The sequence below is a fragment of the Podarcis gaigeae genome (genome assembly GCF_964106915.1).
Source record: "Podarcis gaigeae genome assembly, chromosome: 6".
NCBI lineage: Eukaryota > Metazoa > Chordata > Lepidosauria > Squamata > Lacertidae > Podarcis > Podarcis gaigeae.
The window spans coordinates 32,242,724-32,303,671 of record NC_139682.1 but is presented as its reverse complement, the minus strand read 5'-3'; the positions used below and the strand labels follow the sequence as shown (position 1 = coordinate 32,303,671).

Genomic DNA, 60,948 nt, shown 5'->3' with positions numbered 1-60,948 from the left:
TCCTTAAATGTAGAGGAGGAATCCAGCACACTAGAGATACTTCTCTAATTAAACAGTGAGGGATTGAAACCTGGGCATGCAAACCATGAGTTCGTCCTTGGAACTGTGCATCCTTCAGACCAATGCTCAACTTGCTGAAGGTGTCTTCAAACTTACAAAGCTGCCAAGAAAGGAGCAGATACATAAAATATTATTTGCACTCATCTGTAGTCCAGCAAATGAGGCCAAAGGTACACAACTTTAGCTTCCAGAAATAGTTTAAACACCATTCATGACCATTAGTCATAGCAGGACTAAATATGTTATTTATTACTCTCTCATTGGTGCCTTCATTCAAAACATGCACAAAATACAGCAAAATACACAAATTAGACAGTGAAAGACAAAATTGCTGTAAAGAACTTAAGAAATCTGCAGAAGTAAAATAAGATGTTTTTAAAAACAGACAAGTGCTTCACTGACACAGCCTTAGAGGCATTGCATACAATGAGTAAACAGTACATTAATTGCAACAAGTCTACTTAAGAGATGGAAAGGAACACTGAAACAGACACAGAGCTAGAGACCGGGATATTGCACGACAGCAAAGCTTCTATGTTTCTGAGCAAGGTCTTTTGGACAATCCACTGATACTGCTTCCTTTCCTTTTCTGGGAAATGTGAGAATCTTTGGGTGGGTTGGCTGCACCTTGGTGGTTCTCTTCATCGGTGGTTTCCAAAGTCTGGAATAACATCAGAGAAAACCAACTGAGAGAAAAATATTGGTTTCTGTGTTCACACTTTGCTCAAAGGACCAATGCTTTCATTCACATCTTGCAAGTATGCAGACTCCCTAAGTTAAGACTTCAAAAGTCATGGGACACATTTTGTTCTTTAAAGACACAAATCAGCTAATTCCTCACCTCCTTACCACCCCACCCAGAATTCCCATAGATCCTCATTATACAGCTCACCACATTTAGTGGCCTGACAGCCAACTTGAGGTGCTACAGAAGAGAAAATGTGCCTTTTCCTCCATCACTGGACTGTTCTTATGTGTTCTGGGAACTAGAAAAACTTTTTCAGAAATTTGTGCAATACAATATTGTCAGGGGTTCAGGAGCAGAGGCACAGGGAAGAGAGGAGATGGAGAGCGAGGGGGAGGAATCCGAGGGGAACGCAGGAGATGAAAGTGGTCCAAGGGATTCCATGAGCCTCTCCAGCGAATCGGAAGATTCACAGAAGGGGGCGCCAGCGGCCAATGGCAGGGGGTTCCCAAGGGGAACGCTCCAGGAGCAAGGGGGCAGCAGGGACTCCCAGAGCAGTAGTTGGAAATCAGGACCAGCTTCCCCACCAGAGCGGAGTGGGGGGGAAGAGACCCAAGCATCGGGGCCAGTGCATTCCCCACCAGGGAGAGAAGACGAGACAGGGCTGACCACGCCTCCATCGGAGAGTCTGACAATGGGGGGAAGGTCAGATCCGGCCAGTGTCCCGGAAGGGGGAAGCAGTGACACAAGCAGTGTGACGGTTAGGAGAAAGGTCACTGGGTTGGCGCGAGAGGCAAGTTCAAATGTACAGAAGCACGGGACAGCAGAGAATGAGGATTGGGAACCTGGTCCTAAAGCCTGCCGAAGGGAGGGGGAGGAGCTGAGCGACTCAGCGTCGGAAGAGTCCAGAAAGGGCAATGCCCCAGCGGGCAGGAGGACCCAGAGGAGGAGAGAACAGCGCAGAAGGTGGAGCAGGGCTAGGATCTTAAACTGGTGCGGAAGGGGAAGTGATTCAGACGGGACTTCGCCGATCTAAGGTCTAAGACGTAGGGCTGCACGGTCTGGCGTTGAAATGGAAACTAAACTTCAATAAAGACTTTTGTACATTACATCAACCTGGCGTTGGTCCTCTGTGAGCTGGGATCTAGAGGCAGCTCTGACAAATATGTATGGCTCTGCAAGATTTGTATAGGCTGTTTTATAGATCACTTCCATAGCACAGATATACCCAGTCCTTTTTTTCTGGGGGCACTCAAGGGTATGCAGTACCGGCATATTTTTGCCTAGAAGAAAAGCACTGAATATACCAGTTTTTACAAGCAAATTCTGGGCAACATGGAGATGCTACCTCCGAACAGAAATCAGTTCTTTCTACAAGCAGGCCAAATTTATCCAAAGCTGAAATTCTGCTGACAGCCTAAGAAGAATCAGCTTCTTCACATTAGTTTAGAAACAAGAAAGTGCAACTATGAAAGAAGCTGTATTATTTAAGGTTCAGATGCCCCCAAGTGTTTCAGCTGTGTAATTTCATTCCAATTTACCTGGAAATTTCAATAAAAGTAGAAGACATAGTTGTGAATTACTGAAGACCACTCTGTGCTTTATTGGGGCACACAAAACTGTTGAAGATGACACAGGATAATTTATACAGAGCTGATTGCTACATCTACTTTCTGCTTGAACTCATTGCTGGTGCTGGGCTGGGTGCTCTAGCATGGATGACTCCAGTAGTAAGTGCTCCTCAAAGTATATTTCCTGTTTTCTATTCACTTCCCAGCTTTCAGTGACTGTAGAATACAGCCCTTTATAGTATGCATTAAATCCTTGCTCCCCTGAATAGTGGCATTTGCACTCCCAAACATGTTTTGCTTGGGAGTTGCCCTGACTCCTTAGCTCCTAAATATAACTAAGACCCAAGTCTCATGTGCCCACAAATCTTTTGATTTGTCCATTCTATGCTAATAATGAGCAACTACAACGAACAGAAAGTTAGGGATCCATTTTTTGAACAGACAAGTGAAAGGTTACAGAAGAAAGGCAAGGAAATCAGGATTCTAAACCAGATTGAATAGGGAGCCAGCCAAATGCTTGAACAATTAAGAGTTCTAAAAAGTGCAGGAAGCCTACAAGAGAACAGCTGTCTCCCACTACAGATGTTTGCCCTGAACACTTGGAATACAGAAACATCCATTCAACAATGGGGGAAGTCTAAAGGCACAGCCCCTTTTGTAATGGCAGTGCCCCTACATGCAAGTAAAGACTGAATAGGGTCAAAGTGATGGAGGTAGCAGAATGGACTGTACCACTTCAGACTGCAAGTGGAGGAAATTATTATTACTTATTAAATTTCGATTCCGCCCTTCATCCAAGGATAACAGGGCAGTTTACAACATAAAAACACAAAAATATATACCATGATAACAAACAAAAACAGTAACACCTGCAGCCTAGGGCTTTTGGAATGGTATTCCATGCTCACTGAAGAAATGGAAGAGCAATGCTTTCAGACAGAAGTTACAGTAGGAGGTGAAAGACTGCATCCCCATCATTTTGAAGTTATCAGGTTCTATATGGAAAAACTTCAGAAATGCACTGTGAGAGGAATCAGGCATATATGCAGAATGTCAAAAGACGATCTCTCAGCCTGCCCTTAACCATGCTTTGCCATCTCCTCTCCAGTCCTCAAATCACCCAGTTTGCTTGTCTGGAATGCTATAACCAATTCTGTGACTGGGAAGAGGCCAGAATAACCACAGTTGTACCTTGGTTTTCGAACAGCTTAGTTCTCGAACATTTTGGCTCCTAAACACTGCAAACATGGAAGTGACTGTTCCGGTTTGCGAACTATTTTGGGAATGTCCGATGGAGCTTCCTGCAGCCAATCAGAAGCTGCTCTTTGGCTTTCCAAATGTTCCAAGGTACACTGGTAGACTTGTTTGATGAGGATAGACCTTCATCTCATGACAAGCTTATCTCCTTCTAACCTGACTCTGGAGCACAATGGTTTAAAGCCCTACAGGTGAGCAGCTTGAAATTCAGGTTAAAAGCACTTATCTTTGAAAGTGTTTACAGTGGTTAGTTCACAGGAAGGGTATTAACTACCCTCTATGGAATCCTAACTGATTCTTTTTGCAGGGACCCTAATGGTTCTTGCATGGTGTAGGAGAATGATATTGGCAGACCAATCTCTGAAGCTTCCTGGTGTGCTCTGTGGTCTCATGCACCCTTTAAAACTATATCAGCAGCCGTCAAACTAGCTTCTCAAGTTAGTTTAAGCAATATAAGGTTCAGCGGTGAACTAAGTTATATGAATCCCCCTCTACAGTAAGCCTGCAACTTACACGGGAGGTGTGTTCCAGGGATCACACCTAAAGCCAAAATCACATGAAGTCAAAACACAGGTAGAACTGCCAAAGTCGGACACCTGCCCTTTATTTATTTATTTATTGCCAAGCGCGTAAAGCTGAATGCGCACAAGTTAAATGTGCCTAAGTTGTGGGCTTCCTGTATTAAAAAAAGAAACTCGTTTCGCTGCATATGTAGACCAGATGTAACTGGGAGAATTTCTATAAATTATTTCCCGTATCAGTGAACAAGGCTGATCCCACATCCTAAATTTCCCTGGAATCAATGCGTGTTTGGCCTGGGGTACTGGAATGATTTTACCAAAAGATCTGCGTCTCTGCTGATGAATTCTTCCCCTCATACAAATACATGGAGGATGTATGCCGTCTGCAGATTTAGAACCGTACTGCAAGCCAAATAAAATTCCATATAAAATGTTTGCAATAGGGTAACTTCCAAATATTCTTACCCAAGGCAAATTCTACAAGATCAGACACAAATAAAATACAATAAACTATGAACAATCCCTGCATTTTTCTATGACATTTTAGAGTTATGACGTGGCCAAGAAAGCAAAACAAAAACTCCCATTGCCAGAAAAGGTAGTCTACAAGGGAGACGTTAATCCAGACACTTGTGTTTCATGGCACATTCATAGTATTTCCATCCCACAAACTCAATTATAGGAAGAGGGGCAATTATAGGTGACGCAGATTTGAAGTATTCCGTTGCGCACAGCAAGACTACACATGTGAAGATTAACCTACACCCCATTCCTCTCCTAACAAAAGTGATATACTTTCCTTACCATTGTTGTCTGGCTTGCATACTTCTCTGTCCATTGTCTGGCATTTTTGAGGAATGTTTGCTTGTTGTATTTATACTCAGAGGACTAGACATAATTAAAAAAAAGAAAAAGGAAAAAGTAAGAGACAAGGATAATTATGGCCTCTCAACCATAAGACCATAGTTACATTTGATGACAGATTTACTAGACCGCATGGAAGACTACTTAACCACACTAGGTATTTAGGAAGACTGCAATCGCCATATTTTGTATCCTGTATGCAACACATATATACCCATCCATCCATTTTTAAGCATGATGTTTCAAGGTAGAAAGCGTTGACCTCACTGTCAACAAAACAAATTCTATTTGAGCATCTCCCACCTCTCCCCACTCCCACTTCTAGGTCAACATGGCCTTTTCTCAGTTGTATTACTGGAAAATTTGTACCCCCAAAAAATGAACTGCAAGAGGTACATCTATTGCACTCTGTGGTTTCTTCACATCCCTTCACGGACAGAGTTATAGCATAGTTATAGCTTCCAAAAATACAACACACATTCCACCAAAATAAAGGAGGAAACTTACTATGTCAGCCATGAGGGGGTCATCAGGGTTGGGTTCATTCATAAGTATCTGTATTGAAGTCAGCAAAGTAGCAATATTCAAAGACGGTCTCCATGCACCCTGCACAGAACGAAAAATTACTTGAGTGAGTGGGGGTATTATGATACAAAGAGAAGTGTGTCTTGTTGGGAGTTACTTTGCAGGTCCAAGGTATAATTCCCCCCAAGATTTTCTGGGCAACATTGCAGAAATTTAGAAGCAACCTGTATATCAATTAGGTAATACATACAAGTGTGACATGCAACAAAATGTTGCCATGTATTCTCTTCCAATAACAGGGGTGCTTCTGTTTCCTCCAGATAGTGGTGAGGGGCTTAAGTAGTCCAAGTCACATTCCTTCCCTAAATTCTCTTTTCTAAATCTCACTCTACATTCCGTGGCTTGAGGAGACCACCCTTCATCCTCTATATTTATTGAGTTGATTTTGGAAGGGTGTGCTGCCCTCTTTTGTTTAACTCTTTATGTACTTCTGAAAAATCTTAGAATAAGCCCCAGCAAACTATTCCCCCCCCCTCCAAACCCTGTTTGGCAACAATCACAGTGACACTCACAAACTTCAGTATTATCAATATGCATAGCCAGATCAACATGCTGCAAAAATATGTGGTACTCAAAACCCCAAAAGCATCAATGCCACCTGTGCCACACACAACCAAAGGCAATTAAGAAAAGATGAGATTTACAAGGAGCTTAGACCAGTTGACTGTAACTGTTTCTGTCCAGGTCTCCTCAGTAGGGAAATACAAGCAAGTGGCCTCTTTCAACCAATACACATAGCAGGATCTGCACTTGCAGATAGGAACAGCTGTGCCAGGAGGCCTACTGCTGCTCTCATCAATCCCTGTAAGAGAGGCAACTGTAACCTTACCTTAGGTGGCAATCTGAGAACATCAAGGCAAATTCTTCCAGCTGAGTCAATGTTGGGATGGTAGATGGGAGTCAGAAAGCGTATCTTTGGGGGTTCAAATGGATACCTAATTAAAAAACAGTTGGTTCTCTTATTTTGAAAGAGAATTTTCACAAGTTAACCCCCACAAATCCCTCGTTCTTATCCATTTCTGAACATGCATGAGCATAATCATCATCATCATCATTTATTATTTATACCCTGCCAATCTGGCTGGGTTTCCCCAGCCACTCTGGGCGGCTTCCAACAAAATATTAAAATACAATAGTCTATTAAACATTAAAAGCTTCTCTAAACAGGGCTGCCTTCAGGTGTCTTCTTAAAGTCTGGTAGTTCTTTTTCTCTTTGACATCTGGTGGGAGGGCGTTCCACAGGGTGGGTGCCACTACCAAGAAGGCTCTCTGCCTGGTTCCCTGTAACTTGGCTTCTCGCAGTGAGGGAACCACCAGAAGGCCCTCGGCACTGGACCTCAGTGTCCGGCCAGAACGATGAGAGTAATATCCAATTGTGGTATCCTATATAAGCAAACAGGGTTTACACTTCCTTACCTCTGCAGTCCCCTACATGCCACCAAAAGCTATTGTTTGGAGGCTTAGGAGAACTCCTGTTGCACCCATTGGCATAACATTGATCTCACTCACTAGCAGGCACATCCAACTTCCAAGTGCCTGCGATTTACTCCCTCTTGGACATGCCTGATCTAGAGGAATCAGCTTGATCTTAAAGCAGTTTAACAGCTCTCTAGTTCCTAATCTTGTAAAAGGAACTGCAGTCTCATGAGCTGTATTTAACAAATCTACCATTCCATATCTGCTTAATACATTGAAGCACAAAAGATTTTCAAAAATCCACTTAACTTTCAGGCACAACTACTTCCAAGTTAAAAATTCCTTTCTCGTATGGTGTATCTGCAGAACCCAACATTTCTAAAGAGGAAAAGACATATTAAGATACATCAATACTGCCCTCTTTAGGTAACTGCTTCAGTCACTGCAAAAACAAAGTTTGATCACATAAGCCACAATATATTCATAATATCTTCAAAATACATCCATCCAAGGAACTAGGCAGGAAAAGAACAAAAGTTACAAGGAATGTAATAATTATTTATTTTCAGACTTATTGCTCAGTGCCAGAATTCTAAAAAGACTTGGATGAGGATATATTTTTATCTTCCAGGAAAGGATCTTTATACTGGCTAACAAAATAAATTTCTGTCCAAAAAGAATTAGAAAATTATGAGCATCTTCTAATCTTTGCTACACCAAACATTTGTTGTAGAAAAAGGAGCTACTTCTCTATTTCCTGCTATGCAGATGACCTAGTATCTTTACCTTTTATGGCTTATACAGTGGACGCTCGGGTTGCGAACATGATCCATGTGGGATGCATGTTCGCAACCTGCGTCTGCGCATGCGCAAAGCGCGATTTAGTGCTTCTGCGCATGCATGACCGCCGAACCCCGGAAGTAACCTGTTCTGGTACTTCCGGGTTTCGGCAGTCCGCAACCCGAAAAGACACAACCTGAAGCGACTGTAACCTGAGGTATGACAACACCTTCCATTTCATTATTAATCACAACTAAGGTCAGCTTCTTAAGCAACATTTCCTCAAATTCCAGTGAATCATTGACAAAAAACTAAATGAAATAATTGCATTAAAACAATCTAGAAAAGGGCTGGGGAATCCATAGCTCTCCAGAAGTTGTTGGACTGCAGCTCCCCAGCATCCTTCACTGCATGCTTTTTGGCACCACGCAAGTTTACTCTGAAACAAATCCAATTTTTTTTATGGAACTTGCTTCTAAATACAGTGTACAGTATATTTGCATGTATACAGAAAAAGCAAAACAAATTCTCTGGAACTTTTAATTAATGCTTATGTATATGTTATAGATTCTAACCTCTAACTATTTGTATATTGTTTTGTTTATTGTTGCTGGGCTACTGAGGTATGGAGGGCAGAAAAGATCGAATCCAGACAGATACATACGGGCTTGAAGATCATCTATACGGCTTCCATTCTGCCAGCAAGTAATTCCTGGTGGCGGCTGTGTAGTCAGCAAATGCAGCTCCCTCTTAAGTCGTGAAGCCCTTTGCATTGTTCTGCAATAGTGTAGGGGAAATTTGCTTCATTTAACTTTTCTAATTTCAGCAACTATAAATCCTTTCTGATAATGAATTACATGCCAGTGCAGTAGTAGCAGAATTTTCAGGTAGCTGTGTAAGTTTTTTTAAAAAGATTGTAGCCTGTTTAGACAACTTAGCTCGGAAATGCTGATCCAGACCCAGTCTCACTCTTGGAGATCACTATCAAAACAATTTCTCCATGTCAGAAGCACTCATGTTTTACATCAATCGATATTAAATAGAACTGAGATACTAGGTAACGTTTTTGCAACTTGTATATGATCTTGTAGAGATCATTAAACACTAGGCTGAGATCCATTTTTAAACACATCACAATTACTAAAATTATATGCCTGGGTATGCTTGCATGAACAAAAAAGGTTTTAGTGAGCACTGGGGGGAGAAAAATACAGCGAAGGAACCTGCCTAATATTAATGTGCAGGGAGTTCTGAAGCAAGGGTGCTGTTGGCTTCTAAATGTGGGGCAAACGTGATACAGCACTTTTACGAGTTCTGCAGATCTAAGCAGTGAAGGGCATACATATTGGGGGCGAGGCAATCCTTCAAGTAGGTGGAAGTAGACCTTCAGCTCCAGGAGGCAGCCAGGCCCCTTCCTACTGTTTCTAAGGAAGGCTAGAGAGGGGCGTTAGGTTAAAAATGGGAGCCAGTTGGAGAGCTGCAGTTTTGATTTCATTGCCTCTTCTCCCTGGCTTTTGACACTATATATAGAGAGAGAGAGAGACTGTGTACAGTGTGTGTGTGTGTGTGTGTGTGTGTGTATACACACTATATATATATATATAGTATATTTGCTTTCGTAGATTTTCACGGGTACAGGAATGCAGGTTTTGGTGTCCTCGGGTGTCTTCCCGTGTAAAAGTTGGGGTGTCTAGGCGACGTTTCGACGAGGTCTCACTCGTCATCTTCAGGCTGGTGCTTTCGGCTTCTTGTTACTGGAACAGAGCGGGATCTCAATGTTTGAGTTCCTATAAATACTGTAGAGGGGGTGTGGTGTCTAGCCTCCAATGTTCTGGGCAGAGAGGAAGTTCCCAGGCTAGTGTGCCTTTTCTTCTTTTGTTCCTTAATTACTTGAGAGATACCTTGAGTGATTTCTTGAGTGATATCCTGAGTACCACTTAGGTGGGTCATTAGGTGTGGATTAGTTGCTAAAGTCTTTGTGTCTTGACCTCTTGAACTTTGTGAAGAGTTTTCCTGAGAAGATGGCTGTATTGCACTTAGTTGTGCTTTGGCTTGGCTTCGTGTATAGGGGCGAGCTGTGGTTTTGTGGCTTGTGTCAGCCAGATCTGTGTAGGGATTGCAGGGGAATCTTTGCTCTTTAACACGGAACATCACCACAATTGCTCTTTAACACGGAACATCACCACAAGAGAATAATCATGGAAGCCATCGAGATAGAGAAACACCCTCACAACATGAACAAGCGTGACGACACATCCCGCTTGCCAGACATCTGGAAATTAGCCCTCTCCACAAAAACTGACACCAGATCCAGAGGCACACAGAACGCCAACACCAATCAACCACACCAGACCCAAACCCAGACCCTCTCCACAGATGAATTACTGACACCATCCAGTAGCCAATCCATGGTGGCACCTCCGGATGCTGCACCCCCCTGCAATCCCTACACAGATCTGGCTGACACAAGCCACAAAACCACAGCTCGCCCCTATACACGAAGCCAAGCCAAAGCACAACTAAGTGCAATACAGCCATCTTCTCAGGAAAACTCTTCACAAAGTTCAAGAGGTCAAGACACAAAGACTTTAGCAACTAATCCACACCTAATGACCCACCTAAGTGGTACTCAGGATATCACTCAAGAAATCACTCAAGGTATCTCTCAAGTAATTAAGGAACAAAAGAAGAAAAGGCACACTAGCCTGGGAACTTCCTCTCTGCCCAGAACATTGGAGGCTAGACACCACACCCCCTCTACAGTATTTATAGGAACTCAAACATTGAGATCCCGCTCTGTTCCAGTAACAAGAAGCCGAAAGCACCAGCCTGAAGATGACGAGTGAGACCTCGTCGAAACGTCGCCTAGACACCCCAACTTTTACACGGGAAGACACCCGAGGACACCAAAACCATATATAGTATATATATATATACACACACACATATAGTGTGTGTGTGTATATATACACACACACACACACAAACATGCAAAGTCTCCCTAGCTTTGACACTATATGTAGATATAGTGTATGTGTGTATATATATAGTGTATAGTGTCTGAGTATGTGTGTGTGTGTGTGTATATATATATATATATATATATACACACACACAGACACAGACAGAAACACACACACACACACACATATATATATATATATATATATGCAGGTTTTGGTGTCCTCGGGTGTCTTCCCGTGTAAAAGTTGGGGTGTCTAGGCGACGTTTCGACGAGGTCTCACTCGTCATCTTCAGGCTGGTGCTTTCGGCTTCTTGTTACTGGAACAGAGCACCAGCCTGAAGATGACGAGTGAGACCTCGTCGAAACGTCGCCTAGACACCCCAACTTTTACACGGGAAGACACCCGAGGACACCAAAACCTGCATTCCTGTACCCGTGAAAATCTACGAAAGCAAATATATATATATATATATATATATGCTTTAGCAACTAATCCACACCTAATGACCCACCTAAGTGGTACTCAGGATATCACTCAATAAATCACTCAAGGTATCTCTCAAGTAATTAAGGAACAAAAGAAGAAAAGGCACACTAGCCTGGGAACTTCCTCTCTGCCCAGAACATTGGAGGCTAGACACCACACCCCCTCTACAGTATTTATAGGAACTCAAACATTGAGATCCCGCTCTGTTCCAGTAACAAGAAGCCGAAAGCACCAGCCTGAAGATGACGAGTGAGACCTCGTCGAAACGTCGCCTAGACACCCCAACTTTTACACGGGAAGACACCCGAGGACACCAAAACCTGCATATATATATATATATATATATATATATATATATACACATACACACTTTTAATTGTTGTAACCCGCCCTGGGGACCTGAAGGTGCCAGTTAGGATAGCAAAATAAAGGTAACAGCAATTATAACACCCATAATTCGAGCCTCAGTACATGCAGAGGGAGGGCTATTCCTCCTCCCCTCTCCCCGTGCGAAACTGAAGGGGCGCCCAGTGTGAACCGGCTCGCCCCGCCCCGGCTCGGCGGGCTTCCTTCGCCAAGGCGGCCTGCGAGACCCCCGCACGAAACCCACCCGGTGCTTACGAACCCCTCTCGGTTTCTGAGGAAGCGGGACCTTCCGCTGCCTTTCCCGCCCTTTCAGAATGGATCGGCAGCTGCAGCAAAGCTGGAAGCAAGGCGAGGTTCGGGAGGGCTTTAGAAAAACCCGCTGCCGCAGGTTAGAAGCACGAAGGCCCGACATGCTTTGCACGGGCCGCGGCGTGAATGGGCGTTCGAGGTGTCCGTCAAAATGCGACCTACTACGGATTGGCCAGCGAGGGCGGAGGGCAGAGCGGCTCCAAGCGGGGAAACGGCACAATCAGGTTTTCCCGACACTTCGGGCACGAAGTCGAACTGCTCTCTCCGTTCCAGGCTGCTGAGGTTTCGTTAGCAGCAATCACAGCTGCTTTGAGCGCCTGCGGAAGATATTCTTATTTTTGTTAGGGAGGGGCAGCCAACGTTGTTCAGCTTTTTTTTTAAAGGAAATCAGGTGTAAAAATACCCCGTAAATAGGACATTGCGGGGGGCAAGCTTCTGCTGCCGTGGGGGGGGACAGAACCTTAGATAACTGAGTACTTTCAATGCTTGTCAATCATTTTTGTGGACCTGGGGGGGGCTGCCCCCCCAGGCTACACCCATGAAGCCTACCCAGATGTTTTGCAAGTTTGTACTGGTTTTAATTTGTTTCTAGTATATTCTATTGTGGTTTTAACTTGATGTATGTTTTCAATTATGGTTGCTAAAAAAATAATAGTGATAATTCTGATTGCTTTATTTTTTTATTTGTAAACTGCCTTGGGTTTTTCCTACAGTCAAGTGGTATATAAATTTTATGGAACAAAAATAAAATAGATATATTATGAATACTCTGTGCTGATTTTGCAGATATTTAAGATTTAATTGTCACAGATTCTCACTTACCCCGTTGCAGAACAACTCATCTATAACCACATATATGTACATCTTGCAGCGCGCGTGCACACACAGAGAGAGTTTTTAATGTTTTTAAATAAAATCAAATATTGAGAAACACTTGCCAACTTGTTTCAGAACTTCGTTACACTCAATGCAGTAGACTACTGTACAGTCCATAAAAGCTTATACTGTGTTACATCCGTATGGTGCCACCAGACAATGCAAAACAGGACTGCCATGGTTTCGCTGGGTTTATTACAATCCTTTGACTGTAACATGCATTGCTTCATTGACTTCAAAATGTGATAAGCAAGCCCTCCTCATTTTGATTAGTGGACCTCTATCACAAAATCCTGCCCTTACCACACCACTGCACCCAACCCACTACGTGTTGCTGGCTAATAAACCATTTCCTGAGAGCTGGACCATAAAGAAGGCTGATCGCCAAAGAATTGATGCTTTTGAATTATGGTGTTGGAAGAGACTCTTGAGAGTCCCATGGACTGCAAGAAGATCAAACCTCTTCATTCTTAAGGAAATCAGCCCTGAGTGCTCACTGGAAGGACAGATCGTGAAGCTGAGGCTCCAATACTTTGGCCACCTCATGAGAAGAGAAGACTCCCTGGATGTTGGGAAAGATGGAGGGCACAAGGAGAAGGGGACGACAGGGGAAGAGATGGTTGGATAGTGTTCTCGAAGCTACCAGCATGAGTTTGACCAAACTGCGGGAGGCAGTAGAAGACAGAAGTGCCTGGCATGCTCTAGTCCATGGGGTCATGAAGAATTGGCAACGACTAAACGACTAAACAACAACAACAAAATGTCTTTTATATATATAGTGGTGGTGTTGTAAGCCCATTTTTGTTCATGTACTCCGGGCAGCATCTTTAGCTGACCTGCACACCACAAGAAAAGCATAAGCACATTGGTGTATCTCCATCTGTGTGAGGAGTGCAATGAGGCATTAAATTCACCCCTTTTGCAAGAAAACTATTTCTCATGTACTTTAGAGGACTGAGATTTAAAACATATGTATACGGTGTTATGTGCCCAGGACAGACTGAAAAAGAAATCTTCATAAAGTATGCCCCACCCCCTACAAATTACAATTACAGTTTTGCACCCCACACTATCCTTTAATCATTACATAATCAAGCCTTGTTCAATAGCAGAGATCATGCCCTTAAACTCTTTATGGCAGATTAAAAAATGCCAGTAACTTGGATGTGTAAGAGGTCAACGTGTTTTAAAGGAGAATTTCATTATTGGGCAATTTATATTACAACATGTTTCTATGTAATTTGATAATATTCAATGGCACTAAGATAAGTAAGTATACACTGATTGTAATCTAATGGCATAATCCTACACATGTTTATTCAGAAGGAACTCCGATTGAGTTCAGTGAGTTTCAGGTAAGGAGCTATATGATGTCAGTCTTGGTTATGCAAGTTAAAACTCTACTTAAGAACATTATAAAGCAGCCTTCAATTGTATGCTGCACGTATTTATTTCATGAAATATTATATATCACTTGGTTGTGAAAACCTCAGAAAGAATAAAACAATAAAATTATCAGTAAAAAGAGTTACATTCAAAAATAATTAAAAACAATGACTTCACTGCCTCTGCTGCAAAACCTAATGCACCACTGGCCTGAACCCTTTTCACTTTGAATAATTTTAACCAAGTATTTATCAAAACTTTAATAAAATATTAACCACCACCCCCCAAAAAAACCCAGGTATTTAGCATGTAATTAAGGGTTGTATCCAACTGTGTTATACTCAGTGGGCCTACTTTGAGTAGGAATAGCAATGGCTACAATGCTAGGTTTCATTTTATTTTGCCTATAGAATCTGCATAGCACCTTAAACCAGATGCCTATCACATGCCTGTACTCTTTTAAGTGGGCATTAGTCAGCTGCAGCTTTTGCCAGGAGGAAGGAGAAGGGATTTAGAGTGACCTACATTCTGCCCATAGTGACCTAGTTATTGTATTGTGTGTGAGGCAAGCACATAGAGAAGCTTCCAGGTGTCACATAAATGCCAGTCAAATTCCTGTGAACAGCTTTGAACTGTGTGACAGGATATGATCCTGGGATTCCCAGCAGGAGTCAAAAGACCTCAACAGAAAAAAGGTAAACACTACAAGGTGCATTTGGGGTTCAGTTCTTAAGCCAATTAACCAGTCCAGTTTTTTTGCAGTGGAATTGCTTCAGAGTTTGTTGTTTGAAGATTGTGCCTGTGAAGATGATTCCAAGTGAACTGGGAGAACAGGCCTAAGACATTTGCAACATTTTGGGAGGATTTAGTCCTGATCCTCCTGATTTCACTTACAGTGTGTCAGAAGAGACAGAGGCACAGTGTCATCGCCTTCCCTTCCAGGGCACTTCTTTGATTTGGATCACAAAAAAATATGAGTTCTGAATCTTGAGAGAGGTTTGGGAAGCATTATAATTCAGCATGTTAATGATTACCATGTACATAAAAGATATACAGATGTGATTTTTAAATATGAAATGGTACTAGCGGGCTATAAGAAATATGCATATTTCCACATTAATATTGTGAAATTTATTTCCTCCCCACACACAACTCCATACTTTGTTACCAAGGTATTTGCTTACTTAGCATGGGTAGTATTTAAAGTACAGTGGTACCTCGGGTTACATACGCTTCAGGTTACATACGCTTCAGGTTATAGACTCCACTAACCCAGAAATATTACCTCATGTTAAGAACTTTGCTTCAGGATGAGAACAGAAATCGGGCTCCAGCGGCGCGGCGGCAGCAGGAGGCCCCATTAGCTAAAGTGGTGCTTCAGGTTAAGAACAGTTTCAGGTTAAGTATGGACCTCCAGAACGAATTAAGTACTTAACCAGAGGTACCTCTGTATATTCTCCGGTATATAAGATTTGACATTTTATAGCCCTCTACATTCACTTATCTTGGTCCAATAAAAAGTAATCCTGTTCACCTAGGGCAGGGCTAGGGAACCAGATGTTCTTGCACTCCCAACATCAGCCCCAGCCAGTGTGGCCAATAGGAATTGTAATCCAATAGCATCTAGAGACTAAAAGATCACAGTTCCCCCAGCCCTGGCATATGGATGTTGGATAGACAGTTTTGACTATCAGGAGTATGAAGCCACCTGTTTTCTGTAAAGGACCTTGGTTTTAACGGTGGCATTCGACCTGATCATTTTCCTGTTGTGATATCTGACAGCATGGCAAGCTAGAAATGTATGACGTAAATAGATGTGTATGGGATGCCTCCACCTTTGCGTTCTGATAGGTCTCAAGTGCCTACACAAAGCTGTATAAAAGTGCAGAAAGTAATGCAACCTCGCTGCCTCTCCACATTGCCCCTGTTAGCAGCAGAGGAGACAAAAAGGTGTCAGCAGCACTTCCCAGACTGGTCTACACCCGGTCACACAACCAACCCAAGTCTGGACACGCTTCCTCAGAAGAAGCAAGGTCTGACTGAGAGCAGTGTGACTGACACCAGGCTCGGGGATTTATTACCCCGACAGTCGGTTTCCCGTTTTGCAGCGGGGTTTCCTTCCCACATCACTGCTGCTGCTGCTGCCTGCTTAGGGCTGCAGCATTATTATTATTATTATTATTATTATTATTATTATTATTATTATTATTATTATTATTATTATTATTATTTAATTAATTAATAATTAATTAATACCCCGCCCATCTGGCTGGGCTTCCCCAGCCACTCTGGGCGGCTTCCAACCAAATATTAAAATGCAGCAATACATCAAACATTAAAAGCTTTCCTAAACAGACCCAGACCAGACCCGAGTCGGCTCCCGGTCTTCTTGCAAAGACAACCCCGTGCATCTCAAGGCAAAAGCGACTCCCGAAACACCGCCACGCCCTCCCTGAGCTCCTCCGCCACCGCTTTGGAGGAGCCGCTACCGGAAAGAGGAAGGTCTGGTGCCGAGGCTGCCCGGAAGGCCCCTTGCGCCGCTACAGAGAGAGAGACAGGTAACCCCGCGTCCCCAGCAGCCCCTTGCCCGCCTCTCGAGAGTGGGGTGGGAACGGGACGCCCCTTTCCTCCATCTTGCTACCGAGCCTCTCCTTCCCCCTGGAGCTCCTGGCAAGGCCTGGGAGGGTTCCCCCTCTCCCCGTCGCGGTGGGGGTTCTCTCCTCTGCCCCCGAAGCCCAAACTCCGCGTCTGGACGCCGAATGTGTCTCTGCATGCAACGTGCAGGGTTGATTCCCGTCCCTCTTCCTGCATAGACAAAAAGCAAACTGCATCGACGGCGGATTTGATAATCTCCGAGGTCAGTCAGGGAGAGTGAACGCAACCCCTTTTTCCTCCCCCGAGGTCGCCCTGAAGAAACTCCATCCTCTGAAGCGAGAATTTGCAAGAGGATGAAAGTCGCCACTAGTTAGGGAGACAGGCGATAAAAAGGAATGGGCATCTGCACCTTGGACAGGTGTGTAGAAGATGCAAGCTGCATCAGCACCATAGTCAGTATACCTGCTGAAATTCCCTCTTCTAACTATTGGAGGTGCAAGAGCTCTGGTCTCTTTTTTTGCACTTGGTCTCTCTAATCTGAGGACAGAAATTTATCCTGCTGGATAAATGTTGCTAATCCCGATTACAGCTTGTTATTTTAACGTATAATGCATGCCAATGCATGTGTTCGTTGAGCTATGGCCAAGGATAGAATAATGACCAGGAACAACTAGATTTTGGATTCTGTGCTGGAAAGCTGCATTCTGAATTCACCATAAATTTATGCCAGTGCAAACTTCAAAACCAATATATCTGCAGTCACATTGATTTCTAACCACCTACATGCTTGAGATGGGACTGAGCCTGGAGAGTCTAAAAGTATGGTACAGCAAGCAACAAATAGAGTGTTGTGAATGTTTTCTGTCAGGGTGCAGTCAGTCCATCAAATACCATCTTTTTGAAAATTATTTTTGAAAGCTGCTTTTCCAAATTTCCAGCTGCACCTAAGTAGGTATTCTTTCCATTCTGAGGAGTCTACTTGGCTTCCTGCGACCTAGATGCCATTGTGCTAATAACCCCAATCTGTCTTCCTGTTCTTTACCTCCTCTGCTGTTTACTGCAATATGCAGATATTGATAAAGTGAATAGAAGATTTAATCCCTCATAACACTAGGACATGGGACATCCAAGTTAGTTACCTGAACTGGGGTGAGGGAACCTGATCTTCCTTCTGTTGGTTCCTTCTTTCATAACTATTTGCTGGCATGTAGATCACTTCCTTTTAGGCTTTACTACTTTTCTCCTCCTTCAGCCAGGCTTTCTTTCTTTTTAAAAAATTAAAAAAATATATATTAATCAGTACAAACACCAAGCTAGAAAGACACATACAACAAAAACCATAATAACAATAATAACACAAATTTAGATTGCCTACTCCTTGTTTATCACCACTCTCTCCCCCCTCTATTTCCCATTGTTATCCGCCTTGTCACTTAGATATTTGTTCCAAATTTCTTTGTATTTATCCATTCTTATTTGGCGTCGACAAGCAGTTCTTTCATATGCATCTAATCTGTAGTTCTTTCGTATGTAGCTAATCTGTCCATATTATAAATCCATATGCTCAGTGGAATCTTTTTGCGACTCTTCCAATTCATCAAAACAAGCTTTTTTTGCTTCTAATATAGCGTGTGATGTAACCACTTTTTTTGGCCCCTTGAGCTCTTCCAAATTTCCAGAATATACTTTAGAATTAAATTCAGTTCCCCTAAATAACAATTTCAGGCTTTCTTTCTATTTTGACACAGTGTTGGGGCCTGTTTTGTTTAACATCGTGTCTCCATAGTGGACACATGTGAGCTTGTGCTTAGGATGGATTTGTTTTCCAAGAGTTAATAATAAAACTTAATTTTTATATTCTTTAAACTAGCAGCCTTACCAGACTATTTCTGTATACCACTGCAATATATACCAAACCCTGACTTCTTTTCTTTCCCCATTATTGTAGATCTGAATTCTCCCCACATTTCTTCCTTCACGTGTGAAATAAATATCCAACATGCCTCATCGGACTATTCATCTTTTTCGGAAGGGTCTCCGGCTACATGACAACCCCACTTTGCTAGCTGCACTGAAGTCTTCTGAAATCGTATATCCAGTTTACCTACTGGATAGAAATTTTTTGACATCTGCAACTAGGATGGGAACTAAACGTTGGCATTTTCTCCTGCAGACTCTGGAAGATCTCCAGACAAACTTAAAGAAATTGAACTCTTGCTTATGGATTATTCAAGGGGAGTATGAGGCTGTATTGCGGGAACATGTTCAAAAGTGGAATATTACCCAAGTGACTTTCGATGACGAGATTGAACCATATTACAAGGAAATGGAGAAGACTATCCAAGTTATGGGGAAAGAAATGGGATTTGAAGTATTTTCTTTGGTGGGGCACACTTTGTATGACATCAGACGGTACGGAGCTGGCCAAGGGGAAGAAAGCTTATCTCCTGGGGGGCCATTAGTGGTTTTACAGCATAACAAACATGCAAACCTAGCTTGCATTCTGCAAGCATAGATATTTTTCTGTTGCTGATGCAGATCTTCACTCCTTTCTCCTGCAGAACTGGCCACTATTATGAGCACAGACATTAAAATGAAGAGTTTAGGCTGCAGCGCTAAAAACATTAGGGGATAAACATCACTGAACAAAGTTTTACAGAAAATTTAGTTACTCTACTGTGACCCAAGTTCCATCCTTTTGCAGGCGGTTTCTGTTCATAGTGTAATCATCTTGTGTTATACAGGATTGTGGAACTAAATGGAGGGACACCACCATTGACGTACAAAAGGTTTCTTCAAATACTAACAGTGCTTGGAGATCCCAAGATGCCTGTGCAAGACATTACAGCTGAGAATTCACAGTAAGGAATAATTGTACCACCAGAACATAGAAATTTTACTCTAGGAATAGCTGGCTCACTGTAAAATGATTTTATTTATTTAAGACCATTTATATTCAAGCTAAAGTGGTTTACAAAAGACAATCTAAAATAATTTTGCAATAAGTATTTTTTGCCAAGCAAAAAAGTTTGATCCATGTGACTTATGAAAAGATTAATGTATCCTTGTTTTCATAATGTCCAAATTGAGAGTCAAATTACTTTTGGTTTTGTTACATAATTATCTTCTGGGATATTGTGGTAGTGCTTTAGTAAACTGTCCACTTGTGATGATCACATTTGAAAACCAGTGTTGGGGCTCTGAACAGGTTCGATGAACGTATCAGAATTTGAAAAATCTGCCTTGCTGTGAAATACCGGTACTTGAATTTGAAATCTAGCCATACAATGGATTTGATTATGACTGATATATTGGGATCTCAAATGGCCAGACAGTCTCAGTATACTGGCATGTTTTGAAATATTTTTTTTTTTTTTTTTTTGGTAAGCATTACTTAGCACAATACCAGCTGTCGATCTCATGAATACAGAGATGTACAAAAAGTATGAACTGAGGCTATGAATTGATGATCATTTTACAACTTATTTTAATTACCAAGGCTTTCCACATGGACCCATGGGAAATGTACTTTAATTATTTACAGCACAATAATAATTTTTAAAAATCCTTCTCTCATCCCCACTAGGGTTGTGGGTGTGGAAATCCTGTTAGCCCATCTCAGGACACTAATTTGCATGACCACTGCAGTGTTTCCTAGAAACATAGCGTGATATGTTGGGCCTGATTGTGGAAAGATAGGAAGGCAAGGGAGGCAGCTATTCCAGTCTATTATGTTTCTTCCTTTTCTGTTGGCTTTAGGACATGGGTGGTTTCCAGTGGTGGTAACAAGCAACACTTTCTGCTGCATTCACTTGTTCTGTGATAAAACAAGCTGATTGTGTTTGTTTGCCTCATTATGGTATAACATTTGGTTTTCAAAATAAGTCTCTTTATTTCCTTCTTAGAAAACTCAGTCCTCTCCCTGAAGTGGGTCTGGCCGAGTGTTACAGGGTGCCTCTCCCTGAGGATCTTGGGTTTTCCAAAGAGTACAAGTCATCATGGAGAGGAGGGGAAACTAATGGACTCCAACGACTTGAAGAGCACCTGAAAAACCAGGTCAGTCTTAATTCAAGGTGTATCTGTCCTTTCTCATGTTGTTTGTGAGAGGATAGTCAACAGTCTTTCTGATCACCATTGCAAGAACAATCTAAATGCAAGCCACTTACCATCTCCTAAAGAATTCATATCTGAAGTCATCTAGAAAGTCCCACAGCTTTTTGTTTCCTTTTAAAAAATTGCCTTCCAATATTTACCTTTATTCTGCATATCATGAGTCACCAGTGCGGCACCCATGGGTGCAACAGTGCTCTTGGGGTCTCTAACGACTACCACTCTGACCACTATATTATGCTGGCTCAGGTTTGTCACAGTACACAAAGCGCAACAGATTGAATGATAATAACTCTGAAAATTTTACTGGTTATTTCCTATAATAAAGGTCTAGCCCAGTATGTGCAACATATTTGGTTCATATGTAAGGTGTATTACCTATGAGGCTAATTCCAATATTAATACATTTCTTCTTTTCTAGTATACATGCTGCCGAAGCGAGCACAACATTTCTTCTTTTCTTATCTTTTCTTGCTGCTGCTTCTTGTAAGTTCCTGTATAACACAATCCTTAGGTGAAAATAGAAAGGTATCGAGAACAACACAGCTGATGTAGACTGCTGGCACAAGTACTGAGAATCATTCATGTACAATTACTTATGTACCTGTTATACACATTGACAGTCTAATATCAGCTGAGGAAGCCCTTTGTGTAGCAAGGTATTGAACTTGTTTTGGCTCAGGTTTGTCAGCACATAACTATAGTGTGGAGCAAGGATAGCCAACCAAGTGCCTTCCAGGTGTTGCGGACAACAAATCCCATCAGCTCCACCTAGTATGATCATTGGTCAAGGATGATGGGAGTTGTAGTTCACAGCATGTGGATGGCACCACTTTCACTACTACTAGTGTGGAGGCTGTGTTCTTAGCATGGAGCATAGGCGTGCTATAGATTTACTTGTTTTTGAAGTATTTCTAGCCCTTTCCATTGAATTTTATCAAAGGTGGCTTACATAAAGGGTTTCATACAAAGGTAAACTAAAGAGGAATAAAGTTTGCTTATAGAACCCACTGCCTCATTGTAGCACAGCTGTCATTCCAGTTATAGCACCTGTGCTTCTTCTGCTTTGTGTTTCTCTTTTTAGGGTTGGGTAGCAAAGTTTGCTAAGCCAAGAACAATCCCAAATTCTCTGCTTCCAAGTACTACAGGCTTGAGTCCCTATTTCAGCTTGGGCTGTTTATCAGTTCGAATGTTTTTTCACAGGCTGTCAAAAATTTATGCTCAGGTAAGTTTGCAGTATGCAGCTTAGCTACATGTTAAGCAAGGAAATGTGACAAATTTCCATTCCCAGAAAAAGCATGTTATTTTTCCTACAGCAGCTAGGCATGATTTATTTCTTTAACATATTGGATGGATTTTCCCCTAAATTGATTTTTGAATTTATTGTTATTCATGCTTTTATACTGTATTTTATGCTGGTTTTTGTTGTATCACAATTGAGGGTTTTAAATTTGTTGTTAGCCACCCTGAGCCCGGTTTTCTGAACAGGGAAGGGCAGGGTATAAATAAAAAAATATTATTATTTCTACCCCATCTTTTAGTGCAGGCCCACATGTTAAATGTTAAAACCAAAACATTTGCACAAACATGATAAAATCACCAGCAAAGTAAAAAAAAAAAAAAAAAAAAAAGGTATATAGGGGCCAGGCTATCAATAATATCAAGAAAAGTCTTTAAGGATTGCTTAATGACTGTCTACAAGAGACGGGGCCAAGTGGAGTTTTCAGGGGAGGGAATTCCACGGATGTGGGGCCACCACTGAAAAGGTCCATGACCCTATTACCCGGCAACCTATTCAACTTTAGTGACAGGTCTGAGAGGAGGCCAATCTTAGGACCTGAACAGTTTCGTATAGACATAGTAGGAGTTCTTCAGATAACCTGGTCGCAAACTGTTCAGAGCTTTAATGCTCAGTCCTAGCACTTCAAATTAAGCCGAGAAAGAAATGGTTCACCAGTGCAACTGATGCAAAACTGTTGTGTGACATGACATGCTCAAACTACACATAAGCATGCTGGAGGCTGAATTTTGCACCTGCTGAAATTTCCAGATTGTCTTTACATGCAGCCCTACATAGAGAGCATTACAGCACTCTAGGCTGGATGTAACTGGTCCAGTCCACATATAACACTAATGCAAACCATGGGTTAGCACAAATGATGAAATGTAAGAGATTCTGGAGTGAATATCATGGCAACTGCATCGTTCCTCCAGTCCGGCTGCGCTAACCAGGGTTAGGTCATGGTTTGGTTTGGTGCGATTTCCAAACCCAAGCTCATGGTTTCTTTTCCCAAGACAAACCGTGAGGAGTAAATCAAGAACAAACCTTGGTTACAGCTTGTGATTTGACTGAGCAAGAATAAACGTGTTCAGATGTAAAACTAAGTCAAACCAAGGCTTAGCCATGGGCATCCCAGCAGTAGGAGAATTGAGAGAGGAGCACAGCAGCTGCAATCTTTGGTCCAGGAAATTGCATGCTTGCTCATTGCCCATGGTGAAGCTTGAGTCATGTATATGTAATTGAGGCTAGGTCTGCTTTCCGCAGCTAGGGTTGCAGTTGGTGAACCAGTCTTTGCTGGTAAAAGGCACTCCTAGGAACTGGCGTCACCTGCACCTTCCTAGTTAACAGAGTCCAAGAGTATCTCCCAGTTCCATGCCTGAATTTGTAAGCGAGTGCAGTGAAACCATCTGAAACCTTTTGTAAATCTCCATCTAAATCAGTGGTCTTACCAAGAATTCCTTGATTGGATTATGTGGATTAAGATGAGTTAATATACTGTATGTACAATTATGTATACTGATTTTTTAAAAAGCAGTTATATTTGTTATATTTGCCCAATTCATAAGGTTTTAAAATACTTATAGTTTGCTTTATAAAGTGTTAGGATTCCATTTTAAGCACAGCAAGGTATTAGGATCCCATAATAGGCTTGGAAATACTATTATTTAATTTCATCTCTGAGTCTCTTCCATGAGGCATCTCAGTGCGATTTACAATACAATAAAAACATAAAACAATTGCATATATAAAACACTGGAAGAACAAAATAGCTTGTGAAAGGTTCTGGCTTGCTGCTTTCAGTGCTTAAACCACATTAAATGTTACAAATTGTTGCGCTAAATCATGCTTCCCATTTTTTTTGTGTTCCATTATCAATATTACAGTCAAAGAACCATTCCCTGCCACCAGTATCTCTTCAAGGACAGCTACTGTGGAGGGAATTCTTTTATACCGTAGCATCAGCAACACCCAACTTTACAAAAATGGTTGGGAATCCCATCTGTCTTCAGATAGATTGGTACCAAGATACAGAGAAACTCCATAAATGGAAAACGGTATGTTGATTCTTTGGACTGTTTTAGAACTCTGAGGCCATTGTCTACAGTATTTTGCTGATGCTGGAATTATATAAATGTTATGGTTTAAGATGCTTTACCTCTGCTATGTTTTTCCGCCCTGGGACTTTTGGGGGAAGGGCAGACTACAAATACGGGAAATAAATCAATAATGGTGAATTTGTCATCACATCCATTCGGTCCTTAGTCTCTGTAAGAAGAGAGAATGTCAACTATTGTGAGAGTTACAAGGTGGGAGTGCAGCGCATCTGAGCAGATCAAGAAAAATGAAATTGTTCTATTTCTTAGGCACAGACAGGATTTCCCTGGATTGATGCCATTATGACTCAGCTCCATCAGGAAGGCTGGATCCACCATCTTGCTCGCCACGCGGTGGCCTGTTTCCTGACACGTGGAGACCTCTGGATCAGCTGGGAAGAAGGAATGCAGGTTCGCAGTACTTATTTTGTCTTCTGCCCTGATTGGCATAGTCCTGTAAAAAGCAAACTTTCTAGGGAATCTGAAAGCAACCTCAGTGTTTAATCAAAAAAAATTTCTTCCAGTAGCACCTTAAAGACCAACTAAGTTAGTTCTTGCTATGAGCTTTTGTGTGCATGCACACTTCTTCAGATATTTGAAGAAGTGTGCATGCACACGAAAGCTCATACCAAGAACTAACTTAGTTGGTCTTTAAGGTGCTACTGGAAGGATTTTTTTTTGTTTTGACTATGGCAGACCAACATGGCTACCTATCAGTGTTTAATGTTAGCATTCCCCTTAGCAAACTGGGGGGGTGGGGGGGAGTTTATTGCAAACATAATTTTGATTGGAGTGAACAGCAAGTATCCTTTGGAATGAAAAGGTGTTAAGGCTGTAATCCTATGCTCACTCTCTTGTGAGCAACTCAGCAGAATATACTTCTGAGTAGACACGTATAGGATTGTACTGTTAAGTAAATCAGTGTAAAAATTACATATAGTTCTAAGGTGGTAAATCTATACCAGTTCAGAATATGAGTGATGGCTTACATGATTGAATGGTTCATAATAATTCCTCACATTGATGTCACAGGGAAAGGTTCTAACTTAAACTTGTCCCTTATATCTAGTCTTCTATGTCCATGTTGTTGTTTTTTTTGGGGGGGTGGTTCACAGGGACGTTAGATCCCATGATTCCACTGCCGGCATAGACATAATTCCTGAGGCATGCTGGGAAGCCATAGCTCTTGCACTACCACCCAGGTTTGCAAAATCCCCCGCCCCCCTGCAATTTGAGGAGAGTCAGCAGTTTCATGTGGGTTCAGTTCAGCCCAACTTCGCACTGTGTCTTATTTTAATGGCATGACTCTCCTCAACTACAGGTGTTTGAAGAATTGCTTCTGGATGCAGATTATAGCGTGAATGCCGGGAACTGGATGTGGCTATCAGCCAGCGCTTTCTTCCACCAGTACTCCCGCATTTTCTGTCCTGTTCGCTTTGGCAAGCGCACAGATCCCGAAGGGCAATACATCCGGTGAGTACGCATGGTTGATACATGTCAGGGAACTGCCATCGGAGCCAGAGGGAGAGGGAGGGCTCCAGAGGGGTTCCGGAGAATGTCCTGGGAGGGAGAGAAGCAGCCCATATTCTGGGGAAGGAAATCAGCGTAGCACCAGTGGAGAAGGGGGGCAGATGGGGGAATCGGCGAGGTGGCTCCATGACTCCTCGCCGGAGAGCACGGGTCCTCCGCTGCCCACACCCTCCCTGCGCAGAAGGCTTCCGCGCAGGGAGAGTAGGCGGAGACTAGGCGTCAAAGAGCTTCTTTGCTGGAAGAAGTTCAAGAAACGTCCACTGATGGATTCTGCCAGCAATTGAGACAGTCACGGGTGAGTGGCTATCCGGACAGAAAGAGTTCACCCAGGTAACCCAGCCAGGTGTGGTGCCGATTTACGCACGAGCCACCCCTAGAACCATTACAATACGTCAGGGTCTATCATGCTATAAAACGTAATAGCAGTGCTGTTGGATAAGAACAGTGGTTCATCTTGTCCACATCCCACAGTAGCCAATCGGACGCCTTTTAAGATGTCCACAAGAAGGCAAGCAGGAATAGTGGAATGGGGTAACTGTGCCCCTGAAGGACCAGGTGCGCAGCCTGGGAGTCAATTTGGTCTCACAGCTGTCCATGGAAGCGCAGGTTAATTCTGTGCCCAGGGCAGCTGTCTACTAGCTCCATCTGGTACGCAGACTGAGACCCTACCTGCTCGCGGACTGTATCGCCAGAGTGGTGCATGCTCTAGTTATCTCCCGCTTGGACTACTGCAATGCGCTCTATGTGGGGCTACCTTTGAAGGTGTCCTGGAAACTACAACTAATCCAGAATGCGGCAGCTAGACTGGTGATTGTGTGTGGCCGCCGGGACCACATAACACCAGTCCTGAGAGATCTGCAATGGCTTCCGGTACATTTCCAAGCACAAATCAAAGTGTTGGTGCTGACCTTTAAAACCCTAAATGGCCTCGGTCCTGTATATCTGAAGGAGCGTTTCCACCCCCATCGTTCAACCCAGACACTGAGATCCAGCGCCGAGGGCCTTCTGGCGGTTCCCTCATTGCGAGAAGTGAGGTTACAGGGAACCAGACAGAGGGTCTTCTCGGTAGTGGCACCCGCCCTGTGGAACGCCCTCCCATCAGATGTCAAGGAAATTAGCAGCTTTCCTATCTTTAAAAGATATCTGAAGGCAGTCCTGTTTAGGGAAGTTTTTAATATTTAATGCTGTATTGTTTTTAACACTCGATTGGGAGCTGCCCAGAGTTAAATTATTGTAATTATTTATAATATAATTATAATATAATAATAATAGAAACATTTAACAACACAAGGTGTGTGCTAATTATATTTTTCAGAAAATACCTCCCAGTGCTGAAGAATTTCCCCTCCCAGTACATTTATGAACCTTGGGTAGCACCAGAAGAGATACAGATAGAGGCAGGCTGCATTATAGGTAATACTCAAAAAAAAGTAAATGTTCACTATGTACCCAGCAGAGTAGGGCCCTGCTTTCCCTGGTTTTACCATATTTCCCTCTCCCTCTCAGTACCTAAGCTTCCTATCCTCCTTTCTGTCTGCCCCCTCCAGTCAGGGCAGGCTCTCAGAAAGTATCCCCTTCACCATACTGTGTTTCACTGCCTCACTTCCAATGACCCCATTGCTGGGTCAGATGACCAGTTTCCCAGCTTTGGAATTGACATGTTCCTCTATTCTCTGGGCTGCAATGAGAGTGCAGCTTTCTGTTTCCCAAGTACCATTAACCACTGCACCCAGCTCACCTTAGCCGCTCTGAAGTTTCTGCTTCCCTGGTGTCAAATCCTGTTCTCTCTCCTCATTCAGGGACTTAGCAAGCAAGCGCCCTTCTTCCCTCCCTCCCATGACTGCCTTTATCTGCCCATTGTGTTTATTTGGTCTAACTATTAAGCCAGTGTGTTTCCCTGCAGCTGGAAATGGAATTCCATTTTGGTATTCAGTCAGGAATTTGGAAAGGTTCTACCAAGTTCCGATACAATTAATTCGAAGAGTTACTGTTAGTAATTCTGTTTCCTTTCTGTCATTATTTCCTATGTTTTCCATTAGGTAAAGATTATCCCTTTCCTATTGTAAACCACAAAGAAGTCAGTGATCACAATCTACAGCTGATGAAACAGGTTAGAGAAGAACAGTATAAAACGGCTCAGCTCACAAGAGGTGCGTCCGCAGGCTGGTACTGAGCTCTTTCAATTTGACAGGGATTGTGGGTTTCTCTTGATTCTGAAATCTAACCATAGCACAGTGGTACCTCGGGTTACAGACGCTTCAGGTTATAGACTTTGCTAACCCAGAAATAGTACCTCGGGTTAAGAACTTTGCTTCAGGATGAGAACAGAAATTGTGCGGTGGTGGCAGGGGGAGGACCCTTTAGCTAAAGTGGTACCTCAGATTAAGAACGGTTTCAGGTTAAGAATGGACCTCCAGAATGAATTAAGTTCTTAACCCGAAGTACCACTGTAAAAGCCTGGTAGCGTCTCTACAATTAAAAGTAACAATGTTGTAGATCTCTCTTTATAATCTGCATCTAGGTAATTCAAATTCTTTATTAAGAAAGGTTCCATTCTGCCTTTAAAACATATGTGCAAATTGTGCATAGTTTTGCTGCTCTTCGTGGGAAGTGAAGTTCTGCAGGATATTAAAGGCCTGCTACTCAGTCCCTTCAGAAATTTCTCCAGGCATTGTTTATGCACTTTCAAGACTATTTTCAGAGCCTCAGAAAAAATTAAGACGAATCCAATTATGTCTGTCCCCTAGTGGAATGGGCACCTTTGGTGTAATGTACTGTCTCCCCTAAAATCTGCTCCAGAGGGCTGGGGGGCAGCAGGGGTAAGGAAAATCCTATTGTGGAGGAGGAGGAGGAGTTTCGATTTGATATCCCGCCTTTCACTCCCCTTCAGGAGTCTCAAAGCGGCTAACATTCTCCTTTCCCTTCCTCCCCCCACAACAAACACTCTGTGAGGTGAGTGAGGCTGAGACTTCAGAGAAGTGTGACTGGCCCAAGGTCACCCAGCAGCTGCATGTGGAGGAGCGGAGACGCGAACCCAGTTCACCAGATTACGAGTCCACCGCTCTTAACCACTACACCACACTGGTTCTCTGTGTGAGCAGAAATCCATTTGCTCAGTGTTAGATGTCACCCTTAGACTTTTGTTTTTATCACTGCCTAGGCAGTTTACAATCTGCATTATATATGGATAACACAGGAGGTTAGAGATTGATAATGAGGAGTGATGCTAAGGAACGGAATGCCAAATGGCAGAGGCTGTAAGGTAATTCAGGAAAGGCTTTGCTAAAAAAAATATGAAAATGTATAATGGATTTCTTTCCACAAGATTCTAAGGGGGAAAAAACATTCTTAGGAATTTTTTCTTGGGAAAAATAAGTCATTACATGTATATTACTTCCTAAACTGGTCATTGTTTAGTATTTTGCTTTAGTATGTTTTGGAAAGTACAAGGAACTAATTCCTCCAGGAGGCATAGTTAATATTGTTTATGTATCTTCAAAGATATTAAAGCCAGGATTCTAAAATTTTCACAGCTGGTTCTACGTGCCCAGTGAGACTTTTCTCACAATATGTTAAACCACTTTTGAAATGGAGGGAACTTTCAAAACTAGATGCTACTGGTGGTGGAGAGGGGAGAGAGAAGAAGAAGGGGGGGCAGTGGGGGAGAAATAAAAAATCCCTCCTGGCAAACTCAAGTCCTTGAGTGTGCCTGAAGTAGCTTTTGGAACCCAGCCTAAGTATTTTATTTGCAATTACATTTCAAGTGCTCCCTTAATTTAGTCAGGCGCTATTGGATTTGACCAAGGGGACATTTCCGTTGAGACATAAAAAGAGTATTCCATCTCTTCACCAGTGAAACTCAGCCTTCGAGTTTTAGTTAGTGTACATATTATGAGTAGTTTTGCAGTAATATGGTATTCACCTCCTTTCTAGATGATGTGGATGATCCAATGGAAATGCAGCTAAAGCGTGGATGTTCTGAAGAGACCACACAAAAGAAAAAACTTGCCAGAAGCAATGAACAAGGACAAACTGATTGACTGACAGCCCAATACTAGTTAGGTTTACTCAGGAGTAAGTCCCACTTTATTCATTGGGACACACTTCCAAGCACTTACTAAGCAGGCAACAGAAACTCCTAGAGACTTCTCAAAATCAAAAAGAAGTGATGAGGTGGTTAATTTGTGCTATTTATATTATGCAAATAATTTGGTTCTTTGCCTGTACCTGAATTTTCTCCTTCAGAACCACCACCCACAACAGCTAATTTTGAAATAATTCATAGAATAACTTGCAATGCAGATGGTTAATAAATCATTTCTAGGAAAAAGGTTCAGTGTTTGAGTTCTGATTAGTTTACATAGATATACTCCTTTGACAGGATTCCATTCTGATCAGTGGTCAGTCAAATGTTTGCTTCGAGAAAAGATGTAGGCTATTTTTAATAAATTGTTTTCACACCACTGTGTTAACAGCTGAAGACGAAAGCTGGCCACAAAATATGAAACCAATGGAATCATTTTCCAGTGGATTTACAATTCGGACAACAATATATTTATTTTACAAAAGTGTTTCTATAACCACCATATCAGTAGTTATAGAAATGCTTTTGTACAACACTAAAACATAAATCACCTTTTAAAAACTACAAGTAATCATAAAAGTGACTGGCTAATCAAGAAACAGTAGCTAATTAATTGCGCCAAGAAGGAAGGAAACCTAAAAAAAACCACAAGCAACAGCAATTCATCTGTGGTGCTTGGGAGAAATATTCTGCATATTAAGGATATGTTTTTTAAAAAAGAAGCAGAAAACTAGATCATGAGGGATGAATTATGCAGTATTCTCTATTTTTTATATTTATATTTTATTGAAACTTTTCAGTAGAGAAAGATAATTAAAAGGTTAGGAAAAGTGAACACAAAACAAAATGAAACAAAAAGAAAATTACTTGAAACTGTGGTATAATACAATCTGTAAATATATACATATATACGTATGTAAATACAGTGGTACCTCAGGTTACATACCCTTCAGGTTACATACGCTTCAGGTTATAGACTCTGCTAACCCAGAAATATTACCTCGGGTTACGAACTTTGCTTCAGGATGAGAACAGAAATTGTGCTCCGGCGGTGCCCCATTAGCTAAAGTGGTACCTCAGGTTAAGAACAGTTTCAGATTAAGAATGGACCTCCAGAACGAATTAAGTACCGTACTTAACCCAAGGTACCACTGTATAAAAGTATAACAATGATTCTAATGAGTATAACATCATTATGCTTTTCTGTAAATGGATTCAAAATATCCTTATATTTATCCATATACAATCTACGTCTACAAGCAATCTGTATGTTGTATGTGTAGGAATATCCATCATTCCAAGGGAGCCATGGTATTATCTTTCTAATGTATGAATATCAGTCTTCTAGCAGAAGCAAGGATCCAAAAAGTCCATTTATGTCAACCCACTGTCAAACCACATGTCGTTGGTTTGGAACTTTCATCTGACAGTTTTTAATTCCCGCCCAAAGTAATATTTATCTTAATACATTCCTCAAAAAAAATTTCAGTAACTAGTATTTGACAATAAGTAAGCTTGGTGATATAATTTCAATTTTGTAATTCCAAATCCTCCTTGTGTAATTTGTACTTGCATTTTTAATAACAATAAACTTGGGAGTTGAAGAAGCCCATAGGCATTCCCTTAATAAGGAGTTTATTTTTTAGAACTATTTTCTCAGAATATGAACTGGAATTCCTTTCAGAATATAGTTTAATCTGGGAATAATATTCATTTTGAGAACATTCACCCTTCCCCAAAGGGTAAGGGTTAGTTCCTCCCATCTATTAATATCTAAATAAAACTTTTTGATTACTTTATTAATATTACATAACTGGGTTATGTCATTTGGTATTAAAATACCAATATATTTAATGGATTTTGAACAAATATGGAATTTCGATTTCTTAAAAGAGTAAGTGAGCACCTTTTCACCTATTGGCATCAATTCTGATTTAAGCCAGTTAATAGAGTAGCCAGTAAATTTGACCAAAAGTATATTGTTTGCTTCAGCCTTAGTATACTAGTGTGAGTGTTAAATTGTGGGCGAACATATCAGACGACACAGCGATTCTTCCAAAGCAGCTCTTTATTTGTAAGCTGGAACAGAACTGAACTGAGGAGCTCAGTCAGCCTGCTTATATAGAGCTCCACTAGAATGCAACAGTAACCATTTTCTGTAACTAGCCAATCACTGAACGTCACTTTCAATCCTTCATTTGCATAACTATCTACAGTATCCCCCTGCTGGCCCAGGGTGAGAACTTCAGTACATAACAGTGAGATTTTGTATTAAACAAAAGTACCTATATCATCCACAAGTAAAACAAAATTATATTCAACTGAGTTGTGAACTGCTCTGCAAATCTCACTAAATTGTCTAATACCACAGGCTAAATGTTCTAAGCAGATATTAAACAAAAAGGGGGATAGGAAGCATCCTCATATAGTTCCTCTATATAGGGGAAGGGTTTTGGACATAATGCCATTTGCTTTAACTTGATGTAGGTATATCATATGGTATCATGATCCAAGGGAAACCTGATTGGCTCGGAATTGGGAAAGAAGTACGACAAGGCTGTATATTGTCTCCCTGCTTATTTAACTTATATGCAAAATTCATCATGCGAAAGGCTGGGCTGGATGAATCCCTAACCGGAATTAAGATTGCTGGAAGAAATACCAACAACCTCAGATATGCAGATGACACAACATTGATGGCAGAAAGTGAGGAATTAAAGAACCTTTTACAGTGGTGCCTCGCAAGACGGAAAGAATCCGTTCCGCGAGTCTCTTCGTCTTGCGTTTTTTTCGTCTTGCGAAGCAAGCCCATTAGCAGCTTAGCGGATTAGCGCTATTAGCGGCTTAGCGGATCAGCTGATAAGCAGCTTAGCGGATCAGCTGATAAGCGGCTTAGCGGATCAGCTGTTAAGCGGCTTAGCGGATCAGCTGTTTAGCGGCTTAGCGGATCAGCTGATAAGCGGCTTAGCGGCTTGGGAAAAAGGAAAAAAACCCCGCAGGAACTCGCAAGACATTTTCGTCTTCCGAAGCAAGCCCATAGGAAATTTGTTTTGCGAAGCACCTCCAAAACAGAAAACCCTTTCGTCTAGCGGGTTTTCCCTCTTGCGAGGCATTCGTCTTGCGGGACACCACTGTATTGAGGGTGAAAGAGGAGAGCACAAAATATGGTCTGAAGCTCAACATTAAAAAAAAAAAAAAGATCATGGCCAGTGGTCCCATCACCTCCTGGCAAATAGATGGAGAGAGATGGAGGCAGTGAGAGATTTTACTTTCTTGGGCTCCATGATCACTGCAGATGTTGACAGCAGTCACGAAATTAAAAGACGCCTGCTTCTTGGGAGAAAAACAGTGACAAACCTAGACAGCATCTTAAAAAGTAGAGACATCACCTTGCCAACAAAGGTCTGTATAGTAAAAGCTATGGTTTTCCCAGTAGTTATGTATGGAACTGAGAGCTGGACCATAAAGAAGGCTGATCGCCGAAGAATTGATGCTTTTGAATTATGGTGCTGGAGGAGACTCTTGAGAGTCCCATGGACTGCAAGAAGAACAAACCTCTCTATTCTTAAGGAAATTAGCCCTGAGTGCTCACTGAAAGGACAGATCGTGAAGCTGAGGCTCCAATACTTTGGCCACCTCATGAGAAGAGACGACTCCCTGGAAAAGACCCTGATGTTGGGAAAGATGGAGGGGACAAGGAGAAGGGGACGACAGGATGCGATGCTTGGACACTGTTCTCGAAGCTACCAACATGAGTTTGACCAAACCGCGGGAGGCAGTGGAAGACAGAAGTGCCTGGCGTGCTCTGGTCCATGGGGTCATGAAGAGTCGGACACGACTAAACAACAACAACACATATAATGTTTATAAATTTTATCAAAAGTTTTTTTCAGTATCTAATGATAAGATAACAAATTGGTGGCTATTTTTAATTCTATTAAATCTATTACTGGTCTAATATTGTATGATGTTTGCCTAGTTTATTTTATAAATCCTGCCTGATCATTTCTTATTATAGACAATATCAACTACATGTACCCTATTTGCCAACATTTTTGTTAAAATCTTTATATCAATGTTGATCATTTACAAAATGAGGAATTTCTGTTAAAGGAAGCTCTCCCATGAGGTGTTTATTGTTCAGTTTTGTAGGTGACAAACCTATGTACACGTATTTGGGAATAAATGCCATTTTTTCCCTCTTGCCACACTATTCATTTGTTATGGATACAAAATATGCAGCTATGTTTACTACCTGCAGGATCAGGACCAGAGCCAGATCAAGACCATAAGAGGTCCTGAGCACCAAAAAGCTTATGGTGCCTCTCAAATATAATTCAAAATAAAAAAACACTAAACCATAAAATAAGATTTTACTGGTTACATTTCATCCTCTTATTTCAGTTATCTGAAACTAACATGGCAGGCTAAGGCTGTTTAAATCTCACCAGTTGTAATGTGGAGGGCAGTGAGGAATGAATAAATAGAAGTTGATTCATTCAACAGATAATTGTGTGAACTGGAGTTAATAGTACAATTAAGATGAATTTTGCAATTTTGCAAATCATTGCTCACTGTTCAGAATGAAAAGATGAAGTAATGATTGTGCTATAATCATTTCCCCACTGGTCATGTGCCACTGCTTTGGACTTTATTTATTTATTTATTTTCACCTTTGATGCCTGAAATAAAGACTAGGTAAGTTCAGTGACTACTAAAGCCTCTGAATGATGGGAACTCAGGGCATTGGGTTAAATCTGAACATATTATTTGTTAAAGAACTAATTAGCTGAGTTTAATTAAGTATGCTTTATTATGAATCTTTTATACCAGAATGAGACACTTAAAAATTGAAATTTTACTCTTGTCAATTATGTCCATCTCATAGGTTCCCCAGTCTTAGATAGACTTCAACCTGGAAACAAGGACACCAGGAGAAAGTAGCACAACAGAGTCAACAGTTCCAGTTTTAAACTAATATCCCCCCAACAGGAAGTGCTAGCTGCAACCCGGAAGTCATTCTGGCGACTTCCCGGAATTTGTAAACTGACACGCTCGGGCAAAAAAAAGCCTACTTCCGGTGGCGCGTGGAAAGGAAGCAAGAAGGAACGTGGCGGAAGTTGATAGGGAAGAAAGCACCTGCTAGTGGTGCCTAGCAATAAGCGCACCGGAGACGGATCCAGTAGCTTCGACGGAAGCTCCCCGAAGTCGGAAGTACGTCACAAGGTTGGGCTCAGACTAATACACTAGCGGCGGGGGTAGGGGGAAGTTGGCAACGGGGACGCGACTGAGGCACTTAGGCTGCGTTTTCCTCGTCGTTATGTCCCGACTGCCTCAGGAGGCAGCTCAGAGCCAGGACAGGAAGGGCGAGGGGCACGAGGGGTCCGGAGCTTCCGCCGCCTCGCCCTGGTGAGTAGCGGGCTTCGCAGCTCCCTCAGTTCTGCCTTATTTTGGGGGGCGGGCGGCGGGTTAGAGCGCTTGGAAGTATCGGATTCCGGAGCCTTTCGGCGGGGGAGGGGATGCCCGCGGCGGAGACGTGAAACTGAAGGGGGAAACAAAGCCTTTGTTTCCGCGACGTCGTTGTCTGGCCCTCGCGCTGTAACTACCACAGCGCCGCGTAGCGTTGGGTTCTGGCACTGCGCGCTCTTGGGTGCCCCCTGCGGGCTTCTTGAGCTTAAAACAGCTGAAACAGGAAACCCGCCGCTCTTCCGCTTGCCTCGGTGAAAGCGCGACCAGCCTTTGTGGGTGGTTTCCCCCAGGTAAGAGTTACGGGGAAGGTTCTTGTCCTTTGCCACCAAACACACACACACACACACACACACACACACAGAATACGTGTAAGGCAGTAACAAGGCATCACAGCCTGTCAACCAAAATAGTGCCCTGCCCCAGCTCTGCTCCTAGTGGTTAAGCAAAATAATAATGGATAAAAAATTTATCTGGACTTCAGTGGTGTCATAAAACAGGAGACTAGCCTCTGAAACTGGTTTCATTACCTTGCTCTGATTTCTTGTTTTGTTACACTGTTTGTATACCGCTTAATAGATAGAATGTATCTCTAAGCAGTATGCACAAGAAGACTGAAATAACATTTTTTTAAAAAAACAAACTATACTTAATTACAAACATACAGTTGACATATAACTGGTAGCATATCCACTGAGTCCTCTGGTCAGGAGCTGCTGTTGCTGGATGCCAGATCAGTCTATAATAAAACCATAATAAAACAATTTGATTGGGGATGAGCGGGCTCATCTGGCTTGCATTACCAAGACTTGGGTGAGTGAGTTGTGTGGACTGGACCTTACCCAGCTCTGTCGACCTGGATTTTCAGTACTGCTCCAAGTAGGGGGTCAAGGTGGGAGAGTTACCCTTGTCTATAAGGACACTATCTCCTTGACCAGGGATGGCCAAGGAGATGGTTGGTGTTGGGATAGACAGATTGGGGATGCTGTTAGGCTACTGACTGCCCTGTTGCCCAGCAGTATCCCTGATAGGCTGGCTAAGGTTAGTCTCTGGGATATTGTTGGAAGACCCTAAAATGATAATTCATGGTGACCTCAGTATCCACACGGAGGATGCTGTCAGGTAAGCTCAACCACGAGTCTCTCTTAGATGGTTATCAGTCCAACAAACCAGGCAGGGCACACCTTTGATGTGATCTTTATCCAAGTGATATGAGGGATGGACTGAAGATAGGGTGTATGCAATACACTCCACTGTCATGGTCAGACCATTATATGGTTAAGTTTGGACTGGCAATGGCAATGGCAATTCCCTGCCCTCCATAAGGGTGGTGGGCCCATTTGAATACCCCACCCTTGGAGACTGATGGAACTGGATGTGTTCTGGAGTGCTCTGGGAGATTTTCCAGTGGAGAAAGCTGGTGACCCTATTGAAGCCCTGGTTTCTCTATGGAATGGTGAGATGAAATGGTTGACACAGTGGCTAATTTTGCAGCTCGTATTGTGTCCTCTACTAGCTGCCCAGCTCACACAGTCTAGAGGTGACTAACTCTCTGGGGAAGGGACCTCTGGAACCCTTTGAAGTGAAAGTCGGTAAACTTTGGTGTGATATTGATTCTTCACTTGCTGCAGCTCTGGTTGTAGTACCCAGTGTTGCTATTGAGGATGTTTTGTGGGATCAGTGTCACCTTATGCAATCAGTTGATGTGGACAAGATGCTGGTGGCAGTGCCTCTGACCATGTGCCACCACAACTCCTGTACCTCCTGGTTTATCAAATCTACCAGAGGGAGATAACTAGTTGGGATCAGAGTGTGGTTAATGCTTTGCTATGTGAGGGGGTGGTACTTTCTGCTTTGAAAGAGGCAGTGGTGTGAGTCACTCATGTGACCACTCCTAACAAAACCAGCTCTGGGCCCTTCCTTTCAGTGTTAGAAACTGGGATAGAAAAGCTAGGAGCCAAATGGCTTCTGGGACCTGGGTTATAGGCGCCAAAACAGAATGTCTAGTTGTCACGGAGTGGGTGGGTTGGCAACACTTTTTATTCATTATTTTGAGAAGCATTAATTAATACGCAAGTCACATAAGTGACACATTTTTAGCAGAAAATGTGAACACATGTTTAATTTAGTGTTTACAATAAAAATATTGGTACCATACTTCCGTTTTCAAAACACTCTATACTCTTTATTGTTAAACTGCTTAACTTATTATCTATTCTTAACATTTACTTTGAGGCTTCAAAGCATAAACATTTCAGTAATTCTTGAGTGTCAGCCAGGTGCAAAAAATGGCACCCAGACTTTTTGAGGTGCTTGCAAATGGAGAACCTTTAGGCGCAAAATGTGCCTGGCGCCCTGCTAATTTCAAACCCTGAACTTCCTTTAGATTGGAACAGCTATCAGCCAATTGCCAATTCCTGTTTTGGGGGGAAGGTGCAGATCTGCACTGTTTGCCCATTTGCTACTGGGTAAAGTTCAAGGTGTTACTGTTAGTATATAAAGTTCTTAACAACTTGAGACCAATTTGCCTATGAGATCGCCTTGCCCTACATGTGTTTACTTGACCACTTGGATCGGTGGAATTGGTACTGCTACAGGTGACAAATAATACCGTTTCACATTTTTAAGGACTCCTTGGTGTGGCAGCGCCTACATTTTTGAACTCCCTGCCTACTGAGATCAAGCATGTGCCTTCACTATGCTATTTTCAGTGCCTGCTAAAAACATTCCTGTTTTGACACACTTACTCAGATGCTTAGAAAGCTGAAGTAATTTTAATTTGTTTTAGTATGTTAACTTAGATTTTAAAATAGCATTGTAATTTGTTCTTGATTTGTGTTATCGTTTGTAATCTGCTTTGAGGTTGTTTTTAATCAAGTGGTGCATAGATTGTATTAAATAGATAAATAAACATTAGCCACCCCTCTACTCACACTTCTTTCTCCACAGTTCTGCCCCTTTCTCCTCCAGCTGCTTTATTGCACCATAGAGAGGGCTTGCTTTTATGGAGAGGCACCAAGGGAGATGGCATTTCCTCAGCTGCCCACAGTTGTGCCCCATTAAGCAGTCAGCTGCACTCTCCACACACAGCTTCAGGTGCAGAAGGTTTGGTGAGTTTCCCAGAGTCCCAAGGATGGAAAAAGGACACCCCACCGCCCCAGTTTTCTCTTCAGCCTCTTCCCCTTCTCCAGCTGCGTTCATCCCATTCTCTTGCTCTGGTAGTGCCTTGAAGATAACGGGCTTCTCAAGTGTGTAAGAACATTTTTTAAAATAATGACCTCCCAGTGTGTTTCAAGACGAGTTGTTCCTTAGGAGCACTTTTGAACAACTAGTTTGAACTTGTTATCTACACACTGTTGCAATTGACTGTTCAAGAGTGTTCCTGAGAATATATTGGATCCATAAATAGATCTTGAACACTTGGAGGCGGTCTTCCTTCTTTTTCCTGCAATTGGTACCTTCCCATTTTTCTTTTCTGCCTCAAAAATAAATGGCAAACTGAATGAGGCAGGTGAGCATCTTTCTTTGGAAAGGGGAGCCCTTCCTTTCTGCACCTTTTATTACAGTGTGCTTTCCCTGTTGCTTCAGTATTGTAGATTGAATGAGTGAATCTGTTTGGCTTGGTGTCTTTTTCTCGACAGAAATTTATGTGCCTTCAGCAAGGGCACTGAAGGCAGAAATTATCCCATCTCTAGTAAGGAGCACCTTTTAATTTTTTTACCTGGCATGTAGCTGTATAAAGGCTTCCATTGGAAAAAAAATCTGATGACCTTCAACAGCTAATTAGAGAGAAAGTGGTAATCCTAGTGATCAGTGATGAAGCATGCCATGTTGTTATGACTATAAGCTAACAAATAACACAAATTACACTGGTTTTGCCTTCCAAATTAGCCAAGATGCTTTTCAGTTGGCTTTTCAGATAAGCCTCTGATATGTTCACTGTAGATGTACCATTCACAGTACATAGTTTAATGCGAAATAATAATAGTGTATGAGTGATAGTTATTTACGTGACTTTTCCCCTTCAAGTGTTACAGGTCATATATACAAAGTAGTTCACACTACTGGTCTGGATGGAAAAAAACTTCTGGAATTGCTTCCACTTTCTAAACGTATAGGAAACATTGTGTCGTTGGTTCAGCCACCAGTCATATCTGATGCTAAAGGGGAAGACTCCATGTCTGGTCATAGTCATCTTAAGGACCTGTTTACAAATATAACTCCGTCTTCATTTGTTAAAGCTACTCCTGGAAAATTAATTTTACCAAAGCCATTGGAAGAAATGGAAAATATGGAAGTAGCTCCTTTTGCAAAAGAGAACCCAACTACGCCATCAACTTCTACCATTCACAGCAGTTATCATTCAGCTGATAATTCCTGGGAAAAGGATGCTACTCTAGTTTCCCCACACAAGAGCAGTGCAGAATATGTACCTGTGAATAAAAAACTCCCAGTTACTGTGAAGAGTCCTGTAGTGCCCTCTGGACATCACCTCCAAATACCAGAGCACGCGGAAGTTAAATCTGTCCCAGCTTCTTTTTTGCCTCCAACAATTCAACAGAAGATACTGGCCACAGCAGCCTCAAATGCCTTTAGAACATGTGAAGTTACAAACGCATCAACTGTTATATATGTGTCGCCAGTAAATACAGTGAAAACACATTCAAAACCATTGCCAAATTTATATCCACAGCCTGTCGGGGAAGTATCAAAATCTTTGGTGCTGACAATGGCACAAACAGCAGCCAGTAGTTCTGCCCTGGCAACGTCTGATAGCCTGGGAAACCAGTCATCTCCTATGAAGTGGGTTGTCGAAGAAAACCCACAGTCAGCATCCTGCCTTGTTCCTGTAAAGTCGTCAAACAGCGTGGCATCAAATATCTTAAAAACACTGGTTAATCCTGAAGATGGAATAAACAACCCTGCCAGTATTCTGCCTAATTGTTCAAACAACCTGAATGAAAGCCAAGCAAAAATGCCCTCGATTAATGATAATGCTCTGGTGATGTTCAATGGGAAGGTGTATTTACTGACTAAGAAAGAGTCCACTGTGACATCAGCAAGCAAATGTGGCAGCCAAGTATCACTCGGTGCTGAAACACATTTCAGAAAAAATGCATTACCGTTCATTAATTCAGCTGCAGATAATACAATAACCAACCAAGTTGTCAATTTAGTATTGTCGAAGAACAAAAGAATTGCCCCTTATGCAAAGGATCCAAAATCCAGTGAGAATATGAGACTTTTCCCACAGTCTGAACTAAAGGATTTTAAAGTTACGTCTCCATCTCTCACACCACCACATGGGAATCTGCAAGTAAGCAGCATCAGCCAACCTGAGGCAGTGTCCACACCAGAAAACGTCCTAGCTGAAGGAAATGTTGCTAAAATATCAATCACAAAAGAAAGGATAAAGCATTGCTTACAGAAAATTATTCCTCCAAAAGTACCTGCTGTTGCTTTAAAGCCATCTACAAGGCATGGTACTTCTGAAGACCAAGATCAAAAGGTAACTTTCTCGCTAGAGTAAATTGTACCAATGGTACAATTGTCTTTGATTTGAAGTGTCAGTTGCCTTAAATGAGTACTGTTATATAATTATTTTGATAGGGAGGATTTTAATAGGCTATCTGACAAGTGAGAGTAAAAAAAAAAAGAAACTGGTTTTCATTGCCTGCTGCCTCAAGTCTCTCACTGAAAAGAAATAAAATCTGAACCATCAGCTGTTGTAAGGTTCTGTGTTTCTCCAGCAAAAAATACTTTGTTGATATCTATAGTATTAAGATACAGAGGCACTGAAATAGAGCTACCATGCAAGCTACCAAGCTGTTGGGGCTAGGCATACTGCTTGCCCTGGGCAATTTTGATATTTAATCCAAAGGGGCAATGTTCTGACAGTTCGGAAGGGGTCCTGTTTGTTTACCTGGGGCAGTATTGAACTAAATAATTGTGCAAACACAAGGATTACGATAGTGTACCAGGACTTCCACCCCTCTCCTTCCAGTACGTGTACCCTGCACTGTCCCCAGATCTGTTCTGGAAGGTTTTGAAAACCACTAAAATATATTTAAGAGGGGTGCGCATTCTGTTACATTCAATACAGCCCCATAGCTATTTATTATTTATACATATATATGTGGAAGGCAATTCACAAATACGCCCCAAAGCGATTTACAGTCATATTTTTTAACATAATTTTGAAAAGCACACAAAACAATACAGATTTCAAAATGAACACCTAAAGAAGAGACCTTTCCATCTAGCTGGAAAACCTTGTTAAAACAAGAATGTCTTCATTTGTTTCCAAAAAGTACAGATGCACTGGAGAAGGAAGTTAAAAAGAAGTTAGTTTTCCTTAAGCTACAAACCAGCATTCACAAATAGCAAGTGTCCAAGGCTATCCAATTCTAGGGCTATCACTTACAGCAGGACTGGGGAACCTGTGGCGCTTCAGATGTCAGACTGCCATCATTCCCTGATGACTTGGCCATGCTGGCTGGGTCTATTATGAGTTGGAGTCCAACACCACCTGGAGTGTCATGGATTGCCTGTCCACTGGATTATGGCTAATGGATTAAGCTTCAGTATATGTTCCTTTGTAACCTTTTTTCGGCCACAGACAATCTTCCAGGGGCCATATACCAGTGGCGGGCAGGTTCAGAGGTAAACTGAGTGGATCCAGAAGCAAAATGGGTTCAGTAACAGTTGTTACAGTAGTTACAGTCTCACCACATAAAAGCCAGAGGTTTCTACATGCAAACATTTCTCCATCCAGGTGAGCAGTAGGCATTATCATTGCTCAATTACATGTTCCTGCCAGACAAAACCACTCATGAAGGCTATGGAACAGGGCTAGTAAGGGGTCTGGCTTGAAGAGGAGCATGACTTGGTAGAGTCCAGAGTGCTGAATTGAGAGTCCTGGAGCCCCCCCCCCCCAAAAAAATTAAAGCTTTATGTACAATACCCTTAATCATTGTGATGTTCTGGCAAGCTTATATAATGAACGTTTATTATTTCAGATGGAAAGGATACTTGCGGGAGTGGCTGCTCAGATCAGACAAAGGAAACAGAGAAAACTCTGTCATGAGTTGAGAAAAAAATTTGGCCTGCATAGAGAAGAGAGAGTATATCTGCAGAGAATTCCTTTATCAGTTATTCTCAGAAAATCAGAAGTGACTGTGTGTTCCAACAATGTACAGATGAGTGACTCTTGCAAATTGCCACCGGAAGTACCTATTAAACCTGGACCTAAGGAAGAGGAAGAGGTATCCGAAATGTTTATGTGTCTCACTATACCATTTTGTTGTTTGAATTATTTTCATATTTATCAGTATTGTTACTCAGTCATTGAAGCTTCATGCAATGATTGACTGAGCTATTGTTATGTCGCAGTGTTTTCAAAATATTCTAACTGCTGAGCAAGCAGACCAACTTCTGCTTGGTTTGGAATAAACTACTAGGTATAGAATGAGCCATGTGGACACATAGTAAAGCAGAGAAAAATGAATGGAGAATGAGTATGCTGTGTACAAAAAGAAAAAGAGAATCCCGAGAGGATGGGTGGAGTAAATTGGGAGAGGGAAAACAAGTCCAAGAAAGGTAGAGAAAATGAGAAAAAGTTATTGGTAGAGAAAATGAGAAAAAGGTATTGTGAAAAATCTTCATGGGGCCCTAGCACTCAAAAGTAATTTCTATGATTATGTTAACTTGGGAAATATTTTGACATATATTTAAAAGCGACAGCTGGTGCAAAATGCAGCAGCTAGGTTGTTGATTGTGGCACTCCATCAACACCATAGAAAATATTGGTTGAGGGAGCTGCACAGGCTGTCAATATGCTAATAAGCACGGTTCAAGGTTTTGTTGTTAGCATTTAAAGCCTTAAACAATTTGGGACCAGGGTATCTAAGGGACCACCTTGCCCCAGAAATGTGCTGTTTTACAGGCAGCGACAATTTTGTGCAGGGTGTTCTGTTCATAGCTCCCACATGCATCAGCGGAGCACGTATAAGTGCTCCCTACCCCACCAGGTACATAAGGACCCGCATGTCGGCGATCACACATCAGCAGGACATGCCTAAAATGGTCATTACCTATACTAGAAACTGGACTGTTTGTGTTTTGATTTAAACCCTCTGGAATCAGTTACTAGCTGAAATTAGACAGCTTAGTGTCACGATGTTTAGTCGCCTACTTAAATCATTTTTAAGAAGCCTTTCTCTGAAGTCACTGGTTGAACAATAGTGTATCTGAATAAATTGCTTTATTTTTAAATTTTTGGAAATATTTTAGAAGAAATGGCTTTAATGTTTTAGAATTTCTAGAGATTTATTATTTTCTGGAATGATTTGTTTTTAGAACTCATGTTTTATTCTGGTTTTTATATTGCACGCTACTTGGATGCCTTTATGCTATGAAGTAGTTTATGAATTTGTTAATAAAATTAACAAAAGTTGGTACATGTTCAGTAGATTTTAGGAATATAGGTCAGAATTTTAGGAAAATCTAGCCCAGTATTGTCCAGGGATTGGTTGGGACTTTATGCGTGCTCTACTGCTGAGCTGCAGTCCCTCCTGAGCTTTGGAAGTGAGTGGCAGTAAGGGGGGAGGGGGAATAACATTAAAGAATTTTAGTATTATTTTAAAAAAAACATGATTTGTGAGTAGGGCATATTCCACGATTCTAGGTGGATATTTTCATACAAATCTAACCCACTCCTTTTCCACTGATACTGAAAACTATCATTGCCTATAGAGGTTTATACAGTCCCAAGGCATGGAATACATTGGTGGTAGTTAAGCAATTAGAATAGTTCAAGTTATAAAATAGCTTTGTGGACTATATATTTTATTTTTTTGAATAATTACAATGTCGCAATAATATAGTATTACCTAATATTCTTCTCTCCCCCTCCCCCCCAACTTACAGATAACTGAGGAACAGGAGGAAGAGTTGAATATAAAGAGGAAGGCAAAAATGCTCCCAATACAAGAAAATACAAAGAAGCAGAAAACAGAGATACAATCTATACCAAAGCCAAATTTGAAATGTGGCAACTCTGACTCAGTAGTGGATAACCCGAGTAGCTCTTACACACAACTTGTATCAGAGCAAGGAAATCCTACAAGCATTCTGCAGTTCTCTCAAAGGGTGGACCCACACTCAAATCTTTGTGTTCAAAGTAATGAAGAGAACAAAATTTCAACCTCAGCTTTACACTACAGTGAACATGAAACTCCTTTAAGCAAGGGTACTTTCAGAGAAGATTTTTCATTTAACCCTCCAGATCTGGAGGAAACAATAAGAGATGAAAAAATAGCAAAGCTTAAACTCATGCTGAGGGAACGAGAGGCAGCACTAGAGGAAATTCGCAAAAAAATGCAGCAGACGTGACAAGCCTAGTCCTCACTTAGCCCCAAATTTTGCTGCAACCCCTTTGCGACTTGTTCATGTCATTTCTTGTTTCTTGCATATAAAGCAAATAAAAAAAAATCTAGTTTTTTATGTTTACATATTGAGTGCAAGTATAAACATTTTGAAGCCTAGGAACTTATGTAGCAGAGTATTGTTTGCAGGATGTGATACTTGTTAGTTCAATATATTCTCTCATTATTTCCGTAAATGCAGTTTATATTCTTGTCGTTTATTGAGGTTGTTTCATGGAATGAAATGTAAATGATTTTTTTTTCAGTTTTACGTTAAAAGGAACAGCTTAAGTTTGTTTCAGAAAAATGAAATTTCTAGAAAAATTGCTAGTATTAACTTATTTGAATTGGGTACTTGGAATCAAATGTCAATGAATGGGGTAACAGTATTGAATTCATCAAGTTTCTTTAGTGATAAAAGTTTGATTGAATTTCCTTAAGCCAGCCTGAAAAGATCAACTCTTTAACTTCACCCAGTTCAGTTTTTCATTAGAACAGGTGAGATCTGCAACAAAGTGGTGTGCTATAATGTTCGTATTCAGGATGCCTGACAGCCAGCCATGCTCTTTTCTGAGGTACCTCAGCCAGCCATGCTCTTTTCTGAGGTACCCTTATTTGTAAAGCTCTTGCCCTCGTTGAAGTGTATGTATCTTCTGGTTTAGTTTGAATAGAATACTTACTGGTCTAATTTGGTATGTTTTATCTCATGTTGGAACATATTTGACAGTAAAAATGTATTCATCAAGGCACTGCATATGTAGATTCCAGCCACAAAATGTTCCACTAGTGTTCTTGTTTTGTTTTGCTTTTGTTTTTTTGGCACTCTCAAAATTTGGTTGCATTTAAACCATTGGCCAGAATGCCATATAGAATATGTTTCCTTACCTAATTATTCTTGGTAATCCATTAATAACCAGCTACCTTGAATTGTATATGAATACAAGTGGTTTAAATGGTTTTGGTTGTCCTAAAATATATAGAAACGAGTTCATCTCATAACAATCGTTTGTTTTATTCAGTTGCCTACTGTTCAGTTCCCTCTTACTATGTAAGAGAAGTCAGCCCCATCACCTGGGTTCCATTGACAATGGCGGTACAATAACCTTACTGTTTATGAAAACAAAATTTTAACTACCAGCGTATGATCTCAGAATATGTGTGGGATATAGAAAATGTTTGTTCTTCGAAAAGACAAAGGGTTCTGATTTTTAAAATCCACTCAAGTTTAGAACAGGCATATCCCAACTTGTCCTTCTCTCACAGAATTGTAGAGTTGGAAGGGTCATCTAGTCCAAACCCCTACAATGCAGGAATCTTAACTAAAGCATCCGTGACAGATGGCCATCCAACCTCTGCTTAAAAACCTCCAAGGAGAAAGAATCTACCACCTTCCAAGGGAATCTGTTCCACTGTGAGAAAGTTCTTCCTGATGTTGGTCTCTTCTTTCTTGTAACTTGAATCCATTGGTTCATGTTCTGGAGCAGGAAAAAGCAAGCTGGCTATCTTACATAGTTTCTAAACACTATCTGGATTTTGTTAAGCTGCAGGGGAAGTGATACCATCAGTTTTGGAAGGAAATTTCCACATGTTGCTTAGCAAAGAGAAGGTTGCAGTTTGATTCAGAAATTCTACAAGGTCTAGTATGCAAATACCATTATGGAAGGAGCTATGCAATGACTGTACCTTTCTGTGTCTCCCCCCTAATGTGGCAACTATGTTGTGACTGGCACCCACAGAACTCTCAAATTTCCAGGTGTGCCCACTGGCCCAGAAATGTGGTTGACCCCTAATTTAACCTATACATGGAAATCTTTCAATCCCATCTCCTTTTGTGAGTATGCAGAATCATGGACTTCAGTCAGCGAACTTTAATCTGTATTTTATTATTCATTTTATAAAAATATGGAAGAAATGTTGCAGGCTGCTACTGGCAGTATTACTTCATATTCGGAATTGCATTGCTTTATGGGTTAATTAAAAATATTTTCACATAAGTGACAGATTTCATTAACAATACTTCATCAATATTTGCATATAAAATGACACATTTTTACTGCTTGCACAGAATGCGCTAAATCCTAAAACACATTTCTAGAGTTGTAGATGTGGTTGATGACGAGACAAGTAGGCATCTATCTTGTTAGTTGCATATTAAGAGTGATGGCATAACTGAGTGAAATCCAATGGTGTCTGTGCTCAAGAGCAATGGCACTTCACTTAGGTGACCCTCCAGGACAGATTTGGGGAGAGGATAGGGAAGTCCCATTGTGTGAGCACAAGTGCACTCAGGCAACATTGGATTTTTAGACACAAAACCAACATAGGTTCATCAGATATTAAAAGCTAGTGTTTGATCCAAAGTTTCCCTTCTGACAGAAAAAGCCATTCTCTGATGGATGGATTCCACCTTTAGATCCAATTCATACTCATTCTCCATTGTTATCTTCTCATATATTCCCTGTGGTTGGCATTCCTTGGTCATCTGCTAGTAGCTGCTGATGTGTATAATAAAGATTGTGCCCATGCAGCAGTGCTTCTGTACGCAAGGAGATTTTCTGAAGGGATCAATGGTGGAAAAGAATGAATAAAGTCTGTCAATCCATTTTCGCAGAGCAACAACTGCAACATCAAACAGTCCTCCACTAGATCTTCCTTCACTGGGTGGTGATGGTGGAATTGATGGGTCTCACTGGTTTGGATTACTATTGGCTGTTTTTTTTTTTTAATTCCAGAGATGTGTGGTGGGATTTTTTTCAGCTCAATGGCTGCATTTCCTCATGGGGAACATTCCAGCAGCTGCATGCCAGTAATAGGTGGACCAGAGGTAAAAGCGGGTGAAATAATGGATACAACTCTTACCTATTTACAGTAGGCTACATACCAGCTATACAAGTCCCACATCTCTCAATCCACATAAATCAGAGGAATTATCACAGTTTAAGGACACATTCTAGCAAGGCAAAATAACTCAAGGGGGGTATTGAGTAGGGCTGTGACAAGGACTGGATAGAGAAGCCTTGAGAGCTGTATCTAACCCTCAGGACTGAGGTTCCCCAGCTATGCTACAGATGTACCTGGAGGGATTTTGTTGGAACACTTAAACCAGGGGTGGGCTACCCGTGGTCCTCCAGATGTTGCTGAACTCCCGTAATATCTGACCTGTGGCCATGTTTGCTGGGGAGGATGGAAGTGGGGAGTCCAATGTCATCTGGACTTCCTACCTGGCTTAAATAGACATGAACAGATATGGCAAGGCACTAAAGATGTCCTAATTCTCAAAAAAAGGCTCGTGGTGGGGAATCACCCTTTAAGGGGGAAGGTAGGGTATAAATTCATCAAATAGAATAACATTCTGCAGTGCGTAGCAGAAATGAATTTTTTAATGGTTCTCCATCACTAAATCCAGTGATCCATGAGACACTTGTAAAGAAAGGTTTCATGCATTGCTTTGTAATTTGGTATTGGCTCATAAGCAAGGATTTTACTAGGAGCTAAGTGCCCATGCAAGTCAGGAGCTGGCCTCATTATGAGCATAAACTTGACGTTTATCAGTGTATCTGAACCAACCTGAATAAGACATAACAAAACGAAGACCATACATAGGAGCCTTGTTGCCAGAGTCCTTCATGTACACAGTCTTATCTAAAAGATTTACTACCTAGCTGAACTCTTGGTTATATTGAACAGCAAATTACAAGACTGCATATATTCTTGTCAAGTACTTTGTGACTACATACATGCCTTGTGTGGATTTTATTTTGAGTCATACTACCAATTGCACTGGGACTTTCAGTGCATATTATACTTTCATTGTATACAGTTGGGTTTGTTTTCATAAGCAAGGGAGACAACGCAGACAAAATGTTGTTCTTCATGCTTAAAAACAGATTTCTGAAAAAGGTAATATTGCAAGGCCAGCCTCTGAAAGTAAACTATGCTTGTATGAAGTGTTATTTTTTCTCTTGTAGCTCAGAAAAACAGCCATTTTAATTTCTGTGCTCCATCTAGTGCACATACTGTCTTAATAGTGGCTATCTAGTGTGCATACTGTCTTTAATAGTGGCCAGTCATGTACGTCAAAGAGGAAGTTTACAGATCAAAAGCCACAAGCTTTTAGCATGGGGTGATATTTACCTTACACGATTTGCCATGGAAATTCACATTTCATATTATCCCATGAAGTGCCTTCCTTGTGTTAAGCCACCCCCCAAAACTTCAGGATGGTTAAGGATATCTATTATCGCTTAGAAGCTATTCAACAAAAACTCGCATTGGTTTACCTGGAAGTCACGAATGTAAGTAAGGAAAAAGCTGAGGAAAGAGAAAGCCAAAGACCACTCAGAGACTGTGCTCATGATGTGAAAAGTGTAACCCTGTAGAAGACAAAAACAGATTTCTATGAGAATACATCTTAGTGGTGAAAAATCACTAATAGCAATTAAGTGACTGTCAACAAGTAGTCAAAACAAGAGGGAAGTTTCAGCATGCCCAGGGGAACCCTACAGATTGCAAAAAGGTATGAATTGTTTTTGAAAAGATGAACACTTAAGGGGGCAAACCCTATAAAATCAGCTCATGGATGACTAAGCATGCTCAGTAGGCATAGCCTTTAAAGTAATAGTTGGAAAAGAAAAATGGAACAGATGGGGATGAGTTGAAAACTGTATTTAGAGGAAATTAGGATGGGGGGATGAAACCCTGAATGCAAACCACCCTTTTACAACTGGGGATACACTGCAGCATTTCGTTGCAGGTTTCTCTTGTTCCTTCTAAAATAGTCTCATAGATAATAAGTGTATGGAAAGTGTGTTGAGGGCTGATTTTCCCATAGCCACCTATTTGGACAGTATACAGAATGGCAGTGAATGAGTTCTGATTTGCGCTCCATACATTTCTGTTTGGTTATTTCCAGGTTCAGAGGCAATAGGCCAGTGAATAACCATGTTAAGGAGGAATGCTACACAATCATCTAGTGCTATGTGAATGAGCCTAGGTTCTTCATTCATATAGCACTAGACACTAGCTTTTTCTTTCCCTTAACTATGGTTTGCCATTTCATCCAAAAAGCTAAGTAAGGTTTGTTAATACTAATTACAGTTAATTTCAAAATAAGCCTCCTTCAAATAAAGATATATCGTGTTAAAGCGAACCATAATGTATTGAACCACAATTCACAGTTCGGACAAAAACAGGCCAGAGTTAAGGAAAGCAAAAGCCTCACTTCAATGTGAAAGGAAGGCAGGGAAACATGTAAGCCTAGGAGGAGGCTACACTTATTCATGTAGCATAATGGGAGGAAACCCTGTTTTAACAAGGCCAACTTTGACCCCCCTGGTGGGTAAAGTCTGGCTCGTGAGCTGGAGAATCTCCACCCCTGCGCTTAAACCATGGTTTAGCACTATAACTGAAGATGGTCAATGCCATTTGCTGAAGAGTAACTGGGGGCTATTACCTTTATACCCTGCTTGTGGGCATCCCACAGACATCTGGCCGACCCAACTGAGCTCTTACACATTTCTCTGGACTGGACTGGCATGAAATGGGCTGCAATATTTATAGAAAATGTGAGAAACACTTGTCTCATACTATTTTTAGGGTTATGTTTGTTAATTTATGTGCTACTTTATCGGGGAGGGGGGGACTATTCAAAGAAGCTAGCAAATTGGCAGAAGCTCAGGCAGGGCAACTGTCATGCAATCTGGTTTTTAACTTTCCAGGTACCTTCTGGTTCAAATAGTCAAGCCAACAGTGGGTTTTGAGCTCCCTACATCACCACTGCCTTACTTTTGTATGCCCTGGTAATTTTTTACTGTGACTACTTAGCTGTTTGTTTTTTAGGGGGGGGTGTGCATAGTTCTCCCTCCCCCTCCTATATATATGCTACAATGCAGAGGACCAATTTCCATTATGTCTTCAATTTTTCTCATAAGAATATGAAACTTACCTTCTCCTGGGGGTCCCAATGCAGCTTCTGTACTAAACCTGTTCCACACAGGCCACTGTACAAAATGACTGAAGAAATAAACACTTTTAGCAGGTTAAGGAACACCCATGTGGCATACAGAGCACCCTCACTTTACATTCATCCTTGCTTGCCTTTATTTGCTTTTTCTCTGATCTAGGAGCTCTCCGGTTTATTGGCTGACTAATATCAAGAAATAGAAGAGATATTATTTTTCCTGGTATGGATCTTCAGTTTTGCTGGTCTCTTCAGTTTGTCCATGTCCTTTAAAAATGTGATAACCATAAACTGACCAAATGCCTCAGCTGAGATTTAGGGAGCAGTCCAAATCCAAGATCTGCCAGGATGAGTGGAGTTTGGAACAGGTGTATCTCTGGGCTAAGCCTAAACTCAGCCGGCTGAAGACCCTCAGCTTGGCTCAACTGGAGAATACTCTTCCAGCCAGCACTGGAATGAGTCCTCAAAAAGTTGTGTTCAGAAGACTTGCCTCTTTTCCAAATTCAGCTCAGTCACATGATTTAACTGCTCAATGGTAATCTTACTTGCAAAAAGGGTGGTGGAAGACAAACTCTATTTAAAGACTTGTTTTCCCTCTTCAGGCTTGAGCTCACTCAGTCCTACTCCTGAATGGAGTTTGGAATAGGAGTGAATTAACAGCAGCATAATTTACCCCAGTGCAATTAACACTGGCTTCCGACAGGTTTGATTGCTCTCCCCATCAATGCTAAACAGAATATTTTTCTTACCTCTTGTGAAATGTATACCAATATAGTTGAAATTTAGAGACTCGCAAATGGATTTCCTTTCAAATACCCCTAACATCTGCTTGGCGCTTTCAGCATATGAGAAACCATTCAACTTTATCTTAGTCATTTATTTACGAAATAGATTTGCAGCCTAGTCCCTATGCAGAGAAGTATGAATACATTCAGCATGCTTTTGAATAGCAGCTGCAGATTGTGATGTGCAGGAAGGGAGGTTAACCATTTCTTTCTGTGCTGCAATCCCTATGAAAATCCCTATGCTTTATTTTTCCTGGGAGGGAGGCTGTAATTGGCACCAGTGGCATCAACGTAACCATAATGTATGATGCAGCTGCATTTCGAATCCTACGTATACTTAAATAAGCATCACAGAACTGGGAAAGATGCATAAAAAGAACAAAAACTATCTGAGGGCTTGAGAACCTTCCATAGAAGGAAAGGCTAGAACATTTAAAACCTTTGGGTTAGGAAAAAAGTCAGCCGGAAGAAAAATACTGGACTAGATATACGTTTGGTCTGATCAAATAGGGCTCTTCTTATGTTCTTATACTAACACCCACTGAAGTCACAGAGACTTCCAAATAGAACATGGATGAGTTGAACTGCAGTCTTATGTTCACATTCTACTATTTGAATATAAATTATACATGTTCACTGTTTTAATGACATTTCACCACAAAGGATACTACTCACTATGCTCGATGTACACCACAGCAGAACTGTCAGTCTGATCCAAAAAATGCCCTTTCCATGAATCCCTGGTTGCATCTTGTAAGAAAGAACTGTTTGAACCAGAATGTAAATGGCTCCTATTCCAAACGTGAGACAGGCTCCGGTTACATGCATAGAAAATAAAGTGCTTTTCTGGAGGAAAAGAACACAGGTTTCAAAGCTGGTTTGACCAAGTAATATTTGAAAGCTGAACAATTCAGTCAATAAACTGAGACTTTAGAGGGGTGGCTCCCAAGGAGAGTTCACGTTTTCAAAAAAAATGTGGTTTGATAGCAAAATCGTATACCTATTTCTTACATCTGTCTCCCAGACTTAATTCATGTTTTGTATTTTTTACACTTACAACATTTTTACCCTACTCTTTAGTGGGAAAGAATAGTTTACATGCTAGTTTTTCCCCAGGAAGCTCAAAGTAGCACACATGTGGTTTCCAGATAGTCTCTCACCCAACTACTGACCAGACTCAGATATGTCTAGCTTGAAGGTTGCTGGATTATGTGTGTCTAGAACTCTGATAGCACTTTAACCTCAACAACTCTTAGAAGGTTAGGCTGAGAGACTGCAACCAGCCCAAGGCCATCCAATAAGCTTTGTGCCTGAGCATTTCATTTCATTTCTTAAGACTTATTAGTCACTTGTCACCTGAATATCTCCAAGCGGGTTACAGCAAAAAAGGTAAGTTTTGCTTAACAAATCATGTGTAAATATTGAAATTCACACCAATAAAACAAAACAGCACTAATTGCTACCAAGTAAATGTACAGCAAGGTCATGGCAATTGTACAATTGTGGCCTGACAACCAAAGCCCAATTGTAAATACAAACCTATTATGAGATGAAAAATTGTGTTTCATGTGCATTCACTACCCAAATTTATGCTGGAAGGCAATCAGTAGGCAACTTCTCTGGAGAGAAAAAAAAAGCCTATCATATCCTATATTCCAAAACAATTAAAGATGAAGTACAAACCTGGAAGTTTGCAATGACGCAAAGCCCAAAGCAACTAACTGTTCCTAACACAAAGCCAGCTTTATTTAACCTGAAGATCTTGGGGTTGTCAGGATTCAAAGCATCAACTTGTTTGTATCGGACATACATGGTTCCCATGCCTGTGAAACAATCCAAATACAGCACAGTAAGACTATGGTATAAAAGACTGCCCTTGGAAGAAGCCAAGTATAATTGGTGGCCACCTAAAACTAGCTGTCAGGTACTCAAAATACAATAGGAGGGAAGAAAGGTCTATGAATGCAGCCCTGAGGGCAGATAAATTTTACTTATATGACGTAGCCATGTTAGTATGTTGCAGCAAAAAGAAAATGGCATCTTTAAAAGACTTAACAAATTGATTAAGGTAGAAGCTTTCGTGGACCTGTTCACTTTGTTAGATGCATGAAGTATTCTCCTGAGCTATAGGGATATATTCACATGGTTTTGCAGGAGCAAAATTGTAAACCGTATGGACAGAAGGAAATGCAATGCAGGAAGCACAAAACAGTGATAATCATATATTAAGAGAGAGAATTCACAAACAGTTGTTTATAACAAACATCCTGGCATTGGTATGGCTATTAACTATGTAGTATCTCAAAACCCTTTGTCTTACACTTTAATGCATTTGTAAGTTTTTAAGCTGTCACAAGATTCTGTGTCATATACAATTACTTGTCTACTATGAGACAGGCAGATTTAGCAGGATTATTTATGGAATAATGAATAGTCAATAATCATATTGCCACCTGTATTTGCCATGGCAATCTTTAAGAACAGTTGTTGTGGTGTCCTTGTCTCACTTCCATCAGTGCACCTTTTCCACATGGCAAGGGCATCTCAATAGCTATGCTACAGATACAGAATTCCTTCCCTTTGGAGTCTCACAAAGCCTATGTCTAAGCATCTTTCAGAAGCCTAGGATTCTTTCCCCCCTGTACTTACCCAAAAGAGCGGCAATGTTTAACATTATCCCAAACAAACATCTTTCAGGGGGTGTTGTTCCTGTGTCACTGAAAGAAAAGCAATGTAAGATACAGTGACTCTAAAACTAACCAAATGCACAACTAAAAAATGGGAGACATTTAAATTTTTAAATACCAATTTGTAAGTATCAAGAATAAGCAGTAGATGGGGAAAAAATACAACTATCAAAAGGGAAGCAACCAAAAACAAATCCATGCCCATGCAGTACTTGAGGCACAATTCATTTGGTTTTTGTATTATTTCAAAATGCATAGAGTAAGTTTTTAATGCTGGAAAATCTAGCACAATTATATTTATTAAAGGAACAAGTTTTTTAAAGACTTATAAAAGGTTGTTTGTCAAATATAGAGCCTTTTTATTTATTTATTTAATATAGCCAGCAATGCATGGCTAAAGTTTACCAATGTCTGACAAATTTTCTGACTCCAAGTCATTTAAGAATTTCAATACATGAATAATGGCAAAGTTCTAAAAAGCAAAGTGCAGTCTTATCAGGCTGCCTATATGCTATCTCTATGTATTCATCCAGAAACGTACACCTTCACCCCCACCCACTTGCAAATTATCTGCTGAAAATATTTGCTAGTAATCCTTTCTCTTGCTCACAGCATGCTGGATCTCTGATTTTTAACACTGCCCAGTGAATTACATAACGCAGGAGCAGGGAACCTCAGGCTGGCAGGCCAAATGTGGCCCTTGGAGCTCTCCCTAGGCCACAACACCTCACCGGCCTTGCTTCACACCCCAACAATTTTTGTCAGGCTAGGATGTGGCCATGTATTCTGATAACGCCTCTTGCTTTTCTGCATGGAGATACAGAGGAGTGTGTGAGTATGTGCAGAAACTAGCCTTTCATTGCTCAGCCTCTAGTTCTCCCTAACACTAGCATGTGGTCCTTGAAAGGTTGCCCAAAAGGGGATGCAGCCCCAGAACTGAAAAAAGGTTCCCTGACATCAGGCATGACAAGGCCTAGAAATGGATAGCTCAGTTGGTCAGAGCATGGTGTTGATAACACCAAGGTTGCAGGTTCGATTCCTGTATGGGACAGCTGCATATTCCTACATGCAGGAGGTTGGACTAAATGATCCTCTGGATCCCATTCAACTCTGCAATTCTATGATTCTAAGGTTTATCTGCCACCCCAGACATAAGGCATTACGAATAATGAAGCAAGGACCCTGAAAATATATGAAAGGGGAGAGTGTTCATATCAGCGATATTATTTTTCTTCATCTGAACACATTAGATTACCTTTTTCTATAGTACTAATATTATTTATTTATATTATTCGTCTTTATATTTATATGCCACATTTCCTCCATGGAGCTCATGGTGGAGTGCATGGTGCTCCGACTTCCTCATTTTATCCTCACAACCACACTGTGAGGTAGCGTAGGTTGAGAGGCAGTGACTCTGCAACACTTCCCCCCCACCACCACAGTTTTCTTGTAAAAATGTATACTTATCCAATGGCATTTAAAACTATATATTTAATTAAAACAGTAAGAAGCTCTTATGGGTGTTTGGTTACAAGCAATATATGCATCATAGGAAAGAGATCTAACTGACCTGCTCTAGGACCTGTAGCTGGCATGTTAATGGAGAAAATGGATAACTCGGATGCAGGTTTCTCCCTGCCTCTTGGTTTCCAGTGATCACAGCAGCTACACCCACATTGCCTGGGAATAGCCAAATAGGAATCTGTATCTTAGTCAAAATGTGTATGCAGTTTATTACAGCTGCAGATTCTTGCAGTCTCCTATAGTTAAAACATGGCTGCAGGCAAGTTATAGCCTATAACCATTTATTGATTTTGCCATACTCCTCTGTAAGGAATTGGGAAGTATACAAACGTCACCGTCCAGCAAAGCCGAGGGGAGAGGAACAAGTTTTTCAGCATTGTTAGATAGAAATGAAATAACTTTAAATTGGTATGCATATGACTTTTTAAAAATTAGGAGTTCCACACCCCCCAAAGGGGGAGTGCTTTCCTATGCAGTGATCTTTTGTTATACAGTGGTACCTCTGGTTACAAACTTAATTCATTCTGGAGGTCCGTTCTTAAGCTGAAACCGTTCTTCTTCTGAAGGGCGCTTTCTCTAATGGGGCCTCCTGCTGTGCGCATGCTTCTGGTGCGCGATTTCTCTTCACATCCTGGGGCAAAGTTCACAACCAGGAGCAGCTACTTCCAGGTTAGCGGAGCTTGTAACCTGAAGCGTTTGTAACCAGAAGCGTCCATAACCAGAGGTACCGCTGTATGTAACAATGCAATAGTAAAAGTCTTACTGACCTGATGTAGGGCACCAAAGGGTCAACATGATGTAAGACGACTGCAGTAATGTATGAGAACACAAAGGAAGCAGATGTCCAAATAACGAGGGCAGAAGGCAAGATGCTCAGTCCTTGCTGAAACCACCACATCTCAAAATCATCTTCCAAGTCCAAACACTGAAGAATGAAGAGATACCATTAACTATGTTTTCTCTTCCCCTTCCTTGCCATTGGAAGCAAACAATTCTTTTTGTATGCAGTCTTCTTTGTGTTTAGAAACACGCCCAGGCAAACAATTTTACTGACTCAAGACTTTTGTCCCGAGAGATTAGCTTGTTTCACTTTCCGTGCCTGCACTGCAATACCAACACAAACCAGGAAACAGAAAGTTATTGCAATACAGAAACTGAATGGAAACTAGAAAGCAGAAGTGTATTTTGAATATGTGCAAGACTAATTTTTTTTTTTAGAAAAAGGAGATGGGGGCATGGGAAAGAAAGAATCTAATAAACAGTGTCAAATCTTCCTAGTTTTCTTGGCTGCTTCATCTCTTGGCAGAGAGATAAAAATGATCACTGTTTTACCAATTATGTGCAATATCGTAAAAGCATAAAAGAGATGGATGGCATGACAACAAATTCCGCATACAGTGAAAAATAATCTTCTAATAAACAATGGGAACATATGAAAACCTGCATAACTGTTAAGAGGATTAAAAAAAAATCAAGTACCATGACTAAAGACTGGAAATAAACACATTAGAAAAGAGCAATTATTGTTTCCAATACTTGGAATAACCTGGGTCAATCTCCACCTAAAGTTGGAGAAAAAATATGGGCATTGTAAAAGTGGGGTCCTTTTTTATCTAACTGTGAGCATAACTTCATGTTTACACAGTAACAACAGCAATCCCAGCCTTAGATATTGGTTTATCCAGCTAATGCTGCTCAGATTTCTGCTTAAAAATGGACAACACAGTGTAGGGGAGCATCATTGGACTTGAAAAGAATGCAGCTCTTCCTTTCTACACTCCATTATTTGGTAATGTGCTGGAACCATCTAGCTTTACCCTTAATATTCTTCTGAATCTGTTCCAAGCTCTGAAACAGGGGTCAGCAACCTTTTTCAGCTGTGGGCCGGTCCACCGTCCCTCAGACCATGTGGTGGGCCGGACTATATTTTGAAAAAAATAATGAACAAATTCCTATGCCCCACAAATAACCCATAGATGCATTTTAAATAAAAGCACACATTCTACTCATGTAAAAACACCAGGCAGGCCCTACAAATAATCCAGAGGTGCGTTTTAAATAAAAGGACACATTCTACTCATGTAAAAGCACACTGATTCTCAGGCCATCCACAGGCCACGTTGAGAAGGCGATTGGGCCACATCTGGCCCATGGACCTTAGGTTGCCTACCCCTGCTCTAAAATTTTTTGTAAGAATATTAATTTTAATATTACCAGCATGCTGTTTTTATTTATCCAAGATAAGAATTTAAACAGGGAATCCAATTCATTCCTGTTTGAAGCCTTTCCACTGCTATGTATTTTTTAGAGTAAACGATAGTTGAATAGCACTGGACACTGCTAATTGATGGTAGAGACTATTTAACAAATGGGACTATTTAACATTTCTTAAGCATTAACAGTGGGCGGGGCTCTATATGGGCCTCTGACTATTCTCAGATACTGATACTTCTGCACAAAGGCTAAGTAATTCTTTTAGATGAGAAAAGCATATATTATTGGATTCCTCATATCCCGCAGCAGCAGGTGTCCCACAGAAAAAGAGTTAACACATTCAGCACCAGAGACAGAGAACATTCAGAAGACCTGTAACATGGTTGTGCTTTCCTGGATTTCAAACCATAGATTGTAGGTAAATGTGTTCAATTTCCAAATTCATACAAGTACATGAAAATGTGGTACATGGCATTGTGGGCAGAATTCAGTTTGCTGAGAGCCTCACCTTTCATTTTAAAAAGTGTTTCCTTCCCTTGTGGTTGTAAAAATAGGACACAAAGTATGTGAGCAATACATGATGAGTCTCAGGTGGGTGGATGAGTATTTCCAGGGGGGGGCAGAGTTTTAATGCCTTGCATGGATCTTTACACTTCTCCATAAGTCGAAGCGGACTACATTCTAATCTGAATAAATTATATAGATTAAAGAATTAAAGAGTTTAATACAGCCACAGAATTACTCTAATAGTGAACATGGAAATCTTCTCAGCGGCTATTCCAGCAGGTCACCAGTTATATAACTTTTAAAAATTAGTACTTTAATTTCTTTTCCCCTTCCCTTTCCACTCCTTTTCCTTTACTATCATGTCTACTGTAAACATTTGGGCAGTTTTTTAGTAAATGTGCATCACTTTAAAGTGTTAGAAGTTGTATAAATTATAAAGTAGTAACAGAAACAATTAGAACTTGGCTTAGGTCTTATCCTATCCCCCTATTTGCTTTTCATATCAGCACTCTACTTTGTCAGGGCCACTGACCCCAGGTTACAATGGTGAAACCTGCTCTTTGACTTTGATCTGATGCACCTATCTAAGGGTGGGAATATATGTTGCAAACACATAATATCCATAGCAAAACTTGAGAACTGCTTTCCAAAGGGAAAAACTAGATGCAGGAGAAAGATTTGAAGCAGAGAAATGGTGAGGTAAGAGGAAAGGGGCTGTTAAAACCTCTCTCTACCTACCACTTATTCACTCCACACCAATCACCCTTCATTCAAAGCCACATTTCCTTCCCCCAGGTTTCCATACGCTTGCATGCAAAATGTAGCCAGGTCCTAAATATGGCAGTTTCTCTTTTAACCATCCTGTGAACTCCAACCACATAGCTTTGGGTATTTTGTATTTTGAAAATACTAGGAATCCTGAGAGCTCACTGACAATTGGATCTATTGGGAACAGAACACAAATCCTCGCTTTCCCACAATGGAAAATCCTCACATATCCTTAGGTATGGCATTCTAGTTTGGCAAATAAGCTCTCGCCCCTTTCTGCTGCCAACACTTGGACTCAAGAGCCTATTAATTCTATGAAGAGCAGGATGTCCATTCACAAAAATACTGGTCATACCACCTACCAAAACACTTATCATCAGCTGGAACTGTCAAATGCAACTACAATTTCTACCATTGTGTGGTGAAAGGTTTATTCTAGCTGGAGTACTTGATTATTACACTTGATATGCTGAAACCACAGGAGTACTGTGCATGGTGTTTTTAGCTCACAAAGTCTAACTAGAAAGTAATCAGGGACCATAGCACAACTCTTTGGCTGTGGTGGGTACTACTAAACTACTTCCCCATGCACCCCACAGCTTAGCAATACAACTCATAAGGAAAACAGTTGTATGTAGGATGTAGCTTAAATCAACTACGGTATGCACAGAGTGCCAACCAGGATCAGATTCTCAGTGTCTATGATAAAACTCCCAATTCTGTTGGGTAAAGAAAAGTTTAGGGTATAGGAAAGTTTAGTTATTGGGAATAGCGACAGGATTTTATCATTTTAAACTGTTTATAAAGTTTCTATATTGTAAGGTTTCTGGGGCTCCACATTGGGTATAAATTTGATAAAATAAATATTTTATTTTCGCTGAAATAAGTATGACACACATAACATAGAGTGGAGCTGCAGGTGTTAATGCAGATTTCAAGATACGGGAGATACATTCTGATGAATGTGGATGTGTCCGACTCTATGAAAAAGGAAAATTCGGTGTTTCTGAAACTAGTTGCAGATAAAAAATACTGATGAACTCTGGCAGTAGGTCACATGCCATTCATGAGAAAGGGTTGCAACATTTGGGACATTTTCTTTTAGAGAAAGGCAAGTAAGAGGTGGCATGGTGGAGAGAGAAAAGTTTACTTCCTCATAACACTGGAATTTGTGGACATCCAGTGAAGCTGAAAGTTGGAAGATTCAGGGCAAAAGAAAAGAAGTACTGTACTTATTCATGTGGCACATAATTAAACTATGGAACTCACTCCCACAAGAGGCAGTGATGGCCGACAACTTGGATGGCTTTTAAAAAAGGATTGGACAAATTAATGGGGAATAAAGCTATCAATGGCTACCAACCACAATGCCTATGCTCTGCCTCCATGGGTCAGAACAGTATCCTTCTGAGTACCAGTTGCTACAAACAACAGGAGAGCAGAGTGCTCTTATGCTCAGGTCTTGCTTTTGAGTTTCCCACAGGCATATGGTTGGCCACCGTGAGAGAAAGTTTCTTTAGTTACCTCCCATTTTTCTTTCTTGTTGGAATTGTCTGCATTTGCACCTTCAATATTTCACTTTTAAGAAACATCCATCCATTTTGGACTCTCTTCTCTTTGAGTATTTCAGACTATGGGATCTCACCTACATCTTTAAGTTACAATGGATAAAAATTAAACTCCTTTTCAACATTAAAAGCTGCAGTATTTAAGCTGTATATCTATAGTAGGAAATTCGGTTTCTGAAAATTCCATAGCTCCCAGATTTTAATTTAAACTGTTGCTACT

The 60,948-nt window shown here is 41.2% G+C and overlaps 4 protein-coding genes across 20 annotated transcripts in view; 2 read left to right on the top strand and 2 right to left on the bottom strand.

The window, feature by feature from the left end:
• Positions 1 to 285: 285 nt before the first annotated feature.
• On the bottom strand, positions 286 to 11,987 carry UBE2T (ubiquitin conjugating enzyme E2 T). Of its 3 annotated transcripts, none has more exons than XM_083746683.1 (7): positions 11,817 to 11,987; positions 8,404 to 8,516; positions 7,270 to 7,337; positions 6,373 to 6,480; positions 5,466 to 5,564; positions 4,899 to 4,982; positions 286 to 721 (listed from the first exon to the last, which is right to left on the bottom strand). In XM_083746683.1, exons 2-7 carry the CDS (start codon positions 8,510 to 8,512, stop codon positions 593 to 595), a joined length of 597 nt encoding a protein of 198 aa, XP_083602809.1. In that variant the 5' UTR covers positions 8,513 to 8,516; positions 11,817 to 11,987; the 3' UTR covers positions 286 to 592. The 3 variants fall into 3 exon arrangements, with proteins under 3 accessions (XP_083602809.1, XP_083602808.1, XP_083602810.1); XM_083746682.1 differs by having other exon boundaries at positions 11,802 to 11,986; XM_083746684.1 differs by lacking the exon at positions 11,817 to 11,987 and having other exon boundaries at positions 8,315 to 8,440.
• Positions 11,988 to 16,479: 4,492 nt separating this feature from the next.
• On the top strand, positions 16,480 to 30,069 carry LOC310847686 (cryptochrome-2-like). Of its 4 annotated transcripts, none has more exons than XM_083745732.1 (11): positions 16,480 to 16,686; positions 18,672 to 19,135; positions 19,468 to 19,584; positions 20,629 to 20,779; positions 21,918 to 22,058; positions 23,999 to 24,169; positions 24,479 to 24,619; positions 25,530 to 25,681; positions 27,054 to 27,151; positions 27,778 to 27,888; positions 29,672 to 30,069. In XM_083745732.1, exons 2-11 carry the CDS (start codon positions 18,723 to 18,725, stop codon positions 29,776 to 29,778), a joined length of 1,602 nt encoding a protein of 533 aa, XP_083601858.1. In that variant the 5' UTR covers positions 16,480 to 16,686; positions 18,672 to 18,722; the 3' UTR covers positions 29,779 to 30,069. The 4 variants fall into 4 exon arrangements, with proteins under 4 accessions (XP_083601858.1, XP_083601861.1, XP_083601860.1 ...); XM_083745733.1 differs by lacking the exon at positions 16,480 to 16,686 and adding an exon at positions 16,712 to 17,141; XM_083745734.1 differs by lacking the exons at positions 16,480 to 16,686; positions 21,918 to 22,058 and adding an exon at positions 16,711 to 17,141.
• Positions 30,070 to 34,840: 4,771 nt separating this feature from the next.
• LRIF1 (ligand dependent nuclear receptor interacting factor 1) lies at positions 34,841 to 44,798 on the top strand. Of its 8 annotated transcripts, none has more exons than XM_083746535.1 (5): positions 34,850 to 35,036; positions 38,238 to 38,398; positions 39,318 to 40,797; positions 42,308 to 42,553; positions 44,217 to 44,798. In XM_083746535.1, the coding sequence occupies exons 3-5, from the start codon at positions 39,466 to 39,468 to the stop codon at positions 44,679 to 44,681; spliced, it is 2,043 nt and encodes a 680-aa protein (XP_083602661.1). In that variant the 5' UTR covers positions 34,850 to 35,036; positions 38,238 to 38,398; positions 39,318 to 39,465; the 3' UTR covers positions 44,682 to 44,798. The 8 variants fall into 8 exon arrangements, with proteins under 8 accessions (XP_083602657.1, XP_083602661.1, XP_083602659.1 ...); XM_083746533.1 differs by having other exon boundaries at positions 34,850 to 35,048; XM_083746532.1 differs by lacking the exon at positions 34,850 to 35,036 and adding an exon at positions 35,070 to 35,231.
• A 1,779-nt stretch (positions 44,799 to 46,577) lies between these two features.
• DRAM2 (DNA damage regulated autophagy modulator 2) overlaps positions 46,578 to 60,948 on the bottom strand; it is a 15,300-nt gene continuing 929 nt past the window's right edge. For 3 of the 5 annotated variants that reach the window (XM_083746673.1, XM_083746677.1, XM_083746674.1), the window contains exons 2-8: positions 56,439 to 56,596; positions 54,107 to 54,174; positions 53,141 to 53,280; positions 52,126 to 52,303; positions 50,658 to 50,740; positions 48,994 to 49,086; positions 46,578 to 47,268 (exon numbers count right to left, since the gene is read on the bottom strand). In XM_083746673.1, the coding sequence (XP_083602799.1) occupies positions 47,161 to 47,268; positions 48,994 to 49,086; positions 50,658 to 50,740; positions 52,126 to 52,303; positions 53,141 to 53,280; positions 54,107 to 54,174; positions 56,439 to 56,569 (801 nt within the window). In that variant the 5' untranslated portion in view covers positions 56,570 to 56,596 and the 3' untranslated portion in view covers positions 46,578 to 47,160. Of the gene's footprint in view, positions 47,269 to 48,993; positions 49,087 to 50,657; positions 50,741 to 52,125; positions 52,304 to 53,140; positions 53,281 to 54,106; positions 54,175 to 56,438; positions 56,597 to 58,393; positions 60,812 to 60,948 lie in introns of all 5 variants that reach the window. The other 2 variants (XM_083746676.1, XM_083746675.1) reach the window with 2 other exon arrangements.

Excerpts from the sequence above, each read along its gene's own strand:
- LRIF1 (XM_083746531.1), top strand. The coding sequence starts at position 35,143 with ATGTCCCGACTGCCTCAGGAGGCAGCTCAGAGCCAGGACAGGAAGGGC. Across the intron at positions 35,232-39,317 it reads GCTTCCGCCGCCTCGCCCTG|TGTTACAGGTCATATATACA; the intron begins GTGAGTAGCGGG and ends TTCCCCTTCAAG. Across the intron at positions 40,798-42,307 it reads CTGAAGACCAAGATCAAAAG|ATGGAAAGGATACTTGCGGG; the intron begins GTAACTTTCTCG and ends TTATTATTTCAG.
- LOC310847686 (XM_083745732.1), top strand. The coding sequence starts at position 18,723 with ATGCCTCATCGGACTATTCATCTTTTTCGGAAGGGTCTCCGGCTACAT. Across the intron at positions 27,152-27,777 it reads AGAGGCAGGCTGCATTATAG|GTAAAGATTATCCCTTTCCT; the intron begins GTAATACTCAAA and ends GTTTTCCATTAG. Across the intron at positions 27,889-29,671 it reads AACGGCTCAGCTCACAAGAG|ATGATGTGGATGATCCAATG; the intron begins GTGCGTCCGCAG and ends CCTCCTTTCTAG.
- UBE2T (XM_083746683.1), bottom strand. The coding sequence starts at position 8,512 with ATGCAAAGGGCTTCACGACTTAAGAGGGAGCTGCATTTGCTGACTACA. Across the intron at positions 7,338-8,403 it reads TATAGATGATCTTCAAGCCC|AAATGTTGGGTTCTGCAGAT; the intron begins GTATGTATCTGT and ends TTTCCTCTTTAG. Across the intron at positions 4,983-5,465 it reads ACCCCCTCATGGCTGACATA|TCCTCTGAGTATAAATACAA; the intron begins GTAAGTTTCCTC and ends AATTATGTCTAG.